Below are 72,089 nucleotides of genomic sequence, written 5' to 3' on the forward strand. Positions count from 1 at the left end.
TAAGAATAACTGCCAGAGTAAGGCCAAACTTTTCACAAACACCTGTGCATCCAAGTGCTGCACTCTACAGGTCTGGCAGAGAGCTGACCAAGTTGATCACTGGCTACTACTACTTCTTTTAAGGATTTCTTTTGGTGGCCCTGCCTGAGGCAGTGGGGGTTGGAGCTTGATGATCCTTGAGGTCCCTTCCAACCCATGCCATTCTATGATTCTATGACACTGTGCCTGATGAAAGAGTCAGTGTCTGATCTTTTACTGGATCTTTCCTTCAACATCCTACTATGCAGTTCTTTGTCTTCAAAGAATTAGTTTAATCAGGCCATCAACAAACAGAAATGGGAGTTTTTTTCTCTTCAGGGCTGTTCTGACTTTGGAGTCATCTTTTAACACTCATATATCAGCAGATTTTCAATATCCTTTTCCAATCAGAAATATAAGATATCACTTACTTACATGTTTACCATGATTACTTAGTAATTACTGGGTTCAATATGGAGGAGACACTGTAGGAAAGTATACCACTACTTTTGAAATATAAAGAGACTATTGTTTCCATTGGATGTCTTTTTAAATATATGGAACAGTGAACTGGTTTACTTCAAATTAATTAGTATTTTGCTTCTGTTATTTAGATGAGGATAAAAAATTCTTTCTGAGTATGAAAACAGATCATTTTTATATCAAGTCTCCCTCCACAACAAAAAGCTTTTCTGCTTCCCAAGAAAAGTTGCAAAACAAACTCTGTAGTCAATTTTGGAAAATTGAGTTTTCCTCATAGTAAAGTATGCCCAGATGGTAAGTACACATTTCTTGGAAGCAATAAAGAGAATGAAATATCTTGCACTTCATGCTCAACAGTTGAGATAAATGGCTACAAGTTTTCAAGGTTCTTGTTCACCTGTAGAAATATATCTCCTTTCATATCTTAAAATTAAATTAATTTTCTATTTACGGAGTAAAACCTATTGATGATCTATTGATAACTGGCTTTTTCTGCATCTTGGGAAGTTCCTCTAGTCCATTCTTACTTGACAGAGTGACAAACTACAGACTACTGTAAATTTTCAATAGCTACACAACTATGCTCTACTCTATCTCTTTGTGTCCATGAATATGATATTTCCAAAGCCCAGAAATCTGATTCAAAGGAACTGTTTAAGTGTACAGGCAGAAGAAATGGCAGGCTGCAATATCTTCTATGGTTCATGGTGAATTTGAGCCATGACTTCTATCTCTTTTTATTTTGTGTGGGTGGTCATTTGACAAGTTATCTGCAGGGATATTACTAATACACTTTTATTTGAAGTCCAAGACTATCAGTTTGGATGAAATCATTCTGAAGAACAAACACATTTTATGACGACAGGAAAAACTTACTTTCAAATGAAATTTAGTCTCATGAAATCCACAGCTCTGGCAAGTGTCTTGGATTGGCTGACCTTCCTATCACCGACAGTTTCTGCAGTGGGTTGAAGAAAACTATCAACAAAACACCTCATTCCCATGAGCATCAAAGAATTCTAGCTGCCAAAAATAACCTCATTTTTATGACTGTGTAAAACCTGCCAGAGTCTAAGTATGACTATTAACCACAACAGTGTGGAGAAAAAAAAACTGCTTTGATTTGGTGAAGAGCTGAGTACTCACAATTCCCCATGATATAATAAATAGTCTTAATAAGAAAGTCAGGCCTAACATGGCCTGTGGCTGTCTGAGAAGGGCTACTCTAACCAACACCCCAGCATCTGCAAGTGGAATAGATATGAGAATGCTACGTTAATGAATACTAAAGTATTATGCTGGCATTACTACATATGGTAAAATTTTTCTAAAAAGATAAATATACCATCCAATTACAAATAAAATCAGACCTTAATATCAGGTTACAAGGCATAATGTTCTCACCCTAATTCCTGGAAATATTTTTACCAGTCTGGGAAAAAAAATGAATATTTTCATGGAAAATTCAGTACCAAATGAGCATCTTTCATCCACTAGGAGTTTCCAAACAACAGCTAATTTTAGCTTATCTTGCAAAATGATTATCAAATCCCACCAAACACTCCATGAAATCTGCACATCTGTCCTTTTTTTTTTTTTTTTTTTTTTTTTCATGTAGTCCTTAGAGAAAAAGCAGCTTTCTCTGATTTTCCCCTCACTCAACTATATGTGATGTTGAACCAGATCTGAAGTTACAGTGCCAAACCGTGGTGCTAAACTGCTTGAGAACTCCAACTAATCCTCCTGATGGATGCTTTTCAGGTTCTCATTCTGTACTAAGTACCACAAAACACTGTTACGTCCAATCCATTTCATACTTTATTATCTCAAGCCTATTTTCCATAAAGCTGAAGTATTATGCACCATACTGTATTGAATGGGCTGGATGCACATTTATGACTACACTTGAAAAAGTAATGGGTAGGCACATTCCAGAATATAATGTTCCATACTGTCATGAAGGAGAAAATAGATCAGATTCATAGACAAATCTGAGGCATTTCTGTCACTGAGAGAGATGATTTTCATGGGGTTTGACTGGCCTATCTCTATCAATACCTATAGTTTTTTCTCCTCTGTTTCCCAAGAGCTGTGTGGTGCTGTAATGTGTTGAACAGATTGGAATTGGTGCGCTTAGCAGCAAAACTTGGGACAACAATTACTATAACAGTTTTACAAATCTGTTTACAAATCTGTTTATCTCAGTTTTTATTGTTCAGTTTTGGATTTATGAACAAGTTTTTGACTGAAATCTTAAAATTTACCTGTTTCTTTCAGCCTATGAAGAAGCATGGTATTATCATTCTGCAAATCAAATCATTATTATTTTTATTGCAGTGACTTGTTTCATGGTTTTGCTAGTCCACTCTCATAGAATCACAGAATCAAAGAATGGTTTGGGTTGGAAGGGCCTTTTTAGTTCATCTGGTTCCAGCCCTCCTGTTATAGGCAGGGACACCTCCCACTAGACCAGGTTGCTCAAAGTCCCATCCAGCCAGTCCTTGAATGCCCCCAGAGAGGGGTCATCCACAACCTCTCTGGACAACCTTTTCTGGTGTCTCTCCACTCTCACAATATAATCCTTCTTCTCACGACTTCTCTGAAGCCATTCTCCACCCAGTCTCTTGGGTGGCAATATTGGTAGAAAGTTGGAATAGTACATCAATGCCTTAGAAAGAGGATTTCTATCCTAAGTAGCTACAGTCTAATTAAAAAAGAATGTGAAATGAAACATATACAGATAAACAAAGCTTGTTTCTTTAGCGTGAGATTGTATTTTGAACTTTCCAATCTGTCCCCCCTGAATGCATGGCTTAACATGTAAGAAACCTGAGCATTATCTGAGGCCCCAGCCTGCATTTAGGCTAAATAAGAGAGTGATGAATATTGCCAGGGGAAAGGAAAAGTCAGAAGAATCCTTGTTCCTTGTGGAACCCCCCAAGTCTGACAATGGCTGTAAAAGATTTAGCCCTTTATCACCGTTGATAATAAGATTACTTTCCTCCACTCAAATGCAGTTGGTGTCCCTTATTCATAACTTCCTGAGAAGAAACTTTTAATGACAAAAATAGAAAAAAATAAAAACAATAATAGAGTAAGTATACTCATTATTCTATTCCAACTATTTTCAACATGTCAGTGAAAAACATCATGTAATGTTAAAATGTAGGTTAATGTTCAAATTTTATGGAGAAAATAGATATGAAAAGAAATGAATCAAAACATTTCACAAATGAAAACTGTGTTGGAGATACATTTAGAACTGCCTAATTCAGTTCTTGAAGCTTAAGAAGTTATTTTTCATATTGCAAAGACAGATTTCCTTTCTGTTATTTCTACAAATTGTTTGTAAATGCTTTCCAAATACATGAACAAGGATTCATGGCATTTTTTGTACTCAGCCTTTTGGAACATTATTCATCTTACATCACAGCTCTGCATGTACATCTTCTATACAGTATCTCATTTTCCCAAAGGAAGTCGGGTGCTGTACATGACTACGTGACACCAGGAAACACAAACATGTATTTGAATGTTGTACTTTTAAAGCAAAAAGCCTCAGTTGATTTTTTTCCACCATGAGAGCAAATGCAATGAGGAAAAAGATTGGTTAAGATCACAGAATCACAGAATCACAGGTGTTGGAAGGGATCTCAAGAGATCAAGTCCAACCTGCCTGTTAAAGCAGGTACCCAACAATAGGTCACACTGGTAGGCATCCAGATGGGTCTTTAATATCTCCATAGAAGGAGATATTCTGTGCTGCCTTTTCCAGTGTTCTGTCACCTTTTCTATAAATAAGTTCTACATGTTAGTATTGAACTTCCTGTGTTCAAGTTTTAAGCCATTACTCCTTGTCCTACAGCTATGCACCACCAAGAAGAGCCTGGCCTCATCCATTTGCTTCTCACCATTTTTTAGATATTTATAAACATTATTCAGATCCCCTCTCAGTCTTCTTTTCTCCAAGCTGAACAAACCCAGGTTACTCAGCCTTTCCTCATATGGGAGATGCTCCAGGCCCTTAATCATCTTTGCAGCCCTCCACTGGAAGATCCTCCTTTCTTCTGGAAGATCCCTGTCATTTTTGAACTGAGAAGCTCAGAACTGAACACAGTAGTCTGAATACGGCCTCATCGGGGCAGAGTAGATGTGAAGATCACCTCTCTCAACATTCTGGCCATGCTCTTTCTAATACACTCCAGGATACCATTGGCCTTCTTGGCCACAAGGGCACACTTCTGGCTCATGGCCAACCTGTTGTCCACCGGGACCCCCAGAACATTCTCTGCAGAGCTCCTCTCCAGCAGGTCATTCCCTCCCCAGGTGCAAGACTCAATAATTGCTCGTTAAACCTCATCAGATTCCTCCCTGCCCAGCTCTCTAGTTTGTCCAGGTCTTGTTGAATGATAGCATAGTCTTCAGGTGTGTCAACAAATCCTCCCAGCTTTGTATCATCAGCCAGCTAGCTGAGGTGGACTCTGTCCCTTCATCCAAGTTGCTGATGAAGATGTTGAACAAGACTGTACTCAGCACCAACGCCTGGGGAACACCTTACAGGCCTTCAACAAGACTCTGTGCCACTGATGACAATGCTCTCAGCTCTGCCAGTCAGCCAGTTCTTAATCCACCTCACCATTCACTCATCTATCCTACATTTTCTGAGTTTCATAACAAGGATGTTGCGGAAGATGGTGTCAAATGCCTTGCTGAAGTCAAGGTACACAACATCCACTGCTCTCCTCCCATCTACCCAGCCAGTGATGACATCATAGAAGGCTACCAGGTTGGTCAAGTATGGTCTCCCTTTGGTGAACCCATGTTGACCACTCCTAATAACCTTCTTCTCTTCTACTTGCTTGGAGAGGTTATCCAGAGCAAGTTTTCCATCATCTTTCCAGGAATGGAGGTCAGACTGGCTGGCCTGTAGTTTCCTGGATCCTCTTTCTTGTCCTTTCTGAAGTCTGAAGTAACACTGGCTATCCTCCAGTCCTCTGGCACATCTCCTGTTCACCAAGACCTTTCAAAGATGATAGAGGGTGGTTCAGCAATCACCTCAGTTAAGATAGCTAATATCCTCAATGAAACAAGGTATTTGACTTCTCTTACTGTTAGTTCAAAAAAGCTATAAGAGAAAGTACAGAGTAAAACCTAGGGGAAACACACAGACCAAGGGCTGTAGTACTAGCTAGCTCCACACTAAACATGTGAAATTGTATCAGTATATTCAGTGTCCCTTAAACACTGCCAAGCATGTTTTAAAGTGAGGACACTTTTTTTTCCTGGGCCTCAGAGGGAAAATGTCAACTCCTTCCTCTCCTTTCAGATGAGTGTGATCTGACCTCATAATCTAAAACAGTCCCGCATTCTAGAATTATCTACCCTGGTTGTCCAACTTTTTGGCTTGCCTGGACTGCGTTAAGAGGAATTGTCTTGGTCATAGTATAAAATATATAGAATGGTTAATGTATATGAGTAACAAAATTTTTATTTTTATACATTTTTTATTAAAACATAAAAAAAAGAAGGGAACAAAAGCATAAAACTAGCAGGCTGGATATTTTTGAACTATTGTTGCATAATCCTAGTCTTAAATTATCAGTGTCTTTAGCCATAAACCCAGAATCCAGTAAACTGTGTGTAGTTTATAACCCTCATTGTAACATGGCAACGTGGTATGCAACCTCCTGTAAGCTACTGTCTGGCCCTTTCTTGGGCTAGTGTATTTGTTTGGAATGAAAAGCATTTTGTGGAAACTGGATAACACTATCTACACCAGAGGAATCCTTGTCTGTGCTGATCTGGAGGCTTTTACATTAATACAAAGCATGGAGGTCCTATTAGAATATAGAAATATCACAAATTTGATTAAAAAATCCGAGCTCTTTGGACTTAATTCCCAGGCCTCTTCCTATTCCTTGTTATGGAAGATAGAGATGAAAAGTGAAATGCAAACATCTATAAATCATAGTCTTTTTCTCTTCCATATAACATTGTCTTGGCCAATGTTTTTTTGTTTTCTTCCTTGTTTTCACAACTAGAATAATTTTGTCTTAATTGCACTTACCAATGAGTTGAACAGGCTCCTCCAAACAGAAAGGAAGCACTTGCCAACACAGATGAATTCTTTGTAAGACTGTTGATGATGATACAGCTGCATTAGTCCAAGACTAGACTGTCAACCTAAATTAGGGACCAGAGTTCTGAAAATGAAAAAGATACTGGCAAACGCTGCACAGTTTGGCTCAAATATGTGATATGCAAGCCAGGATGTATACTAGATGAAAGATTCAAAAACGAAAATATTCATCCCTAATGGTTGCAAAGGGACACATTTTCCAGGGTTAAATTGTATGACACCCACTGAATAAACAGAGATTTGAAGCTTAGCTCTCCGGTCCCACTTTCAGTACTTTCTTCATGGTAGATGTGTACGTAAGAAATTACATTTTCCCTCTGAGACTTGACATTAACAAAATAAGATGTTCATTTGCTTTCTTTATTGAATACCACCTGACTCACCTTCTTAACATCAGATGAACAAAAAGTGAATTAATAATTAGTTATTTTCTCAGTCTTGAAGTTCCTGCTGTGTTTTGTCTGTTAAAAAAATAAAATAAAATAAAATAAAATAAAATAAAATAAAATAAAATAAAATAAAATAAAATAAAATAAAATAATAAAATAAATAAAAAAGAAAGCATAGAGGAATAGGACTGAAATTTCATGTTGTTTCTTTTACATTTCTCTCCCTTTTTCTACAGTCATTGTAAATCATCAGAAGTTAGGGAGATGCAAGTTGGGGGGTGAGAGTGATGTAATTCCAAGATAGTTACTTCTCTCATAAAAGCTGTAGCATTATTCAAACTATTTGAGATATGATGAAGTAACTGGCTTTTGTTCCATTCACATATTAGAGGAGCACTGAAGTCTCAAGCTGAGCATTTCTCCTTGATGTCTTGAAAGAACAATATGTAACTTCTGCTATCTGCTTACTAGGGCACTATCTGGTAGAGCACACTGTGAATGGTAAATTATAATCCTTTATTAGATCAGGGTGTTGCAAAGCAGGGTCTTAATGCATGTGTGTGGTGGGGAGTATTTCTGGCTTTGTACTGTATTCCACAACGGATTTTGCACTCAAGCCAGGTGCTAGGATATACCAGCATTATGATTATATAATTGTATAGGTCTGTTTGTCCCCTGCAAGGCTGCATTTGATGAAGGAAAATCCAAAGTTGTGTGCTTCACGCATGTTGTATGTGAAAGTCTGTACAAAAGTAGAGCAAATAGAAAACTTTTGTCCTCTATCTTGTCATCTGTTTTCTTCCTCCAGGGAAGTTGTCCTTACAAAATGACCTGCATTCCTGATATGCACACAGGTTAAAAACTTTGGATGTTTCCCTCTTTAGCAACTGAAATAAAACAGATTATTTTCATGTCGATGTTACTGAGATATTCAGATTTGATCCCCATTTCTCCTCTGCATTTTGATTTCCATATTTTTACCCCTCAATTCACCTTTTATTTGTTGATGTTTGCTATCAAGGAATTCAAATATATTTTGAGTACCAGTCAAGATACTGCTTTATTTTACATAATATAAATATAATGGGCTCATCATGTTTCTGCTGAATGTTTTAAACATCACTAGTGTAGGATGTCTCATTGCCTAAAATGATCACTATATCTCAATCTCAGTGAGTTTCTATTTGTGTACTTTCTACAGAAAACGTATTCTCGAGAAGCTGATTCAATCTATAATGATAACAGAGAAGTCTGCTGCACATTAAATACTACTGAAGTTGCTAAGACGAGATATACTTATGCCTATAAGAACAATGTGATACTTGCCATTTTTCTTAAAATCTTACATCTGAAGAAACTGATGAGTCAACCACAGCCACAAGCACTGCTGTCTTTATTCCTGATGTTACATCTTCAAGTAATTTCTTCTTCACTTTTTATAGTATATAAGTAACTATACAAAGATCCAGTATGGACAATGAACTGTTATATTTTCATTATACATCTTTCTTCATTTTTAGACATGCACTCTGAAAATTTGTTACACTACATGCTGAGTTTCTGAAGTACTTTCCCTGGACAGCATTCAAAACTTTATAAAAATTTGCAATTGTGTTAGGCATCAAATCTAAGATATGATATAGGATTTAGACATATTTGCATTGAATCTGAAGAAACTACTGAGTTCCAGTAGTTAGACAATGATATTCTGTAAAATAAAATTCACCATTCAGTACTATGACAGTGACGATGAAAGGTCAGCAGCACAATCAAGCATACATTAATACAAGGAATTATACTGAGTCAATTCAGCAGAAAGCAGGCAAGGTTAAAATATAAATGACTGATATGGTTTTTTTCTCATTAAATACTAAGTACAATAAGGCACTAACATTTTCCTCACAATTTATTCTAGAAGATTATTAACCTTCCTCAAAAAGAAAGTGCTTTTAAACTCATTTAGTAATACATGCATTGAAAGTTCATGTACAAAGAATATGGTTTTATTAACAATACAGTGGATCTAGGTATTGTTTTTGCTAGGGCAAAATCTAGATTATCAACTAATATTACCTTTTTGGGCAAATGTCACACAACTGAGCTGCTACAGTAATTTAGCTATTCACAGAAGGAAGAGCTCCATCTCACAGTCCACTCCAGCTGTCCACTACTTCCTCTTGTTTTCACTCATTTCATCCCATGCTGAATAAATTCAATTCACTACCCAAAGAAAATGAAGTGAAGTAAAAGCTGAAGTGTTCTGTTGAGATAATGAATTGGATCTCTTCTGCAAAGTTCTTATCAATGGCAAAGTGGAGAAGAATGAGAGTGGAAGATAAAACTGCCTCCTCCTCATCATCATCAGAGCTAGATTTATTCAGTATCATGCCATTTTATTCTTTGATATCACAGAATCCTCAGACAAATTGCTTGAAATTGGTGCATTTCAGAGAATGAGATGTAATCCCAGAGAGATGCAGTAAATGTACAGAGGCCATGTGTGATCCAGACTAGATTCATTTTAATCTGTGCAGTATTAGCACAAGCATTTCCAGTCTAGCATAGCAACATAGGCTCAGATTATCTGCATTCAGACTGCAAGGAAAATTAAGAAATTCAATGCATATAGACACAATGTAATTTACATGTGTGTGATACATTCTTTAATATGGCTCTGCAAATTCCAGGTACTTCCCCAAACTGTTAGTGTCTTCTGAAGTTTGGTGACTGTATAATAGAGAAAAGGCAGAACAGCAGGAAAAATTTTAACAAATAGTAGAAACCAATGGCAGTCCACCGTGTTGTTTTTCTGTAACTGTGAAAAAATCAGTGTAACCAGCTCTTTGGTACAGATGTAGAAACATACATATCTGCATGTCATGTTTTCTAATTTTCAGCTGACTATAATAAATTACATAAACCTCATACAGAGCTGTGGATATTTTTGCTATTGTTTTCTCTTGTTCACATCAAAGTTTTCATAAATAGAATGGCATATTTTAAAGGTTGAAATTGAAATTTCATGTTTCTTTCTTTAGTGGCAGTGCAGGTTTAGCAATTTCATCTCTCAGCACTTCCTTTCTTCTCCATACTGCCAAATCTATTGTGCCAACTGTCTCACTCCAATTTATATGAGGGAGAGGAAGTTCTTTGATATCTGTATAGCTGGCATGAGATTTAGAAGAAATGGTTCAAGTGTTATTCTGACCAGTTTATTATAAATCCTAATCAGGGTGATGGGGAAGTGAAGGAGGGCGACTACTATGAATTAGGGTGATGGGGAAGGGAAGGAGGGTGATAGAAAAGATAGGAAAGAAGCAAGAATAAAGCAGGGATAGTAAAGCGGGGATAGTCACCACCAGGATCCAGCAGTGGTCCCATTGCACGCCATCCCAATGGTCCGAGGCAACAGCGCAGGGGAAGAGCAGCAACAGCTTGGATGGCCTTGGGCAGCAAGCAGGTAGAAGGAAGAAGCCGCGGGATAAGTCTGGGAGGAAGCAGCAGGACTCAGGTAGCAGGTCCAGGAGAGTCCATCAGCATGCGGGCATTCCGTAGTGAGGAATCTGATGCCAGACACCTTTCTTCTTCTTCTTCTGCATGCAGGCATCATGTCATGAGGAATCTGTTGTCAGAAACCTTTCGGGGGAGAGCAGCAGGAGCATGGCTGGCCTTAGGCAGCAAGAAGGTGCAGCGATAGAGTAGGTCCAGAAGGGAGAGGGACAGGATGTGAGGCTTCTCATGTCACAAAACTCTCCTCTTCTTCAAGAGGAATCTGTTGCTAGAAAACCTAACCTTCATGATTGCAGGTCCTCTTTTTATCCTTCTTCTGCCATCGTGGCATTCCTGGGCGCTTGGATAAGAGTCATGTGCAGCACCTCCTGAGATGGCCATCTTCCTTGAGATAAATCCACACAAAAGACTGCTTCCTGGCCATTAAACTGCAGCTTATCTCTCTCTCATTTTCCCTGGCCTTGCCCATCTGCATCCCTCAGACAATTGATTTCACAAGCCTTGCCCAGGACTTGTTTGAACTTGTTCATCTGTGTCCCCAGCAAGCTTTGAGACAATGATGTAAAAGAATAATCTCTTAGACCAACACAGCATTTTATGCAGCATTTGTGGTGAATATGGGAACAATCTGATAAATCCTGGGTCAGCAGAGAGGAATCAAGAAAATCAGAAGGAAGCTTCTAACAGTGTGGGGATTAAGTTGTGTGGGAGGCTAACCTCATGCTGGGATTTCTATAGTGTATATGGAGGCCTTTTTAAACTGACTATAGAGAATCTGATGTCTAGAGAAGATTTTAGATTTTCTCATTAAGCTTCAAATTGCCTCTCAAGAATCCTCTTATTTCTGGAATTCAGAAGCCCACTCTTTGTCTAGTGCCACTACCTCTTAGCTGTTTGCGATTTGTAAGACTTTTTATAGAATAATCCTAAACTCACTTGAATATAAATCTTCTTGATGAGTAAAGATTCTTAAGTACCTATCTTTCTATTCCTCTTTTGCTTTTCTCCCAGGAAAGTAGCTGAATTATAGCTGAATTTGTATGCATATGGACATGTTCATGTGTATGTGTATACTAGCATGTATATACTAGTCATGTAAGCATGATATTATGTTTTTTGCTGCCTAAAGTGAAGTATACCATTCATGACATCTTGATTAAGATGTTACTAAGCCCTCTTTACAATTAAAAATATACTTTTTAGCTGAATACTCAGTTTCCACTAAGAGCCACAGACATAAATGTCTCTCACCTGTCAGTTCTGGCAGTTTCTCTACTTGACTTAGCTTCTCATTTTTTTGAGAACAAGGGTTTCTGTCACAGTCAAGTCCCCACAGGAAATGTTGCTCATTTATAGATCTATAATTTTGGAACACTTTACTGACCAGACACATTGCATCTGGAGACTAGGTATTTGGTTTCCATTCCACGGGCTATGCAGCAAAATACATATCATTTAGGTGTTTTAAGTTTTGGCTAATTTCAAGTCTATGAGTAATGACTGGGACTATTCATATCCTTGACAGTAGGAAAATGCTCAGGAGATTTATTATAATGTTAAGTCACAGTAACACTGCAGCCTCCAAATCAGAGATTTTAGTCACAAACTCTCATATTTCTTCACCTTGCCTACTCGTATCCTTATACAATGACTTTCATGTGCTTTTAATTGTTTTCCTCTGCAAACCTTATCGTACAGTTTACCTGGTATTCTACCCTGACAGCTTTGTCTTCAATTCAGATAGCTAAGATAAAATAATTTGGGAAGACTCCTATATGGGAGCCGTTAGGTCATGGGCTGAACCAGTGATTGAGCACATGGTGAAAGGGCATAGCCAGCCCTGGGAGCACAGGTGGAAACAATTCACCTGTGTGACTAGAAGGGTTGGACCCAGGATCTGCCCCTCCCTAACCTCATTTGAGGGCCAGCAGCTGCAAGGGAAGTATCTCTAGTTGGAGACTGTCTCCTTTGGAACATTCAGCAAACCCTGATGCTTGGTGAGGGGTAAGTGGTTCCTTCTTTATTACCAGATTCTGACTGCTATCTTTTTTGAGTGATTTGAAACAGGTTTAAAGCGTCTACATCTGCTGTCTTCTATCCTTACATCTTCTATCCTTACAGTTGCATTTCCTCAGTATCTTTCCCCAGACTATCTCAAAATTCTTTATGAAAAATGACTATGTCAAAGACATTTCTGTACTTAAAGGGAAATGGATTCATACTCATCCCAAGTCTTTCTTCTTCTGTCCTGATTAATTTATCTCCTCTCATATGCTAACACACCTTCAAACAACTTTGATTCATATATCTCTTCAACAACTGCATCTAACTGTAGGCTGTATCTACCAGAGACGGTTGCATCCTAATTCACATAGCCATCAAATCCTGTCTTCTTTCTGGAGGCTATGTTGTTTGTTTTTTTTTGTTTTTTTTTTTTTCCTTTCCATACCTCTTCATCTTTCTGATTTATTACTGCCTGTTCAATTTATACTGGTATGGTTGTTGAATTATCTTTATTTCGGCAGTATCTTTTCCATTTTTCTTGTATTCATTTTTCTTATAATAAATTCAATTACAGTTCCTCCTCATTCCATTACTTCTTTTTCACTTCTTGTTCTTCGAACTGCAAACCTGACTCTTCCTTTGCATGTATTTCCTTTTTGCTTTAATCAAAAATCTGAAAACCAACTATTTCTTTTAAAGAAACTTTATTTTCTTCATACGCAATTGTTCGCTAATTGATCCTAGCAACTGAAAAACAATTTTATTTTCAACCTGTTGAATTTGAATTGGGTATGAGACATCCCAAGGGCTTCTCATATACTTATATGTATACACAAATGTGTGTGTGTGTATACATTTATACATATGTACATTCTTTTATATATGTGTATGTGTGGATGTATATATGTACATATATGAATACACACACAAGGATGCATATATGTATTTATATAAGGAAGTAAATCAAAAGACAGCTGTTTTTTTCACTGAATGCCTTATTTGTATTAACAACATAAATATCATTGCATGGGAGCACTCATCACCATTCAATGTACATAATTGGGAAAAAGGAAACAGCTAAGATATATCTATTGAAGCTGATTTATAGACATAAGCTGATTTATCTTGCATACTACTTTTTTTCACGTAATGCTAAGTTATGAAGATACAGCAGAGATGAAAGATACAGTATCTCTATCACAGTGGTATTCTTTACACCCTCACTAACAAAAGGTTTTAACAGCTGCCCAAGACATAAAAATAACATTACTAGACATCACAAACTGGGGGGGGGGGGAGGAAAAAAAAAAAAATGAAACCATTTGAAGGTAGAGAAGACTTGTGAAGCACCGACTTCTAGAAAGAGACCATGATAGTTCTCAAAGGTAGAGAATAAAAGAATGATATTCTCCCCATTTAAAAACTCCTGACCATGCCGTTTTTCCCATCGATATGAAATGCGAGCACCATCCAGTGGCAATGGAAGTAAATCACAGCTAAATTGTTTCATTTTCTCATTCCCACCCCCCAATCCACAAAATCTAACTAAACATTTAAACGTTTTCATTAAATTTTCCTGTGTTTCTCAAAACTGGCATGTCTACATTTATATAAAATTGTCAAATATGCTGTAGGAGTAGAAAAGTGTTGTTTGTTTTGTTTGCTTGCTTTGGGTTTTTTGTTTGTTTTGCACACTGAATTTCAGCTGCACAATGCACGTTAGTCTTTCTTGGTGTCCAGTAGAGACAGATATTTGACAAATATCTAGAAGCTTTCTGCATGCAGTTCTTTGTTTAATCATCTACTGCTATCATAATTATAAGTGACTCTTCCCTAGCATGACAAGATTACATCAGAGTGAAGACTCATCTACTAATATCAGTTTGCTGTCATCAAATGACTTGTGTCAGTTGCTCTCTAAGATCAGGATTATGATTATTTGACCTCTGTTTTGTTCATTATCTTTTTTTCTTCTTTTTTTCTTCTTTGCATGACTTTCTGTAAGGTACCGATGACATTCTGGAACATCAGGAAAAACAACATTCAAGCAATAAGACTATAATCTCCATTCTGCTGTCCACTGAAATTGAGTTTCTTGAAGTCTATGGAGGTACAATGGCATGGCCTTCATTTGTGTCATACTTATGCTGAAAGGTTCTATTAGCTTTCATTGAGGACATCAGATTTCTTAAAACATATTGGTTTCAGAAACCTTAGACTTGCTGCAATAAATGATATTGGTAATATATTCAGTTTCACATGTACAGTTTGGTTCTTAGGCTATTTCTGACTGTGTAAGATTCAAATTCTGTTTACTTTTAAACAAGACTGCCTTTTGCAATGATCTTCTCCTTAACAAAAGGAAAATTAATTATGGCTATAACTTACGTGACACATAGATATTCTGCCTTTCAAGTTAATTAATATCTGAATCTTCTTTTTTCCTGATCTCTACTGCTACTTTCTTTTTATCCCTTTGGCCAGCAAGTAGCAATCTATACCCAAAGTAGGAAAGAACAGCCAATTTCCTTGGTTTTAGAAGAATTGTACACAAAGTTTCATATCTTGTTTCAATAACTCTTTCATATCCAAGCACCTGAATATTACACTTTACAGATACAATGTTTTTAAACAAATCTAGTTTTGTTTTTTTGGTTTTTTGGGGGTTTTTGTTTGTTTGTTTGTTTGTTTTGCCAATTCCTACCAATTCTGACTTCTTTAGGGAGGAGGGACTGAATGTATTTTTAACCCAACAGAATAAATGAAGTTCCAAGGAGCTTCTGCACTTCAATCAACGTTAAGATTAAACCACGAATCAAACGCCTACCAGTAGACAGGACATATATTCTTCAAGCCTGCAAAAGTTAATAAAACTGAGGTGAAATTTGCTAATTGGAGATGAAAGAAAACAAGTGATTGATAAACAGTGGTTTAAATGAGTGGAAAATCTAAATACTCACTAGAAGTTTTCAAGGAAGCAAGTAAAAGTGCAGAAACAAGATATATATTCCCCGACAGTATTAACTTTCAGCACTAATACTACTTACATTGCATTGGTCCTCTTGGTGACATTTTTAACAGAGGTGCTTATTTTGCTTTGATAGTGAGTTCATATTCTTTTTGATGGGTTATTTGTAACAGCAGACACTGCACTTCTAAGACTAAGGTCTGTATAACTAAAAGCATGTATCTTGACAGCCAAGTACTGTGTAGTAATGAACTTCTGCTCTTTGTAGACTGGCCAGTGGATGCTTCCTTTGCATCTCTAACAAAGATCCATTATACAACTATGAATATTACCAACTGATCAGTTATGAAAAAGCAGTTAAACTCTGCCAGCTCTCTCAAACACTCTAATACATGCATTTTAGAGGACTAAATTGAAAACTACTTTATGTGCACAGTTTTTGACTAGTGTTTAAAAAAAAAAAAAAAAAGCCTAATAATTAAAGGTATCTTTAATTATTATTAATTAAAAGTCTCTCAACTAAGTCTAATAGTCCTACTATTTTAATTATTGGAATCTTCTTAAAAAAAAAAAAAAAAAAAAGACAGCTTAGAGACAGTGTTTTATCCAGATTCATCATCCTAAAAACAAAATAAATAAATAAATTGTCCTTAAGGAATTTAACCAAGTAGCTAAGGTATTTTGATTTGTTCAGGGTTGGGTATGAAACAAGCAGTTATAGTATGTGTTACAAAGCAATTATTCCACATGTGGACAAGCAGAAGGCACCTCCAGGACCAACAGTGAAGAGAGCACAAATTTTCTTCCCCTGCCAAAGGTCAAGAAGTATCAAGAAGTTACATGATAGAGAATACACAGAGCTATGTACAAAATCTGTTTCAGTTTTTGCTCTCTGAAACAGGTAGGCTGGAATGATTGGAAGTAAGACAGTAAGAAATCCTTATCTGGTTATGATTCTGAGATATGTGCTTGTCTCAAATGAAGTAATTTATTTATTGATCTGACACTGAAAAAATGCAGCTAAGTTCTGTCCTCTGTTTGTTATAGATTGTGAAGTTAGAATTTACACCTAATTTCAAAGATTTCTGAGATAAGGAATAAACTATCTGCTATTTTTCAGAGTATCATGTCAGTCCACAGTAACACATCAAACTACTGTATTCATAGTTAAAGTCCTTGTCCAGTAGTTTAGTAACAGAGAGCAATCTCATTTACTATTTTTGTTTTCAGGTTCTTCAGGAACTTCCAATTGGTGTTATTCTTTCAGATAGCCTGGTATTGTCTCAGCAGTGCTATGTTCTAATAATGGCAAAGGAAATTACAGACAAATACCTTGTCAATCTCTTTATTCATAGGTTAAAATGTAATGGCATACAGTTCTTAGCAATTACTGACTGAAAAAATTATTGGCATAGAACAAGCAAAAACAGAAGGAGACTAATTAAAAAAGCCATCTTGCTTCAACTTTTGATTACATACAGAGTAATATACATATTTACAAGTATATTATATAAATATAATATATATGTAATCTCATACCCACAATAAATATCAAGGTCTCTTTTAGGCACACAGCATAGAAAAAATGCAGAATCTGCACAATCCTTAAGATTCTTGGAGTGACTCACTCTTACATTGTTTTCACACTGAAAAAACAAATATTTTATACAAAATACGTAGATTGCTTTGAAAGTAATGCCTCCTATTTATTTTTACAGAAACAACAACAGATGCAAAGAGAACAATGCTATCTGATAGAGCAAATTCTGAGCTACAAAACACTGTTTTTGAACACAGTCACTACTGTTAGCTATGCATTTTCACCAGTGATGAACGAGAGCCTGCATGCCACGCTTGTTAAAATCTGTACCAGTGAAGATAGCACATTGTTTCACACTTGCTCTCATTTCTAGGAAACTGTTGCCCATGCAGTCCATCTTCCAACAGCCTGAAAAGATGGAAGTCAGAAGGCACCAATTCTGGACTATACAGTGCGTGTGGTAGGACAGTCCACTGGCAATGTGCTCCATGGTATTCAAACTGTTATGGGGCCTGGCATTATCATGTTTTAAGAGAAAGGTTAACTTTTTCTCTAACCTGACTTTGGAAGTTTGAGCCTTCACCTTAGTCAGTCATGTGGTGGTCAGTGTTGATAGTTTGTCTGGGTTGCAGGGAGTCCAAAAGGATCACCCTTTACCATCCCAAAAGACAGTGCACACCACTTAACCTGCTGAAGGCTGTGTCTTAAACATTTTCTTTGATGGGGAACCTATATGTCACTGTTCCGTAGACTGCTGTTTTGACTCCAGCTCATACTAGTGATTCCACATCTCATCACCAGTAGTGATGTGATCCAAGATACTGTCACCTTCAGCCTTTGTCCTGATAAATTTGAGTAAGGTGTTCTTTTTTTCTGCTGTGACCATTTGTGGGATTTATCTGGTGAAAACTTTATGATATTTCAGTATTGCCACCATCGTTTCTAGTGCATTAGAGCTAATATTCAGCTCCCTACACAGTTCCCTAGTTGTAATCTGCTGATTTGCACAGATGCACTGACCAAGATGCTCTTCTTTTTGTGGTATGACATTTGTGCATGGCCATCCAGAACATGGCTTGCTTCTCACATCGCTATCACCATTCCTGAAACACCACCCACAGTCTCAGTCTGCTCATATTCTCATATCCATTGTTTGGTCTCCAAAAATGTTCAGCAAGCTTTGCAGAAGGTCAATGTGTACCATTTTTTTTTCCCATGGAGGACTTCAGTGACACACCTTCACTTCATATGCGCTTCTATGTCAGATGCCATTTGTTAGAATGCCCCTCAGCAGCTGTCACATGACAACAAAATGTAATTGATTACTGGTGGGAAGGTTCAACCTCTGCTGCCATACCACCAACGTCCACTTCTGATGCCATTGGCCAATATAATAAAATAGGAGGCATTACTTTCTTAACAGCCCTCGTATACAAATACAGTTTATGTAGTCCCCAGTGAACAGGGAATCTTTTCTTGCCTTCCCATAAGTCTACTCCTTGATTTTTCTAATACTATTGCTCTATACAGATATTACATAAGAAAATAGTTTGCAGGTTTTTTTACTCAGCTAATAGCCTAGGTAATTATCATTGCTAACAAAATAAGTACAGCATATCTACATAAGGTACATACAAATGTGTGCACAAACACGGGTTTAGTGAACTTCTTCAGAGCTCACTTTTAATACTGGGGAGTTAATTTTGGAAGCAGAAAAAAAAAATCAGGGATATTACCTCAGAAATATTATATCATTTAAGTGGGATCTGGGCTTCAGTGATAGAACACTTTAAAATTAGAAATTAATTTAAAGAAAACAAATTCTCAGCTATGCTGGCAGATGTAGGCTGCCATTGATTTTCCATTTATTCTCTTCAGTGCAAATGAAAATCCAAAGGGAGTTTGTACAGACAGTCATAACATCTTGAAGACCGTCACTATGGAGCACCTGAGATTGCACCTTAGTACGTGAATACGACCGCCTCTCTTAGGGGAGCCATGACCAGCAAGAGGAGAAACAAACAGAGAACTTTTTTTTTTTTTTGCAATTACAAGTCAGATTCTGGCATATCAGGCATATCTGCCATTAAGTATCCAATACCATAGCGTCCATTTGGAGCAGTGTCCAGAGTTGGTGATCCAGTCTGTTTTCGATATATGTTTTTCCCAAAGTTCGGAGATGGCACTTCACTTGGACTCTTCCCATGAATTAGACTTGTATTATCTCCCTCCAGATTAACAGGCTCCTTTATTATCCGGCCTCTTTTGTAGGATACAGATGCCAAGCTACCAGAGCTGTCATCAATAAGGTTGCAGCGGCGCACTATTAAGACTATTGGGACTGGCAGTATGGCTAATACCATCAGAGATATACAGACAATCATTCCCCATGTTGGATAGCTGTGGAACTCTTCTGTTGCCTGAGAATGCAAAGAGAAAAAGATTAAATAAATCTTTACTTTAAAAAGAGCAAATCTGCAGTTCTCACTAAAGCCTGAAGTTTTCAAATATATGCTAATCTACTTGTTATCTTGCATCCACAATATGGGCATCATGGAATGTATGATTGGTATTTTCCTGCCAGGGAGCAGTATCAAACTGCCATCCCAGAGTTTCTCACATTTTCAGAGCACTGAAGCGGAGCCCAAACAAGATTTTCATATTCAACCTTCTGCTAAATGTGCCTGTAGTTCCCTGATCCTTTAAAACAGCAGAGCAGCATGCAGTGGTATCTGTAACCATGCCTGGAAAATAGATCTTTGTTTGGTAGGCTAACAGCTGAAGTAGACAGGGACTGTTTCAGATCATCTTGTGGAATTGTTCTGCTTTGTCTATACTTCACATAAACTGTAACTCATTTACTGGGCCAGTGACTCTACCCCACAAGCATGCCTCTCTACTCCAACATGAATCACTGGACAACATCTCAGTTTGTCTAACAGCTCAATTAGTATGCAATTTTATAGAGGGAAATATGCAATATGGAGGCATATTGAATTCAAAAGTCAGACTATTGGACTTGCTTAAGACAATCATGGTATGGATTAAAATTCAAGTTCCACGTAAGGTACAGCAGGTACTTCCTGCCCCCCAAAAGGAAAAGATATCACATTGCTAATATCAATATTTAGTTCTAAGTAAAAATTTGATGTGGTATCTGAAATACCAACAATTTTCTGCAGTAAGATAAAATTTATAAAAGTGAACAACTTCTCTTGCCCTTAAAACATCTCCAACATACACCAACAAACTAAAACTTACCAACAAACACATATACTCATGTCAAGTGGTTATATTTTAATGCAAAAAAAAACTTCAAAATTTAAAAGATTGTTAATCACTGTATCATTATTTATACTGATATTGAATTTGTAATTGAAAACTTCTGTTTTTTTTCTTTTTTTACATACTTCTGAAATACTTCATATCTGATTACTATGATTGCGATGACATCCAGTATATACATACCATATCTTCAATCCATGCATTGTAGCCAGGAGGACTTAATCCCATTTGGACAATACTAGCTACCAGCAAACATAACAATACTAAAGGTGAAACATACTTCCACATGTAGTAATAATACTGGCTTGGAGAAAACCCAAGCATATCTTTCAGATCCTCCATGAATCTGTGAAGGAAATAAAAGGTTATCGTTACACTGGCCACTGAGATTTCAAATGCTGTAGTTGATAGTATCTAATCTGAAAGAATAGACAAATTGACAAAATGTATGTATAGAAATGCCTGCACTGTAACTGACTGGAAGGCGTGAAAAATAAAACTTTATTACAGTTCTGAAAAGTTGAGCAAAAAATTACTCTGCAGTGTAATGACTCAGTAAAGTAGCTTTTGAACACTGAAGATTCAGACATAATACACTGTAACTAGTACAGTAAAATAGTGTGATACCCTTCTAGTCAATAAAGGTATAGGTTCCAAGTTTAATGCCTCATCCAAGTTATAATGTTGGATTGCTGAAGAGAAAATTGAGACTAGTGGCATCTTAAAGTACATCAAATGAATAATTTTTGGTGAGCACTGAGAGAAACAGTGAAATACCTGTAATTTTACTAACCAATTAGATCACATTTACATCTATTCCCTTGAAACACAGGCTCACTTAGTTTGTGAATTCAAACGATACTGTGTGTTACCATGTGTTTTCTGAAGAATAATCTTTCACGTAGAAGTAAACATCAAAGCAGAACTGGAAGACCAAGCTACTTTCTATTAGCTTCTATTAAAAAGGTTGAGTGCTACAGGAAATACCCTTTCTGTTTCTGTCACTTTCATGGAGGCTGACAAACCTGAAATTCTGTTTCTGCCTCATACAGATGGCCTTATTCTGCAATAAGTAGTAAACTACATGAATAGTTTAGGTACTCTAGGCAGTGGAAAGGATGAGATTTTAGACCACCCACTGCTGTAGATGCTCCACATGTCATGGAGGTAGCCTATGACCCTTTCCAGTTTTTGTGAAGGTAGAAGAAAAAGCGGACACTGCTTCCAAAGCAGGCCAAACCTAGCCATAGCTACTATTCACCTACACCTCCTTGGCACATTGTCAATCTGAGCATTAGAAAGCAGCGGGACTGCTCTTTTGAGCAACTGGCAGGCCAGAGAAGATACTAGCCCTCCTCCCCTTCTCAGAAGAAGGCCTTATGGGAGAATCTAGTAGACTAAATTTAGCTTGTGAGCAGCTTGTTAAACCATACTGGAAAGATATTTAAACTCCCCTTTAATTTACAGAAATTTACAAAAATCTTTTTAATGCTTGCCTAATGCTTGCTGAGGCTTGTGCCATTGCTTCTGAGCACATGTGAAAACAAGACATCTTACAGATTTTGCAAAAATAATTTAGAATCCATATGTGTACTGCAGTGTAAAAGAATATCTTTATACATAAGTTATGGTTTGCATCATATAAGCTGCTGAAATAAAAGTTTGTGAAGTTTTAAATCTGCCTTCTCGTGCCTCAAAATTGCAAGTTATGATCTGAACAAAACTATTTTTGTATTCTTGATGGAGTATATTGTTCCAGAGCCAGTAGAAAAAGAGAATATTTTTAGAGCTAATTCTTTTGGTGTGCACAAGCTTTGATTCTCTTTTAAATCCCTTGTGGTCCTACTCCCTACTGAGATGTGTGCATGAAAAAAGTTCTTATAGCAATAAATACATTTTGAGAGCAGTTACACATGTGAAGTTACTGTCACATAAACACTGAAAGAAATTTTGAACCACATAGTTTGGGTTATTCTCTTTGTTTACACCATAGTGAAACACAGCCTTAAAAAGAAGCTGAATTTGGAAATGGTTTGTACCCTCTAAAGATTTCCTTTTCTTTATGCGTTCCCCAGCTCTACACCTAATGAAACATAAATCCATTCTCTTCATTTTCAAAGTTTTTCATCACCTTCTTCACTCTATTAATATTTCTTATAAGCCACCAATCTCACAGTTTCTGTCAAATTATGTGGAAACATTAGAGATACAATAGTCTTCTCAGTCTTCACTGCTAGAAGAGTAAACTATTTTTAATCAAACATGCTTCCTACATTTAAGTTTTCATCCTATTCTTTGCTATAATTTCCTATTTTTTTCCCTCACAAGTAATGCAAAGAATATTTAAGTGCGAGAACATCCCATAATAATAAATAATAAATGAAAACCTGTTACTGTTACAGCTACTAGAGTTTGCATTGTTTCTCTCAGACTACCCAAAATACTGCAGATTTGTTCAAAATGTTCCTCCTCATCTGCTGAACAGACCACTGTTATGACCTCTTCAAATCCTTTCCTTGCTGTCCTTTATATATATAAATTCCTGATATTTGCCCATCCATCCTTCTTTCTACCTCTAATTTTGACTCTTTTACTGCATTCTCTATTTGTTCTATGGGTTTCACCTGACACACTATGCTTTGTTCCAAACCTGTTCTTTTAAGACTTGATTCAAGTCCAGAATGACCCACTTTAACTCCAGCAAGAAATAATTGTAAAAGTAAATTCTTGTTTTCATCCTTAACTCCTACTGTGCTCATTTTGTTTTGCTTTTCTATCTTTGTCTTACAGTTAGTTTACAAAGAAAGATATCTACTGACTTGAATTTATGTGTTCATAGCAAATAGTTGGTGCTTTAGAGTTATAACAGTAATAAGTATTGTAATGAATACTCTTGATACGAACAGGGGTATATATTTCCTCTGACTTACTTTTCTATTCCATAAATTCGGGTAACTGCAATGTTCTCCAAAATGACCACAATAAGCAGGGGCAGAGTAGCTGAGTAGTCATCAAACATTGTGACAAAATAATTTCCAGAGCGCTGCACAAAGATCAGGCCAATAAAAAATGCCACCAAGCAGCAGATGACTGGAATGAAAGACAGAAGTATGAGTTGTAACAACAATTTTTCATAGAAAAAGAGGAAATGAAGAGAAAGTTTGAAATAGTAACGATGTAATTCAACACATTATTTCATTTAATCAAAGTTGAAATAATTTTCCTTATTTTGGTCTCAGTTTCGAAAATATTAGGAATTCTAAATACTCCCTATGAAACAGAAACGTAATGAAACCATAAGTATTGGAACTGCCATATTAGAGCAGCCCTTGTTAATCAGCAGAGATTAATCAATAGATTTTTTTTTCTCATTAAACATTTTACTTAATGTGACTGCAAGGATAAAATAAAGAAAACTGGTGAGCTGTGCATCATGTTATTTAGTCATTAAATCCCCTACATAATCAATATATATTAATATATATATTTTTTCAACTGATTTAATAAAGAATAGGATTGAATGCTTAAGCAGCTACAGAATAAGTCAAATTTCAATAAACTGCGAAATCAGTTGTATGCTGAGCACCAGCAAGACTTACTCTCCTTCTTGAAGCACCATTTGTTCCTCATGCTGAGAACTTACACTAATGACATAATTGTAAAAATTCCAGCAATTTGCTATTGAATAAAGTAGTGAAAGGAAAACAGTGATGCTTTTCTTAAATACTGTGGTGTGAGATGACCATTCTTCAACACAGGCAGAATCTCTCCATTGGTACTCTCATTAATCACACAGCTGACTTAAATATTGAAAATAATACATGTATAACACTTTTAAACATTACCAGAGAAAAGCAGTTCTTTAATATTTCTTTTTCAAATGACATAACAAGGAGTTACCACAAAATGCACCATTACACCAGAGTAATGACCATATAACATGATATTTGCTTTTACACTTAGGGCAAACAGCTGATTTCTAAATGTCACATTAGTTATTAACTATCCCTGAAAAATAATCTGATTAACATTTGTGAAGAATTTTAGTTTTAAACCAAGCAAAGCAAAAAATATATATATATATAAAAAAAGCACATTTTGCATCATTACGTGTTACATACTACCTGAGTACTCAGCAGTCAGGAAAAAAAACAGTATTGTGCTATATCAGGCAGTAGTTAACTCTTTCCTCCATATAGCCAGAAAATGATAAAGCAGCAGGGTTTTTTTTATTATTATTGTTGCTTTTTGTTCCTACAAAATCCAAATTTGTACATAATATACCAAGTGCCTTGCAACTCTCCTAAAGATTTTCAGAAACACTTTTTCATATTTTATGCTGATTTTCTATGTTTAAAATAAAAACAAAAAAAAAAAACAACCTGCTACAAGATAATCAAAACTACATGAAGAGTTTATAACTCTAATAATATAATAACTTCAGACATTATAAAGAGAAAAAAAACAAAAAACAAAAAACAAAAAAACTTGTTTAAGATCATTTACACATTCAACAGAGAAAAATATGTTCTTCTGGAGAGGATTTTTAACATAACAAACATTTCATGATACCTTAAGATTTCATTTGCTTTTATCATTATGATTTATTGTAATTTGCAACACATTTTCATCCTTTCTTTCTGCTTTATTCCCTTGATCTATGAGACAGGCTTGGATGGAAAATATTCTAAAAGAGCTCAAAAGAACTTAATGTGAAGAAATTTTGAACAGAAGTTCTCTATTAAATTGAAGTTCCCTGTTCCAGCTCTTGTAGCATCCAGAAGAAGTATCTACTTGTAAATATTAACCAGCACATGTGTGGATGTACAGTCTGGAATAGTGATTTTCTCATCTGTTAAATGTAAGTACTGAGAAGTTTAAAGTCAGAAAACCAAGACTTATTACTTTGGCTTACTGTTCTGGTAAGAAAAGAAAGATTGTGAAACTCACCAGTAAGAATTTCTTTCCTAATTTTGAAAGTATCAACAATGGGTGTGATGATGCCTTCAATGGTTCCAAACATACTTCCAAGTCCCAGATTTACCAACATAAGAAAGAACATGACCGACCAGAAAGGAGAAGCAGGAAAGTGGGTCATTGCTTCTGTAAAGGCAATAAAAGCTAAACCAGTTCCTTGAACAGCCTGTCAGAAAAAAAATCCACATTATAATTCATGGATAGTAGCAGTAGTCTTAGTAGTAATAGTAGAGTGAAATTTTAACTTCATGCTCTATTAACAATGTAATTTTTTGCTCTTTTACAGATAATTTTGCATAGAGCTATTATATCAGAATAGGAGATACTGTAGTATCTCCTATTAGTATATAAAGGACTTCATTTCTGCATCTGCATTTCAGGTTTAAAAGGTTGGAATAGTGTTTCAAACTCGAAGTCTCTGTAATAAAGTTAGAAAAATGTTCTCTACATGTATGGTTTATCACAAAGATTTCAAAACAGGGTGATGTCAATTAAACAAATATCTAATAAGTAATTAACTATTTTCATTTCCACTGAAGTGATATCTATATAAAATAATACTAAATAATATTGACATTAAAAGACATAATTGAGATAGATAGTTGAATAGATAAATCTCTACTCACAATTTGGAAAATTACCTGCAGTCAAACAGAACTTCAACAATTTATCATCTCTTGAGAACTAATGTTATGGTTACAGTATGCTAGAAATCAGTGCAGATGTCAAACTCAAAAGTGCTCACCTGAGCAAGAATAAGATCCACAACAGAATCATATTTTCAGACAAACTGCTATAGGGAAGAGTACTGATTCTGATAGGTATACTTCAGTTTATTTCAGGTTTACAAATATTCCCTCTTCATAACATTTTTACTTAAGGTGTATTTATTTCCCTCACCTTGTCAAGCTCATCTTCAATTTTACAAGATTTCAAGCCTAGTGAATCAAACTCTTCTTCTTTAACTTTCTGAATAATGTCATAAACTAAATTGTAATCTTCTGCTGTAATGCTTGAGAAATTGATATGATGTGGGATCATATCTTGGCTCAGATTTCCTGTTTTCAGAAGTTTTAAAATCTTCTCTGAATTTCTGTAAAACACAATAAAACAGAGAAATCAAAATGATCTATGTGCATTCACAAATGAAATTTTCCATAAAAATAATAATTAAAAAATTGATATTCATACTGGATAACACATTTCTCATTTATGATATTGGCTTTGAAGCCCAGAACTGCAAACACCACCAATGTTGCCAGCACAGAAGTGAAAAAATTGATGAAGGACACCAGTACAGCATCAAAATGGCAGTTGTTGTCTCTCTTGTTGTAGCTTGAAAAGGCAATGACTCCACCAAATCCAAGCCCTAAGGCAAAGAACACCTGAGTAGCAGCTTCTCTCCAGACCTTGGGCTCCAGCATTATTTCAAGCTGTTTGAAATTAGATACGATATATGTCAGCTATAACATGCATTTCTGTCACACACTCATAAAACAAAACAAAACAAAACAACAAACAAAGAAAACCTACATTGTAAAACACTAATAGCCTACTGTACCCCACTATAAATATATTTTCATGATGATAAAGCTGAATGTAACACTTTAAATTGTGTGCACTTACAGACCAGAATTTCCATTTAATTTATACAATATAAATCTTAAAGAGAAATATTCTATACAGTAGGATAAGATACTACTGAAGTTATGTGATAGCTGAAAACATCTGTCATTTATAATTCGTAGTACTCACTCACTTTATTTTTACAGTACTTGTACAGACAGGCATTAGAATTAAGATTTCTTTTGGGAAGACAAACCCAATTATAAATGCATTAAGTACATTGATTTTTTTTTTTTTTTTAATTTTAAAAAGCAACAAATTGAGTATGAAATACACATATCTATATGGAGTTCTATTACATGCAAATATGTAAAACAAAATGTAGCATGTAAAACAAACACTTGGTCACTGGAATTTATATAGTGCACAAGAAGAATCTCCATTATGACAAGTTCAAAGCATCCAGCTGAAGTTAAATGAGTGAAGTACTTTAGCAAAAACTAATCTTTGTATCTCAGTTTACATGTTAACTCCATAAATATTGCTCTTCAGATGATCACACTTCAGTAAACATCTTTGTTTAAAGTTATTAGTCACTGTGTATCTATTTAAGATCCTTCTCAATTTTGAATCATAAAAAAGAAGTGCATACTTCAATATTTCATCTTCTTGAATTGAACCAGTGTCTCTGTCCACTTAACAATGACAAACCTTACTTCTTCAAATATTATTTTTTTTTCTAAAACTAAAACCTTAATAAAAACAGTAAGACTGAAAGGCTGATGCAAGCAACAGAAGACTATCTTATTCTGAGAAAAAAAAAGTCTGTAATTGTTATATATAGATAATAACACCTTCTTCAGTCTTCAAAGTACACACCCAAAAATAAAATACACTTGAAAAAAAAGAGTTTTATTACACTAAATTCGTTCCTGTCAAATATATATATTTTTAAATAATTTCAATGCTCAAGTAGCTACTGTAACCACTTCAACCTGCTTGTATCAGAGTCATGCTAGAGACAGTCCACTAGAGGGTGCTACGGGACTAGTCTTCATTTTACAAAATCTAACTGGTTTACTTGATAAAATGCTTCTCCGTTTTCACAGACTACATGGAAACAACAAAATGTTGGGGAGTCTGAAGACGTAGGTCGTTTCCTGGGAACCTACAATCCAAGTTAGTGTTGAAATACAGAAACATTCTGAGATTTTTATAAAAATTACTTCTGAAGGTTTATATCTACATATTCTCCATCTGACTTGACGTGATTCCTAATCTCAGATTTAAACCATAACTTATATTTTGATAATAACAATGATAAATTGGCAGATTAAGTCTTCAAAGATTGTTTATCTGAACATTTGAAAAAAATTATATAATTAAATGATAAAGTTAACTATAGAGTGAGGATCAACTGCAGCTTTTGTTGCATGAAAGATGAAATAATAAAGGGTGCAGGGTGGATATTAAAGAGGAGTTTCAGTATTGATTCCTTCTCAGGATGCACTGGTACTTTTCTAGTTAAAGAATACTGACACTGAGAAACCAGATTAAACTTCAAGAGGTCTGTATTCCATCTCTGCTATAGATTTCTTCTTAGTCAATAAGCATTACTTTCCTCTGTTCCTCAGATTTCCCCAAATTTGCCTAAACATCCTGCAAGCTCCTGCAGAACCACAACTCTGTAAAGCAAGTCAAGTTTATTTCTAAAAGAAATAGATCCTTTCAAAAATGACAAATTAATTATTTAAATCTATGACAGTAGTCAACACTGTGACACTCCAGAAGAAGCATTTAAATCCTAGAGAATCACAAGATTAAAAATGCACAACTCATTACTCGACTCATCAAGTTTTCTAAATGTTCTCATTCCTATAAACAACACTTTCAGTTGCTTTGTAAAAGCACCTAACTCAGGAAACTTATCATGTAAGGGAAGTAACTTCACACATACATTTAGAACACTTGGAACCTTATGGACTTTAAGGCTTGGTACTTTGGCACTGAGGTCAACAGCAGTTTTGCTATTGAAGCAAACAGGAAAACTATCCATCTTCTATGAAAGCAATATGCTTATCTGAGAGCACTCACAAATAGTCAAATTGCCCCTTAATCTTTAAATATACTGAAAAAAAAAAAAAAAATTACATTATGAACATACCTTAGGTGTGAACATATGACGAATTCCATCCAATGATCCATTAAGGAGCAGTCCTCTGACCAGAAAGCACAAGAGCACCACATAAGGAAAAAGGGAACTAAAGTACATGATCTAAAAAACATTAGAAAGAAATTTAACATGACATCAGTTGACATTATTTTCAAATTTCAAACTCATTATCTTTTGTACATATGGCTGAATTAAGAACTATTTGTTCACAAAGAAATATACAAAACATGCTCCCTGCAGAACAAAGCAAAATCACAAGACTGTACTCAAAAAAAAATCCATACTGTTTTAATAACACTACAGTTGCTAATCCTTTAACTAACTGATAACAAACTGTAAGTCTTCTATGGAAACTGAGAGAAGTCAAGGAAGAAGATGAGGAGAAGGACAGAAACAGATGCACTTTAACTCAAGTACATGATATGATAAAGATGAAGTATGAACAGAAAGTCTTTCTGAGTTCAGAAGGAGAGAAGAAGCAGTCTGAAAAGTATTCAACACATGGAGTCAAACCAGTAAGGAACGCTTACTGCAAAAAAAAAAAAAAAAAGAAAGAAAAACTGGGGATATTCTCTGATCTACAGAATCATTCAAGATCTCATTAGTTTGTCCCATAAAAGCAAGAAACCAATATTGCTTTGACTATTGGATGACAAAATGTCACAGGGCCTTGAGAATCCAAAAGTGTAATGCTGCACAGTTTCTAACAGATTAAGCTTTTTTTTTTTTTTTTTTTTTACTGTTTAATGTGAAGATCAACAATTCTGGGCTTCTGTATCATCAAATAGAACATATTTATGGCACAATGATTGACTCATTATCTAACAGCCGGAGGAAATAAAAAATTAGTACTCAAATATGATCTTTTACTCTCCATGACTGAAAAGCAAATTTATTCTCTGCTTTAAAGTTTAGTAAAACAATTCTATTGCTAAACTTGCAAGTCATTTCTGTAACTGAAATATATTAAAGTACACTGAAGAGATCAAAGACAGTTCCTGCTCAGCAAAAAAATTCCTAATAGCAAATAATTAATAGGTGACAGGAATTAACAATAGATCTCATCTAAGGAACAGATCTCAGCAAACCATTCACTGGCCAGTCTATCTGGCTGGATGGGAAAGAAGTCAGAGTGATGTACCCAGATCCAAAGGGATGTTCAGTCATTAATCAAAGAAACAACCCAGAATCCTGACTGTGATAATGACAGAAGCATAGATAATGATGACAGTAGAAATAAAAAGCAAATGCAAGGAATTTTGAGGGCCTAGGTAAACTGCAATCATGCTAAGCATTACAGATATACTCAGAAACTTAATTCCCTAGACATTCAGAAGCACACAAGCTCACACTGCATTAACAGTTCAACAAGGCCAAATTGCAGTTATTTGCAACAGTTATGTTGATGAGAACCAAAATTATTTTTCTTCAGATCTCAATCCCCACTAAATTACAGTTCCCAAGGAAATTACTACGGTTTTAATGCTTAACTACTAAGAGAGTAGGGATTGTACAAACAGTGGGGTGAGTCACAGCTTCCAGCCTACTCCTACATATTTAATGAAAGAACAGAGGGCGTGGTGAACAAAAATGTAGTGAAATAACTCTTAAATGCTTCAAAGTAAAACACTTGCCATTTAGGTAAACAGCATACTCACTTTGCCAGAAGACTGAATGCCTTTGATCATGGCTAGGCATACCATGACCCAGGCAGCGAGCAGGCAGATAGTCATCTTCCAATTTAAACCCCCACTCTCTGACAGAGAGCTGGAAATATTCAGTGCTTCTCTGTACCAGTAATAGGTCGTCGCAGAACTCTTTTCACACTCTGGCTCCACAACTGTCGAGACATGTTAGCAAGTAAAGATTGGTTTAGGACAGAAGTATTTTCCCAACACTTCACTGTAAAGTTATATCAATTTCCAATACTTTCAATCGTGCCTTCGATGCTGACGGAGAAACTGAATTCACAGAGTAAAAGAAAATGGAACTGCTAGCAATTGAAAGTTCTGAATATAACTTTTTAAAACACTCTTTTGGTATTACACATTCCTCTGCATATCATTAATATAAGACCTAGGCAGAAATAATTTTTTAGTTAAGTAGATAAAGATTTTCATTTCCTTTTTAACCCATAAGATTAGAATTTCTATATATAAAACTTTGAGTTACTCTCTGTGAAAATTCTCCCTCTGAATTTGAAAGCTGAATTCTAATAATTTTGAAAAAAATATGAAGATCATTACCAATTGTGTCTGCTTGGACATGGAAATCAATCAACAGAAACTTAATTACAAATGTTAATAACACAGCAATATTAAAGTGATGAGAAAACAAAAAAGAAAGGCTCCTTCACACCTGTGTTCTTAGGAAAGGTGCTACACATTCCAACAGTTATTTTTTTTTACTAAACTATAATTCTGCCTTATTTATATTATTGAACAGTTTAAGAAATTTTGTGCATCTAGGTATATAATACGATGAAACAGAAATAATTTTTGAAAAAAAAATTACTTGACTTTTTTTACTTTTTTTTTTTTTTTTTACAATCAATCATATTTTTAAGGTAGGTCCTGAGTGAAGGTGATTAAACAAAACAAGGGAAAAATACAGCAGGCATCAGATCTTCACCAAAATAACCTGTCAAAGGGGTCAGGATGATATCAAAAATAATACTTTTCTGTGTTTTAGCTTAGTTTAAATGACCTCTCCTGAAGTTAGGCTGAAAAACTTTGTCTTACCATTTGGGCAGGATAAGAACACGTAAACAGACAAAAATTGTGGTTCAACCGTGGTCTTGTGGTCCAATTCTTGTGGAATACAGGTGATTTTAATGAGTGCCAACATTCACAAATACTGATTATTTATTTCAAACAATTGAAGCAAGCAACTCTCGCAAAGATTATTTAAAAACATCGTACAGCTTTTCAAATATCCGTAGTTATGGTATTCATTAAAGGAGGGGGAGAGGAATACAAAAGATAATAAATGAAAATTTAAGAACTGATTTAAAAATCAATGAAAATAAATATTTCATATTTCAATAGCAAGACAAATGTGTGCAATTATCATAACGGAAATCAAATAGGAAACTTTTCATGCTTTTGCATAATACTTCCATATAAGACATACTACAACAACAACAACAAAGACCAATGATCTAATTCTTATTGGTCTACAAAGCAAAAAGTGCTTTAACCATATAAATTTCACTGATGTTTACAGTTTTCCATTTTCTGCTTTATTAGTAGTGCAATCCCTGTTACTTTATCGCCAGGATGTATGCCATACTAAAAGAAATGGAAAACTCTTCTACCTTTGTTTTTCACCATGAAAAGAAATATCAGAATCAGAAAGAAGTTATGAGAAATTATATTTTACAGTTTTTTTCTTTTTGAAAACCTTTGCAGTTGTCTTAGATTAGCTGTTGTATTTTTTCTTATTAAAATGCAATATCAGCTTTGTGTATAACGCTTTTTCCCACAATATCTGTTTAAAGCACATTTTTTTCTCTTTTTAATTTGAAAATCTCAAACTTGATGTGACTGACAAAATGACGAGAGAGAATTAAGAACGAAACTCTGTTCAGCATTTCAGAAAAAAAAAAAAAAAAAAGAACTGAGACAATAAAGAGAAAATCTCTTTTCAGTTCTCTTCAGTTATGTCAACAATAACCAGCAATTAAAAAAAGAGATAGTTTTAAAAGCAGACTTTTAATTCATATTTTTTTCCCAATGAGCCTTGATGAAAATCCAGTGAAATTCAGCAGAAAGACTTTGTTTTACTTAGTGTGTGGACTTGTGTTTGTATGATGAAACGTTAACAGACTTACATGTATGGGATGCATTTTTAACTAGAGGACACTGGTCCCATGGCAATGGATGCTGAAAAGACTGGGAAAAGTAAAACAGACTCCATCCAATAATGACATTGTAGTACAGGGCCACAAAGAAGCATACCTATTAAAAAGACAAACAAAACAAAACAAAACAAAACAAAACAGAGAAAGTAAGACTTATGAACTACATTTTTTAATTCAAAAATTAAAAAAACACCCACTGACATTACGCCTTTGTAGATTTCTAAAGGTTGGACATGCAACTTAATTTTCACTAAAATAAGTCAGAATAAGAACTGAATAGGTTGTTCTATTAAGCCTTGTTTAATGATGACTTTTTCACTTTCGTTTTTCTCTGTATTTATCATATGACATCTATATTTTCACAGGCCTGTTTTTCCCCCCAGAAGCCTAATCTGTTCCCAAGTTCCTAATCTCCAAGGAATCATAAAATACAAGTTAACTGGTTTTACAAATACAACCATATAAACATTTTTATTGTACTAATTTAAAAACTTCCTAAGCAGTGTAAATTGACCTTATAGCCTAGCTACAGGTCAGTGCCTTTTCCTTGTAGGAAAACAGAAAGTCTAAATCACACAAATTGGAAGTGAATTAAGGTTAAAATAAAATAACAAAAAACTTACTACACAGCTTGCAAACCCAATTCCTCCAAGTTTAGGGCTGATATAATTCCATACACCGATACTCCCTCGGCGAATTCTCTGCCCCACAGAAAGCTCCAAGAAAAAGAGCGGAATCCCTATGATCAGTAGCAAGATTAAGTATGGCACAAGATAGGCACCTACAGAAGGAACAAAGTAGAAATCTGAGTGAGTGAAGAAAGTCACATCTGACATAACTCATATGAGTCCACCTAATACCTTGAAGTTTGCATTATTCATTGCAAAGCTTTTTCTATTGCATATAAAGAGTGATTTTACTTAAATGTTGGCCATAAATCTTGTAAGATCAGAAAAGCCCTGAGATAGCATATTCCTAAAGCACTGAAATGTTTTGAGGCAAACTTTACTAAAAGTGAGTCATTACCTAATCTAGTTGGTTATTCAAGTCATTACTTTTGCTTGTGTAAAAATTTGGGCATATGAACAAACTTCTTTTGTACAATCATCATTTCCTAAAAAAAACTCTGAATTTGGACTTGTAACAGAGCAGCAAGCCTCAATTTATAAATGAAATACAGAGCATGCCGCGCTATTACAACATTGAATTTCATCCAATCTTCAGCGCAGTTTCAAAATACTTTTTTTTTTTTTTTTTTTTTTCCCCACATACACTTCAGATGCTTGGAAAGGGCAGAACAGTGATTCTATTCAGCTGAGCAAACAACAACCTTGCCCCATTTCTACCAGACTCTAGGAGAGACATGAGGTAGAAGTGAGATGGAGTTATCAGAGAACCAGACAGCCCACCTGAACTACTCACAAGCTCCTGCTAAAGACTTCTGAGAATGCAACTGTTACTTTATCTTTTATAGGTTGTAAAACATTTCCTCTTTTCAAGGTTGTATTCCCAGGAGGTGGTCACATACAATTCTAACTTCAGGGTGTATCTCCATCTATTTCCATCAGCAAAACTACTTGCAAGCAAAATTCACATGTTAAGTGCACTGACAGTTTAGTGCCAAATTTCACCTTTGCTGACATATAGGACTACAGCTAAAACAAAATCGAGGTAACAGCAATTAGAAAGACAGTACCTAATTTTCAAATGTGTGACTCTTACGTTGCAATATAGAGTACTGTGCTGAACACCCAAACTAAGTCTTTTAATTGCAACACTGTATGGCTAAAGAAATTCACCTGAGATTTTCTTTGTCAAAGCAGGCTACAAAGCAACAGATCAAAGATGGAGCTAGTAAAGTGTCTAATCAGTCTAATCACTTATGTGATGAGAGGGAAGCTGAGCACAGTTCAAAAGTCAATTTTGGATTTATCCTCAGCTGTAGCTAAGCAGTTTCCATACCCAGTGACAACTTTCTAGGGCTTTTTCAAGAGTCTATCAAAACACATTATAATTTACATATCCTTAGTAGTGGCTTATCTCAGGGAATAGGCTTTATTTTAGAAAAGTTAAACTTTCATAAGCAGTACAGGAGGCATCAGATTTCATGGTACCACCTATTCCTATTTAGGTCTATTTCCTATTTTACTATTCATGAAACACACACAAAGAGGACATCAGAACATCATCATCACCTTTGGTTATAAAGAATTTATGAAGATCCTAAGAATAGAGTAACTGAAGTCTTGATTCTAAGAAAAATAAGAAAAAAATACAGAGGAAAAAAAAATAAAAAATAAAAAGACAACTACTGATGGACCAGACAAAGAACCTATTGAACTTATTTACTCTACAGTCTGTAGGCCACTGTTAGCAATGAAACAGCTTTTTGAGTTTTATTTTCATGACAATATGATAATGCAATGAAAGCACTAGAGCAGCATTTGATCAAAAACTATACCAGGTCCTGAATAAACTACTAGTTTAGAGAATGCAATGCTACCTCAGAGACAAATATCATGGTATAACTACCTATTTCATATACTGTCTGCTTAAGCATGTGATAGAAATATTCTTTGTCCTGCAGAAGCAGCTACATTTCCAATTTGTACTCTAGCATCTCTTGTGGTTTGCCTTGTATATGCACATAATGTTACAAACGCAAAGGACTTACTTCCTACTGCAAAAAAAATAATAATTAAAAACAAACAAACAAACAAAAAAAAAAGGATAGAAGGAAATAGATCTGATGAAAACTGAGAAATAGAGTAACAACAACATTCCAAAATGAGGTGCCTATCAAAGAATGTACAAGACATATAATAGTATTAAGTACTCATTTTATCACCATCATTCTCCCAAAATTTCTGTGAGACAGGACTACACTGATAATTCACATTGTAAACAAGACATGGGAGCTTCAGCTTCACGAGCTTTAAAAACGTGGTTGTACAATTCATTGAAACCAATTGTACACAGTTTTTGTTTTTTTTTTAATACTGTAACACTGCTGCAAATTATACCTAATGCCTTAATTAGGTAGGTAGTGCATGGCTAGGCAGAGAAAAGCCTAAACATCTCAAAAAAATTGGGGCCTAAGTGACTTACCCTGTATCCCTCTGGATGACTGCACTAGAGCAGGAACTGAACCCAGCTCTTCTGTGTCCCAGTCCACAACCTTAATCACAAGGCTGCAAAGTTAAGCACATGTTTAAAGACTGGGCTGATGTGGGTGCTTTATGGTGCAGTATCAATGTAAGTAGCAAGATTTATCAGTCAGATTCAACTAAATGAGTTAAATGAATGTGGTGCTAAATCCACATTACATTATATGTTACACAACCCTGTAATTCAATAGGGATGGCCAGCGGATATCCTCTCTTTACTTCAGGGCTTGTGCACAGGACCTGAAACATTGGTACTCTTATCAGTCAAACCTGCTGAGGTCCCTTCTGATCATCCCCGTAAGGACATAATGGTCAACGGTGCACACCTGGGTTTAAATACAATGAGGTTTAGATACACCATTGTATAACCTAGTTGTATCAAAGCCACAAAATGCTTCTCTGTCCTACAGCTCACAAACTCCACAGTATCTCAGTATAAGTATTTTGTTGGATCCTTCCCTTGAAGCAAGACATACTTCAATAATCTGTAAGACATCTTCACTTCATCATAAAACAGATTCACTATGGAAACAGTTCAGCACGTCTTTTATTTGCCAGTCCATGAAAGCACGTGTACTTGGAATAGCAATATTGAATAAGGATCATTTTTATTTGAATTAGAACAATGAACTGTGCATGCCAGCCTTGAACAGCATAGTAAAATTAGTTACGTTCATATTGTCTGACACATCTGCCAACTGAACAATTTTTTGGTGGCTACAGTTTTGTGGTTCAGTATCCCCAGGTCTTCTTTCTATAGTTTAAAAGCCTCTCAACTCTAGAATCACTTTGTTTGCATATTTTGGTCTTAAACATTGGCTTTTCTATTAAAAAACCCACTACTGTACATTTTTCATCTCAACTTCATAAGGAAAAAATACATATATTCAAAATATATCACATCCTTTTTCATTAGAATAGCAAAAATAAAAATGATTTCTTGATTTTCGGACCTACTGAATATTAATATTGTGCACAACACAGATTTCATCTCAATTTTTTTTATTTAGCCAAGTACCATAATCAGATATCCAATAATTTCTCTTTATACAATAATATGTACTAAGCTTAGCAACATTATTGATAGAAATGGAATGTTACCATTGTTTTTTATTTCAGTTTTTATAAATGTCCAGAAAAAAAAAAAAAATTAAGAAAGAAAGAAAGGAAGAGAGAAAGAAGGAAAAGAAAAAGGCATGGGTTTTAGTGATTAAGTGTTAGAAAACAGTTTCGGAAACAATATAACATAACTATTATCACCCGGATAGAACTTTTCTTCTCCTTGAAATAACTTGAAAAATCTAAAACTTTTAAAGATTTGTTTCAGTTGCTGCTGTGGTAGTTTTTCATTTACTGTTTAATTTCTGTTCATTGCAGGGGAGTAAAAGTAGATGACCTCCAAAGATTCCTTCCAACTCTAAGGATTGTATGATTCTATGATTCCATGATTCAGTTCTTACTCAAAGGTGAGTTTTACCACTACCTTGACAAGACATCAGTGTTCTTGTAACTTACAGCATACTTACTAATAGAAAGCTTGCAAGAAGATCTTACCCATATGAATATAACTTATTTTGAATATCAAACGTTAAAATCTTCAAATTTATTAGAAGTGAACAACAAAACATCAAAGGTTTACAGTCCACTGAACTACTTAAATGAATTTATTCACCATTACAGAATACAAACTGTTTTTATCAATAAACTCTAATAATAACGGTTACATTTACATTTTATCAGTAAGTTTACAGCCTATCTTACTGATTGGATGGTGTTCCTATCAGTAGTCTTACACAGATTTATTATGTGTGCCTATTTACAAAACTGTGTTTAAATCCCCTTAGCCAATCAGCCCTAATGAAGAATTAAACTTGCAAATTAAAAATCAGACATTTTCAGTGCATGAGTAAGATAAAACTAAATTTCATGAGCTTGACACTACAGTGTAAATTAAGAATTCACAAACTATTGATTACACATTATTGATAAAGAGCTAAGTAACATAGCTGCTGAGTATATTATCTGTCTTGGAAATACAAGAGAGTACTTGCTTTGTTCCCATTCTTCTAAAATTTGACAATGAGACTAAATTATCCAGTCACTGCTGAGTCTTTAAAGTTTACATGTTATTTCCTCAGTAGTTCTCAGGACGAGTTGCTTTGTTTTTCATAAGATCACAGAATAAAACTGTTCCTGCTGATATTTCAGTATAAAATCCAGACTCCTTAACTATGAAACCTCCTGATATGATTTCACTCACATCACTCTTTTCAAAATGTGCTGGTAATTAATCTGTTATAGATTTTCTCATGCTAGTCACATCTTTTATCTGTTTATCTTCTGTTTACTTGTTTTTGTTGCATATGAAGCAAAGGTGTGTGAATGAATTCTGCCATACGAAAAAAATGACACCCACTGACTCTCTTTGATGCTTGCTGAGAGTTTAGAGAGACCAAATAGTGGATGTGAGCACAGTGGTGTGTGGGTGGAGTGTTTCAGCTGTAGTGACAGGGATGTGAAAAACAAACCATGTTCTGGATCACCATACAGATTTTTAAGAGCATGGCATGCAGGCTCTTGTTCATCACTGGTAAAAATGCATCTCCAAGGGTGGTGACTATGTTGAAAAACAGTGTTTAATAGCTGAGAATTTGCTCTAACAAGTAGTGTTATTGTGTTCTTCGTCTCTGTTGTGGCTCCCATGGAAATAATTAGAAGGCATTATCTTTGAATAAATACGAAGACCAGAGTCACTTGTCCACAACAGGGCTCAAAAGATAGCATGACTTCACAGGCAGGAAAGAATCATCCTGGTTTTGAGATAAGTCAAAGTATTAAAACCTCATCAACTAAGGAATAAAGGGCACAAGCAGAGAGCAAAATATGAATTAAAAAAAAAAAAAAAGTTAGTGTGCTAATGATCTGGGTTAAGGTCTTCCAGATTCTCTCTTCCAGTTTATTCTAAACAATTTGCTCTTCTCTGAGCATCCCGAACTTCAGAAACTCCTTTCTCACTCAAACAGTCCAGATGTTGTGATTAGGACATATTCTCAGAGAAATGGATTGAACAGCTTCAGGTTCCAACTGAATCAATCCACAGAATCTGATAGATACCAAAAACAAGGAAAGAAGGCAGCAGGACTGAGGCCAGGTACAAGGGCAAACTGAGTGGAGTATGAGAGAGAACCGTCCTGTGTGGTGGTATCAGCTGTTACATCAGCTCTCCTATCTTATGTAACTTCACTCTGACTATAATTAAATATTGAAAGACAAAGACCCGTGCCAGTGTCTAAAAAACTATAAGTTGTTATCATCCTGTTAATTATTTTTCTTCTATTCACATTGGCTATATCCCCAGATGACTTAAAACATTGTGAATTCCTTGATATTTTGCTAGTTTTCACCAGCACGTGATATGGTCTACCCTGAGTAGTTAATTTTCTATCAGAAATATTACAAAATTTGTTTTGTTACTTATTGTCTTTTGCTCCAAGTGCAACATGAATTAAAAGACAGAATTGTAGCTAAATTGCCATATAATTTTGTTTTACTTTCTAACTTGACATTTATTCCTGAAATGAAGTTTTTATACAGAAACGGTGTATATCTGAAAAAACACACATTTTTTCTCATATAGCAATAAATAAGTTGTATAGTGTAAAAATGGTTAATATAAAAAACTTTTAATTTAGTTTGAGTATACTCATTTCTGATGCAAATTACCTTTGTGAGTCACTGAGGAATAATCAGCTTTTTAATCTGTAGGCCACAATAGAGGAGATCGGGTTTTTTCCACCAGGGAGAAGGTGGATCTCTACTGAGGATAGTGAAGGAGTCAAAGATCTATAATCAGGTCCTTCTGAACACCCTTACTCACTGATCCTAAAACTCCTTTGAGTGCTTCCTCATTCTAAGCCAAGTAAATGCATACCACTAAAGCCTCAAATTCTCTTAATACTTGCTGTGTTACAGCTACATCCCTTGTTACGTTGAAGTCCATTACAGCTGCATACTAGCTTATTTGATCCCCTCTTACAATAAACATTTTCTGGGAGAGACCAAAGAGTGAAAGCCAAGGAAGCCTTAGCTCTAATCACCACTTGCTTTCCTCTGTCTTGCAAAATTAGCAACCAAGCTAAATTCATAATTTCAAACTGTTGCAATGCATTAGTCTTGAGCTACATTTTGATTGATCATTACAATGAAATTATCTAGAATATAAACATTTTAATAACAACAACTTCAACTAGTATCAGTTTGCTCTAGAATTATTTAATAGAAGTATTAATTTTTCAACTAATAGTGATTCATGACTGATTCTAAATTATCTAGTAAGCTAGATGACATTGCGTTTCATTGAAAATCTGTGTCGGTTTTTTTTTGTTGTTGTTTGAGAAACTACATACAACTTCTGTTTTCTCAGTTAACATCATAGTTACAGATGAAGAAAATTTTATCTTCCATACAGACTATATGACTTTCTCTCCAGAATAAAGAAAAGAAAGTTGAAAAAAAAATGTGAAAAGAAATTATTGCACTAAGCAAATATGAAAGAATTTACACTTTATCCTGGAGATGGAAGATGTGAAAGTAGAAATCTCCCATTTTAGCTTTTAAACTGAATAAGAGAAAATGGAGAATTATATGCTGATTAAGTTAAATTTTCTCTTTCTCATTTGCATCAGTTTTGCTATTCAACCTTTGGAATCCAGTATGAATTAAATGTTATTCTTCATTTTCTGTTCTATATTATGGATTCAGTTTTTGTATCATAAAAACTACATTTTGTTTCAAATTCAGCTAACTAGCTATGATAGAATGAACGTAGTATAACAGACTATAACGTAGTATAGCAGACTACAGTACAGAATAGGACAAAATACCTCTCGCTAGAGGCCAGAGGAAGGCCTCTAGCCACCTACTTTCTTCTGTACTCAAGACTATAAATGAACATCTAATAAATAATGTTTTAAGTGAAAGGTAAAATATTTAGGAAAATAGAACTATGTAACAGCATAAAACAAATACACTTCATTAATGTAAATTTTATGATGCAAATTAATCATTATCAGTTTAAAAAAAAATTTCACTTGCTAATTTACAGGAAGTAAATAAAGAACTAGGAGCTAAAGGTAATCAAAAAGCAAAGCTCTGAAGCTAAATAGTAAAGACCGAATACTGCTTTGGTCTTTAAAGTGGAAGTAGATTTAATGCTTTGATTTATCCTCCAAGTACTATAAAGAACACTTTAGCACAATGATAACCAGGTCCTAAATAATGCATCACTTCCAGAAAGACCTCACACGGTTTTGGTGAACCAATAGGAAAGTCCCAAGAGCTGTAAGACACTTTCTGCCTCAAAATAAGAAAATGGAATCTTATAATTATCTGCTACTTACTTTAGCAGATTTGTCTCACTAAATAAAGAGAACATGGATTTTTCCTCAAAAGGTCTGGTAGAAATTAAAAGAAAAATCTAACATGCTGCAGTAGGTATTACTGTATCCATGCTAACCTTAATCTTAAAGGTTAGCTTCATCATTTAGCTACCACTATAACAGAACTTACCTCCACCATTTTTCTGACACAGATATGGGAATCGCCACACATTCCCTAATCCTACCGAAAATCCAACTTGTGCCAGAATATACTGGAGTTTGCTATTCCAAGCAGGTCTTTCATCTTCCACATCTGAGCCTTCTTCAACATCCACATCTTTTTCTTCCTGATCACCAACCATCAGCTCACTCTTCTTAAAGGCATCATCTGAAGAGTCTTCATTAGAGAGAAGGTCCTTAACTGACTCAATGACCTCGTCATCTAGGTCTCTTTTCACTACCTTGCTGTTTTTAGGCATTTGTAATATGAGAAAAATACAGAAGTCAAGTTCAGCTGTGACAGATGGAGACGTGCCAAAGAAAGCTCTCCCTCTGCTGGGCAAAAAAATTTGCAGAAATAGAATAAAGATGCTGCCTGAGTCCTTGATAGCAGAGAATCAAAAGTAAGGACTTCTTTGTTTCTGAATGTTTGTTCTACTGAAAGTATCTGTAGAGAAAAAAAAAAAAAAAGAAAGAAAGAAAAAAAAAAAAGAATATTATTATACAATGCAGAACTTAATTAAGTAATTGTATGCTCTGGTTTATCCAATTTCCCTTATCTGCAAGGTCTGAGAAAAAAAAAAAAAAAGATAAGAGATATTAAATTGCTGTAACATTGTTGGACATAAATTCATGTTTTGGTCCTAAGTTTTCATATAAAATGCATTTCATTCACTTGCTGAGAGGTTTGTTTTTTTTTTTAATTACTATTATTTTTTCATCTGTTTCCTAAAGACTGATAGGCCAATTGCTTGTATTTCAATCTGGAAGTATTATCAGATTCTTCTTACTAGACATAACAGGGCATGCACTTTGCATACAATTTAGAAGACCAGCTCCATTCTTTCCTGGCTTAGAAGCTCTACTGGAACTGTTGAGTTTATTAAAAAAAGAATTTAAGCAAAGTAGATTAATGTTTGGGGACCATTTCTGAAAGTCATACAGCAATTAAGATGTTGATGTACAGAACAAACTCAGCACTTCAAAAGCAAGGGAGACTTATTTATTCTTCATCTAGAAATACATAACCACAATCATATTTTCAAAGGAAAGAGCTTCATTTCTTCTGAACTTTAATATTTTAGATACTTTCTTAGAAAAAAAGGAAGTAACTAAACATATATAAAACATTTGAGAAGCTGTTACCAAGCCAATTGAAAAAGCCTATTGTTTCAAAAGTGCATGTACAGAGAATAACAGAAACAAAAAACCTGCAGTTAAATATATGCTTTTCTTTAACACAATGAATCATTTATAAGGACTGATGGACTTCCTTGCAGCTGCCATGCTGAAGGCAGGAATTTAGGTAGGAATTTTTTTTCAAGAAATTCAGAAATTCTCTTCTATTCACATGGGACAAAACTGATATGTACAAAACCATCTGCACAATTAAGAGTCTTAAAAAGGATTTAGATTATGTGTTAAGCTTCTTGAAAATCCTAAAGCAGGACTAGATTTCCACACAGTCTAATCAAAACTCCTGACTGATGAGAATCAGACATTCCTAGAGGATACATGCAAACTTTCTGATTTTGCATATGAACTTGTTACAATATCTGGTCCATAAGATGTGTGGAATATACTGTGTGGAAATCACATAGAGCTGAGAACTGTTCATACTATTACTGGACTGACAGTACAATAATTGAGACCTCAAGACTTCAGTGCCTAGTGACAAGTCACAAAGAAAGAAGATAAGCCACTGGAATGCAGCCCACAGCTTATCCAGCATACGCTCACAAAAACAGCACTAAAACCTCTGTGAACACAAAAGCTATTATCAGCCTTGGGTCTGATAGGATAATTAACTTTTTGATAGTTTCCTAGGATTTTGAAGCTGAACTTCGCTCCAGTTGCCTACTGAACTCCATTGTAATCTCCTTTCATTCATTCCCTAGAATCTTGTCACTGTCTTCTCACCTTTCCTCTCCCTCTGTCACTACTTCTTCTCACCAACTTCACCTATGAGCATACATCCCACACTTCTCAAGCACAGTCGAGCTGGTTTGTGATCTGATTCACAGCTCACCACTGATGCTGAAAGGGTTCAAGGTCCTATAAATCTTCCTTCTAACATGTGGTGGACCTAGTAGCAGGCTTTGTTTTGTCTCTGAAACTAGCTCTTCAAAATAAATAAGTGTAAGAGTAGGAGAGTACAGAACAGTGTAACGGGGAAAGCAACTTTATCTATTTCACCTTTTAGGTTGCAAACTCTTCAAAAAACTATGTTATATTCTAGTCAATCTTCAGCAGCTGTAGCTGTGACTGACGTTTAGGTAGACACAGAATGCAAACACCAACAATACAACAATTGAAGCATTTATCCTAATTGAGCTTTGGGATTACAAACCACATTATCTGTTACTTCAACTGCTACTTCTATTCACTTTCCAAACTTTTCCTTTCTTTTCATTGATGTAAATTAATGCAGCTTCTCAGTTCCATTAATTAGTAACAACATTGGGCAGTAAAAAGTTAAAATGAAACAATTTTATCTCTGTTCTTTATATAAAAGTTGCATAAGTAAATCTACATCAAAATTTGTCTGTATGTCCAAAATGCTTTTTGAATTGTAAGAAACAGCCATTTATCAGTACTTATTAAAATATTTTAGAAGGTCACATCTATACAAGTACTTTAGATATAATAACTTGCAGGGTAGCAGTATGATTTATCTGCTGCTCTCCCAGATGAGTCAATGCCAACAGAAATTGCATCATTCTGCCTGTCTTCTCATGCATTAAACACTGCATTGCTACACTTCAAAATACACTGGGCCTGATATTGTTATCCCTAGCACAATATCATATTAAGTCCCCTTTCATTAACCTTCCATTAAGCAAGCTGTTATCAATAGTAATATCATAGTACAGGTTTGCAATATCTGAGAAAATGCTGGAGGCGTGCTTAGCAGGCTGGTGGGACAATGTTCATTTTCAACAGCACTGGTTTGCTAACTGAATGTGTATCACCAGCTAGACCTCATCAGAGAGTACACTGCTAAAGTCCTTCAGGATACATCATAAATCCACAGCTGGATTCAGACTTTGCAACTTGTTTTCTGTACTAAAAGTTTACACTGAACCAAATGCAGTCCTACCTCAGCAGACACTACCATCAGGTGCACTTTGTTAAAATGTGGTCTCAGTTGATTTGTTCAAGGGTCTGATGTTGTGCTGGGCCCTCTCAGAACACACTCCAAGAGACTGCACAAAATCCTCTTTCTCTGATCAACCTGCATAGAAAGTAAGCTCCAAACTACTCAGCCCAAGCAGAGTACAGATATGAATGTTCCCATGCCGAATGAGAAGACAACTGGTAAAAATCACGCACTGGCAGAGCTGGATAATTAAGAATCACTGAATAAACTTCATTTTGTACAATACAATTCCTACCTATAAAATACTATTTCAGGTTCCCAATAACTTGGCTCTTGTCAAGTACAGAGCTGGAGTTCTTGATTATGATCAAGACATAATTAAGAAACGTAAAGACAAATTCTGTTAAACTGCTCTTTCAATTCCACTTTAGCTATCCTCTATATAGATTTGTATAAATAATAAAGCATTACAGACTGTTTCCTCTAAGTATCTCCAAAGTACTCTCCCAAGATAAATAAAACGACCACATTTACCAACAAACTACAGAATTTGATATCAGACTCAGGCATTACTGTCATCATTTTAAGCTCTAAGTCTTAAATCTTGCCATGTATGGTAAAATATTACCATACAACACCATTATCAGCACAGCGGATTTAAAAGTAAAATATCAAAAATACAACACAACTTAGCTACTTAAATTAAATTAATAGCTATTAAAGCTATTTTTGTGGGGGGGGGGGTTGTGTGTGTTTGTTGTTGTTGTTTTTCCTATTTCAGATCTACCTCATGGAATTAGATAGCTGATTTCATTCTTGTTTCTGAGCAGTATAACTCATCCTTTCTGTAATATAACTGATGTCATGCATCAAATGAAGACACTAAAAGAAACTTTTTATCATACGTACTGGAGAACATCATCTTTCTCTGGACTTTTCCACAACTTAAAGCAGCAAAGAATGTAAAATACCACTTCAAAAAACTAAAGCTGATCTTAAATTGACCTGACAATTGCCTCTACTGTTTGAGGGAATTTAACAGAACAGAAATTGCTGAAGATTACCACGGTTCAAAAATCTGAGTTGGCATAAACAAAGTTTTTGGAAATAAGTTGCCAAAACAACTTAACTAGATATTTAACATGTCTTATTAGTATTGGCCTTGATATGATAAAATTTATACTTCTTTCTGGTACTGAAAGATAAAAGGACTTTTCTGCCACATCAAGAAAACTGCAGAACCAAGCTTTCCTTCTAATTTTATTATTTTCCTTCATGGAAAAAGAATCAAGACTTAACACACCAGCATGCAGAGGGAAAGCAACTGATTAAAATGCCATATTATTAGCAGATTAAGCAACAATGATCCCTTGCAATACAAAATTCAGACCCAAATTAGCTCCTTAGCAGATCTGAGCTCTCTATACAACTTTTAATTCAGGTTCAAATCCAAATTTTATTATGCTGGCTCAAGGAGATAAGAAAGGCAGTCTCAGCTGACCAAACTGCAGGCATTTGCAATAGGACTTGAGACAAGTTTGTCAGCTAAAGCACAAACGACCCATTCAGAAACATCTTGCTTCATAACATTTTCTCCTAATATTCCTTAAATGTACTCTCTAGTAAAGGAACTGTAGTAGGGTTAGCTGTAATCAAAATATAGCAACTTAGTAGATTTATCTACACTCAGATTTTAACAAATGACAAAATAATCCTCAAATGCACTTTGATAAAAAATGGTTTCAATCTTTGTCTAAGCTAGAAGAAGGAAAAAAAGTGTCTGTACTTCATAAAGGAATATCAAGAAAGCTCATACAAACTAATTTTTAGAAGATATACTATGCTGCTGTAACATCATAAAAGTTTATGAAAGGAAATAATGGATACCTTTTTAAGTTCTGTGTTTGCCATTAAAGGCAGGGAGAAAAATATTAATGCTCATTTCTTCAGAGTTCATTGATCTTCTCTCATGAAGCAGTCAACATACAAACATGCTAACCTAGGGGTAGCAAAAGGCAATATAGAGCTGCAACAAGTTCGTGTTACTTTAATCTCTGATTTGAGTGTAGATTGTGAGAGCGCAGTGCACCAGCTAAGTCACAAAAGCTTAGCAAAACTGCCTCTCCACCCTGACCATCATGATTCAGCAGAAGACACAGAACAGAAAGTCAGGATTTTCACCACAGCAGAAATTCAGAAAACATCTTGACTGAAACATCAAATTTAATGGATGAGAACTACACACAAAAGTGATGAAGATGAAACACACAAAATGCACCTTAAATATGAAGTCTACAACCAATACAGAAAATGAAAGACTACGTTTTAGGAGCTAAAGACTACTGTGAGTCCACAATAAGGAATCGGATAACTGGTGCCAACAGGATGGGGGGAATAGCTGATGATAATATTTAAGTGACGGAAAAAGAATACTACAGGAACAAAGTAGGTTTTGTTGGAGTACTGAACTCATGAAGAATGGTTATTGCTGGAGAATCTGTGAACAGATAATTATTTCAGCAAGAGTTACATCAGGTTACAATATGCACTTAGCAAACTGAATCGGTGTTGCAATGCAGCATTGTGACTTCTGCATCACAGTCTTTTTGCCTAGTCAAGTCCATTTTATCTATCCGCTCCAGAAGTCATTATTCTGCTCTTCAGTATGAATTACATGATCTAAAACTTTGCCCTAGCTGGTTTAATGCAGCTTGTTAGCAATAGATACAGACCCAAAGGCTATCTAACTCAATCACAATGAAAGATTATATTCTGTGGAATGAAACTTACATTTATCTGCATTCTTTAGTGATTCTGAGGCATGCTAGTGTACATTACACTTTTATTTTTTGTTTCTGGCGTCCATACAGTTAAATCATTTAGACTATAGCAGAAGTATTTAAACACATAAGATTAAATTCAGACCTGATGTAAGTCTGGGTAGTTACAGACTTCAGTGACACTGTGTCTGCTTAGTATCACTGGGAAATTTGTTCTCAGTTCCTACAAAATGTCCTCCCATTTGTATATCAAGAATTCACCAGCAATTTCCTTTCCAGACTAGTCTCCTCCAGTTACTGGAAAATGTTTTCTACAGTCAGAAGAAAAATACAGTATCTTAACAGGAAAAGTAAGATTTCCTTCTCAGAATTATTCAATTTCATAAGCATCACTGAATGAAGAGAAATATCTGAGACAGAAGGTTACAACCTAGACCTCTTGAACATCATTTTTTTCTTTACATTGCTTGCAATCTCTGAACTTTATTGGTCCTACAGTAGTTTATCACCAGCTTTCATAGGTTTCTCAGTATTTTCTTCTCAGAAATCAACCTTATTGCAATACTTAACAGAATTGCAGGGCATGCTCTCTGTAATTTCCTATTCAGATGGAGAAAACTATCACTTATCCTGATAGGTTTATTGAAATATCAAATGTAGTAGCTACCACTCTTCTGGCTGAAGTTGCATGAAGTAATGCTAGCAATTCTGAAGGTACTGACTGTTAACTGGTAAGCTATGATAGTCATAACTGTTGGCAATGCGAAACAAAATCTCCATTTTCTAAATTAACCATATAAGCCACAACACAACCATGATTTTTATAAAATCTTATTACACACTTCTGAGATGGGAGAGGAAATGAAAATATCTTAAATAATTAATTCAATAACTGAAGTTATTTAAGTTACAAAAATCAAGTATTGAAAGTTAGACATTTTGCCTTCTGTGCATCTGAATGGATCAATAAGTAAAGCAAGCTGTCCCTGGGAAAAAAAAAAAAAAAAAAAAAAAAACCACCACTATTACTTCTCTGCCTGCTTTCTATACATAAGCTATATATACATATGTGTGTATATATACATATATATACATCTGTATATATGTATACAGATATGTATACATGTGTATATATATACATATATGTGTGTATATGAACATATATGTGTATATATATGTAAACTGTGTGTTATCAGAAATGCTGCTTATCCTCAAAACAGAATGTTTTATTTAATGATATAAATCATGCTTTCAAATTAAGTTAGAGTAAATTCCTGAATTTAAAAATAAGATATTTAATCTCAATTCCATTACAGAAAATCCAAAACTATGAAGTCCCTATTCCAATTTCTCATCCCTTCTCCATTTTAGCATAAGAGTATGCTGAATCATTAGCATTGCAGTATACATTTCTGGCACTTGAAATAGTAATATCATTTGACAGCAGCAAAAGTCAGTTTTCCCAAAGTAGGAAAAAAAGACCACTGGCACTATGAACTAGATTAAAGGCCTTGCTGTACACAGCACTATACAGCCTTGTTCTTTTCTCTTTTCCATATAGCAAATAAGGAACTGCTAGTTGCAACGTGAAGAATAAGAACAAAGAGCTCTGTTTCAATTCAGGGTTCTGGGAAGCTCAGCCCAATTATTCTCATTCCCTAAAAACTCTTCTAACAGTTACCATTGTTATTTCATCCTATTTTGTATGGACTTGTCAGATTTTGAGTATCCAGCTGTTTGAAAGAATAATGTTCAGTTATCATTATTCACTGATATGTTTTCCTAGAACATTTCCTGAGTAATAATGGCATAGCTACTCCAAGAAAAAGAGAGTTGCTAAAGTTTTGGGATGCCACCTGCTGATATGTCAAAGTTCTTTTGCAACAAATGGAAAATTTAGAGGTCATACAGAATAGCTGCTTCTAATATTATCATTGTTCTCTTTTACAACCTTTTGTATGCTGATATATACAGTTTACGAGTAAGCTGTTCTTCCAAAAAAATTCAATAGATATCCTATATTTTGGAGCAAGAGCTTTATTCCTCGATGTAAATGGAAAAGTGCAGTGGAAAATAGTGGGGACATAGGTGTGCACACATAAATCTGTGGATGTTCTTTGTTGTGCACCAGAGGTTTGCAGAAGTTCTGTCTTCCTGAGAAAATTTCTACCACAAACACTTCCCTAGAGTTTTAATTCCATACCACCCTCCCACAGCAACTACCCCAATGCACATTAGCAAAGTAATTTATACCAAAAGGATTAGCTTTAATTAGTAGATTGCATGTTTCTTGCTATTATCTCCCAAATATATTTCTGAATAACCTGAGATTTTTTTTTCCTTTTCTGATAAATTCAACTTTTTAAAAATTTTGTGTATACAGGCTTTTGCAATGTACAGCAGAGAAAAGGCAGAGAAAAGAGTTGATGGATCGTTCAGACTATATGATCCTCATCTGCACTACTACTTTTTTGTTTGCTTGCCTCAAAGAAAAAAAAAAAAAAAAAAACCTGTAAGAATGACAAGACACTAGAGGTCAACAGGAATCAGCTTAGCCCTCAAAAGCAGTTTCAACGTGGTTTAGCAGATTTACTTCTTCAATTTCTGAATTGGTGAAACATCTAAATAGCAATTAAATGGCTTAGGTTTTCACCCATAGATTAAAACCAAGGGAATTCTTTATTCTTGAATCTGAAGTGCCTAACTGAGCCCGAATGAAATTTTGGATATGCAGCAAATGCAGACTCATGCTGTAATTCTAACGTTGTCTTAATAAGGTCTCTGTGTAAAGCACAATCTTATTATCCAAGAAAAAAAAATAATCTACCTACATATTTGGTAAAGTTTCCTTTTTAATAAGATATTGATGATGTATATATGAGAAACACAATGCTAAATAGGAAAGAAAAAAAAAAAATAAAGGGAATATTGTCATCATTTTCTATTGAATGGAGAAGGCAGAATAATAGATGGATAATATATCCAGTGCATATGAACATTACATCAGATAACTCATGAAATTTTTATTTTCTTCATTTATACTCTTCTTTGGAATGGAGAGGAGAGATCTGGATTTCCATGCTATAGCATGTAACAGTGCCATATTCACAGTGCCTTACTGATCAAAAATAATTAAGTGTCTCTTAGAAATCAATACTATGGCAGCGAGCTTGATACACAGCAATATCACAAAGACAGAATAAAATGGCTGATAAGGACAAAGTCTTGACTACAGTATCTTTTAAAAATAAAACAAAGCGCAAATTACTGAAATGGAGTAAATTCCATTGCAAGCTCTCAACTGGCAAATGAGCGTGACAGCACAGGCATCGCATTTACTTCCACAACAAAAGCAAAGCATTGCAATGAAATTGCAGTTTACCCTAATGCAAACGTGGGCATGGAAAAATTGAAAGGTTTATTAAGAAAACAGATGAGATTTTAAAACTTGGATGAGAAGTGCAGACATCAATCTGCCACTCTGTGGATATTGCAGAGGGCTGCAGTCATTACAAGCCCCAACACAATATACCTTCCAGACGCATGGGGGTTGAGAAAAGGTCCTCATTACCATACCCACCCAAACATGGCTGACACCGGGGCGCGCCGGTCCTGCGCCTGCCGTGCTGCTCCGGCCACCGCGGCCGAGGGATGCGGGCAGCGCTAGGAGGTTCCGCGCCGCTCTCTGCGGGCGACGCCCGATGCTCAGTGACAGCAGCGCTGTGCAGCCAGGCCTGAGCCCTCTCCGCCCGGCTCCTGCAGCGTAAGAGGCTGCGGAGCGGACAAGGAGGGGATGGGTGCGACTGGCACATCTGCCCCGCATCTGCCGGAGCCCGGCGGTAGCCACTCGCGGAACGCAGCGGACCCTGCCATGCATCCGCCCTCGCATCTCTTCTGCTACTGAAACTCGCGCTGGAGGTGGTGTATACGTCACATGCGGGTGATGAAGGAATGAATGAATTTTTTTTTTTGTCACTCGTGGTAGGAAAAGAACGTATATCCCCCGCCAAAGAAAAAAAAAAAAAAAAAAAAAAAAAAAAAGAAAGAAAGAAAAGAAAAGAAAAAGGAAAAGAAAAAAAAGAAAGAAAGAAAAAGCGCACCGTACATCCGTGCAACCCACCGCTGAGTTCAAACACATGCGGGCGCCCGCTATTGTCTCCGGAGGGGCCGGCTCTCTGCTCGCGGGGCCGCAGGAAAGCGGGCATCGAGAGCAGGGCACCCCGCTCCGCTCCCCGCTCCCCGCCCGGCGGCACAGACTCGGGACGGGCGCGACCGACACTCCCGCTGCCCTCCGTCGCACCGGCCGCGGGCGCGGCTCCGCGAGGCCCCTACGCCCTCCGGGCACCGCCGCCTTACCTCCTCCGCCCGCCGGCAGCGGGAAGGAGCCGGGTGCCCGCGCGGGGCAGCGAGAGGGACTACGCGAGCGTGGAGCTCAGCGGCGGGCAGCCGGCGACGACACGCACACGTGCCCAGCCCTGGCTGCGGCGGCGACGTTTAAAGACAGACATAAAAGCGGCGGGGGGAGAGGAAGGGGGAGGGCGGTGGCGGGCCGGGGGAGCCGCACCTCCTGACGCAGGAGGAGCCCCCCCCCTCCACGGCCTGCAGCAGCATCTCCTGAGCCGGAGGCGGGCGGGCAGGGAGGAGGGCGGAAAGGGGCGGAGGAGAAAGGAGACGCCCCCCACCTACCCGCCCGCTTGCCGGCTCCGCCGGGGCCTACTAGCAGCTGTGGGCCCATGTGCATCATGCATGGGCAAGGGGCACGGGCCGGGAGGGGACTCCCGGTTGGCTGTGCAGAAGAGTGAGGGGTGCAGACCTGAGGAAAGAGCGGGCGGCCAGAAAAAGGACGGCGGCAGAATAGCCACGTTGGGTCCATCTCGGGATGCACGCTGCAGAAGGGACGGGGGTCAATGTGAGGAGCACAGATAGCACCAACCAGCGCTGGCGGTGGTGGTGCAGATGTCTTGTAGCCTTTGCTTTCATCACTGCCACAAACCATATGGGGGTGAAATAGGGATATTTCTCTTTAATCACCCCATAAGCTTCCTGTCACTGTCTGTCCACTGGCCTTGTACTGTTTTGCTTCTTTGCAAACATCCAGCAGTTCTGGTTAGGAGAAAGGCAGATAGTAAGAAAACTGCACACAGCTGGCTTAGGAAGGCAGGTTTGCTTTGCTGAAGATGGACACAATGGAATGGAGAATGAACCTTCTTAGTGTTCGCTGTGAATTAGTGTAACACCAATTGCAACAATTTAATGCATGCTGAAAGGAGTAGAGCTTCCTTACACTGCCGAGTCAAGGAGAGATTTTTCTTCAGTGTTACACAGTCTCCTTAGCTGACTTGAATTTTGCTGAGAAAGTTGTGATGCAAAGTTCTGTTCTTATTTCTGCTTCAAGTAGTTTGTCATTCTGTGGTATATTCCTCATTGTTAGTGGATTTTAATAAGAATTTCCAGAAGCAGTGTTTCAGTTATGTGCAGAAACAGGCCCTATCCATTGAGAGATCAAGGATGGAGCTCTGAGCAAGCTGATCTAGCTGTAGGTATCCATGTTCATTGCAAAGGAGTTGGACCAGATGACCTTTAACACTCCCTTCCAACTCAAACTATTCTATGATCAGATATTGCTTGAAACTCAGTAACAATGAACTTATCTTAAAGATGTTCTAAATGTGAACCAAACTTCTTTATACTAAGCACCAATAAGCAGAAGAATTTACATTTTCTACTTCCACATAACATGAATTAGGCTTTTTTTTCTTCTTTTTTTTTTTTTTTTTTTTTTTGTTAGATTAACCAATGATGTTATCATATGACCATGTAGCTTATTGCCACAGAAAAAGGTCATTCCTGGATCCTTTTGAATTCTGTGTACAGTTAATGATGAGCTCAGATCTGTAATCATATTGTCAATTATCTGATGACTAATTTTCCCCTACTGTGAGAAAGGCATCATTCAATTTCTAATGTCCATCAAACAGATCATCAGTTACTTAGCTTTTCTTTCAGCAATTGCAATTCTGCTAATAACATTTTAATAAGCAAATATAAAGTAATACAAGCATAATCATTCAACAGTGTTTTCCTCTTCAGACTTTCTGCAATCCAACAACTTACACTCTGAATAGATGCGCTGGGGCACTTTTACTGCAGCTCTTGTAAATAGGATACTCTTACTGCAGATCTTGCCATTATCTTTGTCGTCTTCTTATTAAGTTTATTGAAACTTAAAACAACCATCTTCAAAGCTCACACTGATTTAATCTTGAAAAGCAGATATTTCTAGATTTAAAACTAGAAGTGAATGTATATAAGTCACAAAAAATATGACTTGCTGATTTTTTTATTATATATATTTATATTTTTTATTATATATATATATATATATATTGGCCATGTTTTTAAGCACTAGAAGCCATCGATGGACAAAAATATTGTGATTAACCCTTACAATGTTGATAAATTGATACATTGATACATTGTAGGCTAATCTATTATTCTGTAAGGAAAGTGACTACACATGTAGAGAGAATGCTGCATTTGCTGGTCAGACTTGATGCATCTGCTCTGTCTGTGCTGGTGACTCAGGAGATCTGAAGACAGAAACAGTCTGAAGGGGAAGCAAGAAAGGACAGCATAAGAATTTTCCTAAAGTAAAGCTACATTTTTCTGGATGTAAATATGTTTAACATTCTAACTAATGAATAACTGCAGTCTTAATTAATAACATACCGAGTTCTTTAAAAAGCTCTTCTGCCCTGAAGTATTTGTATTCATTACTGTGATAGTATGTCATTCCATAAGAGGTGAAAGTAAAAAATAGCTTTCTTCTAGCTAAGATGAAGTAGACTTGCACATACCAAAATAAGAATAAATATGAGTATACAGCAGTGAATTTGAATGGAAACAGTGTTAGCTGACTGTCATTATTACTGGTTAAAACATCCTTAAAGTTCATTCATGGTCCAGGGCATGAAATTCTAGGGCAGAATGGTTTAGTGGTTTGAACCTGCTCAGACTCTGTAAAATCTGTTGCATGATGGTTCAGTTAAAAATGTCACTTCTTGTTAAATGAGTCTTTTGTATATAGATATAGTTGATAATGTCAGTGCATGTAAATGACACTTCCCCTTTTTTCACATGGGGACTAAATATGAAATCAGATAACACAGCATCTCACACCTTTTTAATCTGTGTTAGTATTGAAATTTAGCTTCAGCTATTCCACTCAGAATATTGCATATTGTAAGCTGCTATACATAAGTAATTATCCACTGTGCCAATCTGCTCCAGCTGTATCATGATGGCTTAAGTCTCTGGGAGACTGCTTTACACCAGTGCTTTATGTTTACAGATTTTAAACTATGACCTGATGCAGAGTAGGAGTGCAGATGCTACACACAAAAAGTCAGGTATGCTGTCAATAGCAATCCTAATGTTTTGTACTTATCAACTTGATTGTTCTGAGGACTGTGTTTCACATGAATACTGATTCTATGCTACTTTCAAACTTTGATAGAAATCAAACAAGAAAATATACTTAGCTTTGTTGGTATAGTTTTTAAATGCCTTTTTTCAATGCCAATGTCAGTTCTAGACAGCATTGTTTCTTAAAGTCTTGTCAGTAACTCAACTGGATGCTGTATTGCAACACCAGTTTTGGACAACTGAATGATTTCTCAGCCTATTAAAACAGATCCAACAGATGGTGGGCACATTTCTGAATACGTTAATGGGAAGTGCTGCAAAGGAGATCTTGGATTTATTGACTAACTTGACTTACCTTTCTTAAAATAAGAGAACGTGATAGAGAAATATCCTAAAATTTAAATCTGATCTGAAGAGTGTGTAACATATAAATTTATGCAACGCAGGCAGCTGGAATTGATGGTGACTTCAGTGTCCAAGCAACCCAGTCCAGCTGCTTGCCTCATTTTAGTGGGGAATAGCATTAGAAATGAAGTCCTAGAAGTTGTGAGCTCTCATACAAGTCTGTCCAGATTAAATGTGCCCTTCTGTCCCCTATGGAGTGAAGTCCAGCTGGCAATCTGTTTCAAGTGGTGTCCCCCCAGGGGTCGGTACTGGGGCCTATCTTGTTTAATATCTTTATTGATGACCTAGACGAGGGGATTGAGTGTACCCTCAGTAAGTTTGCAGATGACACCAAGTTGGGAGGTGGTGTTGATCTGCCTGAGGGTAGGGAGGCCCTTCAGAGGGACTTAGATAAGCTGGATCACTGGGGTGGGGTGAATGGAGTGAGGTTCAACAAGGCCAAGTGCCGGGTCCTGCACTTTGGCCACAACAACCCCCTGTAGTGCTATAGGCTTGGGGACGAGTGGCTGGATGATTGTGAAGAGGAAAGGGACCTGGGAGTGTTGGTTGATTCTCGGCTGAACATGAGCCAACAGTGTGCCCAGGTGGCCAAAAGGGCCAACGGCATCCTGGCCTGCATTAGAAATAGTGGCCAGCAGGAGCAGGGAGGTGATCATCCCCCTGTACTCAGCACTGGTGAGGCCGCACCTCGAGTACTGTATTCAGTTTTGGGCCCCTCACTACAGGAAAGACATTGAGGCCCTGGAGCGTGTCCAGAGAAGGGCGACTAAACTGGTGAGGGGTCTGGAGCACAAGTCTTATGAGGAGTGGCTGAGGGAGCTGGGAGCTGGAGAAGAGGAGGCTCAGGGGAGATCTCATCGTGCTCTACAACTTCCTGAAGGGAGGTTGTGGTGAAGAGGGGTTTGGCCTCTTCTCCCAGGCAACAAACAGGACCTGCGGAAATGGACGCAAGTTGTACCAGAAGAGGTTTAGTTTAGACTTAAGGAAGAACTTTTTCTCTCAGAGAGTGGTCAGGCACTGGAATGGCCTGCCCAGAAAGGAGATGGAGTCACCGTCCTTGGCAGTGTTCAAGAGGCGTCTGGACGAGGAGCTGCAAGATATGGTTTAGTTTGTGGTAGCAGTGGTAGTGTGAAGAAGGTTGGACTAGATGATCTTATAGGTCGTTTCCAACCTTGTGATTCTATGATTCTATTGGAGAAATAAAACATCACAGATAATTCCCAACATGAAACAATACCATCATGTTAAATAATAAAACAGAACACTGGAAAGATATGCAAATCACAGATGCTCATAACACCACAAGATTCATTGCAGGTAAAAAATATACAATCCAAACTATGAAGACTCGTATAAAATCATATTTTAACAGTTATATCTAACACAGTTTATTATGGTACTTGTGAAAATGCGGAAAATGAAGATGTAATTCCAATAATTGGGCCATTCGCTATACCTCTGATAATGTGAAAATATTATCATTATATCTCAGTTGATGGTAGCAACGTAAAGAGCTAGCAAGCACTTAGCCACATCTTTTCTTGAAGATATAACAACAGACATAATAGCTATAAGAATTTATGTCAGAGTATACAAATGAAATTTCAAGACAACAAACTTAAAAACAATGGGGTCGAGTGGGCTGAAAGTGAGGTTAATTAGTTAATAAATCACCCGGCAAACGCACTGCAAGTGAAAAAGTTAAATAGGCTGTGCTAAACATTAGGCATGGTAGGAAAACACTGAAATAGATCCTGAACAAAAATAAAATGTGAACTTCTTTTTAACATATATGTGGGTCTTTCTAAAAGTAATGTCTCCTGTTTATTTCCATGGAAACTACAACGGATACAAAGAGCACAATAAAGCTGTTTGATAGATAAAATTTTCAGCCACAGAACACTATTGTTCAACATAAGCTATGCATTTTCACCAGAGTTGAAGAGCTTGCATGCCATGCTCATAGAAATCTGCACCAGCAGAGATGACCAACTGTCACTGTCATTCTGAAGTGCACCACTCGTTGGCTCACTGTGTTCACATCCACTGTTTGATCTCCATAAACATTCAGTGATGTCTATGGGTGCCATATTTTTCTGTTCATGAATATATGATAAGTCTCAAATGAAGTGATGAAATGGCATAAATGCTTATTTATTATTTTTTTAAAACTTTATTACATAATAACCCTTTAAAGAAAGGTTGTTGTTGTTGTTGTTGTTGTTTTTTTGCTTGTAGAACCACACTATTTTCCATATTTTTAATATTATACTGTAGACTGAGTTCTGAATGTTATTTTTGCTCAACACAGTGAAAAAGTACCTGATACTCGAGATTGTTCCTCACATTTGAGATAGGTAGACTGAAAGATATACTTTCAGTGTGCTTTACTGTATTTTTTTTTCATTTTAAAAAGAGGTAAGTCAGAATGAAATCTTACTGTCACGAAGGTGTATTCTAAAATCTAGGACAGCATGGGCTAAACCCATATTAATTTGGACACTGCTTGAAGAAAAGTGTGATTAAAAATAATCTACAGAGTGTCTGTGTCTGTGTGTCAGGTGTCTGAATGAGACTTCAAGATAAATAAGTTTGAAAATGAATTTTAACATATGACCTCAGGCTACAAGCTGCTGGGCTGAGAAATTCCAATGTATTTCTTAACCTTAGATTTGGCAAGGCCAAACATAAGGCTTCACTCATCTCTGCAATCCTACCAGTCATTACTGCCCACAGAATCTGTCATTCTCTACTTGCAGCATAACAGCTGGGGAGTGAATAGAAAATCCATGTTAGATTTTCTTCATGCCTTTCTCATGCCATTTCATATTTATTTATTTATGGCCAAGGATAGAAATTATTCATCCCTAAATTTATCATGTTCAGTGTTAAAACTACTTAGATTTCACCATCACATCTTGCTGAAAATTGATCCAGAACTTCTCTCTTGTGATTATTGGAGGCCTTCTTTGAACATTCAGTCACAGCCTCTTCATCGTTATTTGTTCGTGTGCCAAACTTTCTTATACAGTTTTCTGTCTCCGCATTTTATGTAAAATAATGTATATGGAGAGCAATACACTGGCAGAGTGTATGAAACTGAGATCTTTTAAAGGAATGATAGATATTATGAAACAACGTTCATGCATTATGTTGAACACATTGGTTATGCACAGAGTGAAGAGATAGTATCTTGGGTCTTAAAAGCAGCAGACATATGATGGCTTACTACAGTGCTGTAAAGTGTTCTTAATGAGCAAATTTATTTCATCTCTGTTTAAAGCTAATAAGTATTTAATGCAGTATACAACATGGATGTACTATATGTTGTTCCTAGTTATACACAGGACCAAGACAAAGATCCACCTGAACATAAGGTCTGTGCCCACCATGGGTAGATCAGAGAGGTTAAAAACAGATATAAGTACAATGCATGTATGATTTCCATATTACAATCCATAACATATTACATATCATATACAATCCATCCATATTACATATCCATAACAAATATGTAATATATTTCAGAAAAAAATTCCTGTGTATCCTTAGTAAACTTATATGAAACTTCCTGCTTTTAATTTCTTTCTTTTCACAATCTTCAAAAGTTGAATATAAATCTGCATATGATTGAAGTCAAATGAGTGGCTTCTGTTTATCCTACTATATGCAGACATATTTGCAACCCTTGAGTTAAATATATTAATTTATTTTAGTTACTAAGAAAAATCTTAAAACTCTTTACTACATGAGCAATGTTTAAAATCATGTATACTACTTTTGGTAGCCAGGGATAGAAATAATGTGGCTTTTTCCTCCCTCAGCTTCTTTCAGCTGCACAGTAATTGAAGAGATATTGTTGAGTTTTGCTCCATTTTATTTATGCTCATTCGCAAAGCTCTCTTTGAATCAAGAATTTCACCATCCATTGTTTGAAGGCTCAAGCAAGCTTGAGCATATAGAATTTTTGCATATTTTATTTAAATAGATTCTGCACTTCCTCATAGTAAAAGTCCACAAGTTTTCCTAGAATTTTCCCTAATTTACCACTGGCTCCTCTAAAACCAGGAATGTTAGTCACAGAATTACTTAACCATTCTATTTACTATCATGAAACAGGTAATGATGACTCAACCTGATTTTCTGTAACTCTTCCTGATTTTTTTCCTTTTTGACTTCACTACTCCCCAGAACAAGGTAATATAGCATCAATTATTTTTGCTACTTTTATTTTGTAATTAAAGAAGTGTCCGCTCAGGAAATATTGTTATCATTGTTATCGCTAGTAATATTTCCTCCCCAAACTAGCTGCAGTTTCAGTCTCTATGAAATAGGCTTCTGTAATATTTATTTTGTCAGTAATATTAATTTCTTCATATCATTATCCCATGTTTAGGGTTATTAGACATTATTATAGAAACAAAAAAACTCTTCACTGTCCCTTAAACGCCTCTGAATTCTTCCCCAGATGTGGTTTTAACCAAAAATACATTATACTTATGCTCACTTTTCATTAAGGATTTCAGCAGCATCTTCCAGAATGCTGTATATCATCTTTAACTTTGTCTCTACTCCATATCTTACACCAGCAGTTCTAAGTCTCTCATTTTACTTTCAAAAATCTTTGCATTAATTTAAAGACATTATTTTCTCTGATGTTTAGCCAGCTTTCTAGCTGAATTAGGTAATCTCTTAACTTTCTGACTTCTACTCTTGCCACTGTTCTACTGTCATCACTGTTCATATTTTCTTTCTGCTAGAATACTACTATTTATTTTCTATATCCTTTTACACTCTATTTATTAAATTTTCTCTTCTTTACTAACTGTAAGCAGAATAAGTATCTGAGACTCTTCCACCCCCACTCTGTGGAATCAGCTTTGTTCTTGGATACCTGGGCTTACTTGCAGACTTGGAATTGACTTCATCTGTTGGGAAGAGTACTTTCCCTGGAAATACCTCCCATTTAAAGGCTTCAGGCCTCATAATCTAGATCTGGATTTCCAAAAATCTGCATCTGCAGGTTTTATAACTCCAAATACTGATTTAAATACTAAAAGCAAGGCTAGCTGGAATCTGCTAAAACTCTACTTGTGATCACATTTCTGCTGTAAGAACTGCTGGGCTGGCAGACCTCTTGAGTTTATTGACTTTCCACTCTCATAAATATTTTCCAGATCTGCTATTTATCCATGTTTTTCAGGAAGTTGTTTGGCCAGATGGGAGGAAGGGACAGTGTTATTTCCCTGTTTGAATCCTTTTCAGTCTACAGCTGGTATCTTAAATCTTTGTTGTGTCTGAATTTACTTGATGGGCAGGCCTCCTTATACATCTTCATTTGGAATTTCTAACCGCAAAGACCTGACTCTTGATGTAGTGATTCTTTCCCATCTGGTCTCTTCCTGTCTACTGATCATTCTGCCTTGTAGGCATTCTCACGTTTCTTAGCATATCATCCTGTCTTTTCATCTGATTCTGGACTGTCTGTCCTCTTCCTTAGATGATTTTACTACTGAGATGAGCTGAGCTGCCCTCCTAAATATATACATACCTACATATATATATATAAGGGATAAATATATATTTACACACTTATATTTTTAAATCATTTTTCTATCTTTTGAACAAATATTTTGAACTTGTCTTTCAGTATGCCTGTAATTCAAATAATGTTAATCACACTGTTTGTGCTGAAACTCTCAGTAATAAAATACTGATTTATGTCATAGGAATTAATAGTTTTGAGACAAATAATGTCAACATCAGTACATTTAATCAAAAATGAACTGTATACATTTAGTAAATCCATATTAAAAGAATTTATGAAGAACATAGATTAAAAAATGATAATAATGGCATCTTATACCGCTAGACAATGTAAAAATGCAGATTTAAAAATAACAGGCTATAGAAAGATCAGCTGTGTAAATTATTCTGGCTTCTACATATCATTTTGCTTTATATTTATATTTATTGTATTTATGAATATCATACAATGATTACAGTGACTCAGTGCAGTCATAAAACTTGCTCATATTGGGTTTTTTTTAAGAATGTTTATAAATGTGAGAAATCAGCAATTAGTATTTTCTTGAAAATACAGTTAAAACTGACTTTATGCACTTTATGTAGAACAAAATGTGCAACACCCTCATTAATATTATTGCAGAGTGTGTTACTTATTGAGCACTCTGGTTTCCTGTTACTGCTATATAAGTGATGTATCAAAGAATTCATAGAACTTTAGTGAAATGGACTTTGAAGAGTTCTTCTAACAGCACAGTTTAAGAACAAAGTTTCAAAATAAGCGATATTCATCTACACAGGGCTTTTGACTCAAAAGCTGCAATGCAATTTATAAGTGGTGATATGCAAGTTTTGAGCTCTTAGTTATTGTTTGGTTTCTTAGAGCTGTTGATTTATCCTGAATGCTACAATAAAACTGAGAGCAGTGTGGACTGTAGAAATGAAATTACTAAGTAATGAGTAGATTGTGATTTTAGTTCTCTGTAAATATCCTTTCCTTAAGATCTTGCCCATCTTACAGGGTTCTAGACCATGAAAGTAGAGACTGATCATGTGCTTAGTGAAGTCAATGGTAACATTTCCATGGTAAATAACAATTAGAATCTCCCTACCCTTGGCAATGAGTCTGTAAGCACATGAGAACAAAAGCTCTAAATTACTGCAGGTATAAACTAGCAGGAGCTAGCTCCCCAGAGTAGAAGAAGTAGGCAGGAATGTGCATTGCAGGAATGTGTGCCTCAGGGCACAGTTGTGGTACTTAGAAGTTCTGTAACTTTATGCATCAGACTTGCTTTGAGTAACAAGTATCTCCGGACTCCAAGGAAGTAATGCAAATACAACCACATATCTAGCTGCAGGACTGAGCATCTGTTACAGGCTGGGAGAATTTGGAAAGCATGATATATTTGTTCAGATAAGGTATACAAATTAACAAACAGAATGCTTATTTACAAATATATGTTTTGTTCACAGAAATAGCATGTACAAAGTAACTTATTTATTGTGAATATCTACAAAGGGATAATTAATGCAGGATTCACATGAAAGCTCCAGTTACAAAGCTGGTCCCTTATCTTTAAAATGCACTAGTCTTACCCGGACATGACAAATAGGGACCATAAGACCTTGCAAAGCAAGATTTGTCTACTTTGTAGTGCTGATACCATTGTTAAAAAAGATGGATTTTGTTATAAAGAAATGAAAATGTATTAGTGATTTCCTAATGGATCCCAGTGAGAAAATATGCAAATAATATTATCATTCTTTTACCTACAAATGTAAACAAATTACACACAATCAAATATTAGTATTTAATTAAAGGAAATGTTTATTCAGATTGGGGTCGGATGATTACAGCCATATTTATCAAATCAAATTGAACTGCTACTAAATTAGTCTTAATATTTTTCTAACTTTTTTACAGAGAATTATGTATTTCTGAAAGCTTTTTACAAATTTTATCAAAAGCTGGAATAATGTGAAGAGAGAGTAGAGCTTCTTGCTATAAAAATAAGCTAATTAAAATGCCAGGAGGTAGGGTTTCTGCTGAGTTATGGTAACAACTTGAGTTTTGTGCCATTTTGGCAGACATGTACATGCACAACAACTAGAGTACTGACTGGAATTTCGTGAACAGAGAAGCAGCAGCATCCAGGTCTCAGCATATAACAAGAGAGACAAGAATGTACTATAGAAGGAAATTTAGTTTAGAAAGTGCAATTCTTAAAACACAGGTGCACGCACATGCTTACGCTCTTATATAAGAGTAATGTCTTGTGTTTCAGTTTTTATTCATCACTAGAAACTATGTGCTTACTTGAGGATTTTTGCAAACAGTGAACCTACCAGTCGCTTGAATTTAATTATTTCCCTCATCTCTAGCTACTTCCATAATGATAATATTACTTTAAGTAATAAGGTTAGAAACATTTAATAAAATGTTAAAAACAATAAAAAATAAATTGTTAAAAAAAACACATTTAGAAGACAAATCTTCAGAAGTCATAGATAATTTAATCTTTTCTCATTATTTTAACCTAATTACTTTCTGTACCAGTAGATCTGAGCCTTGTATTTAAAAGTGTATGTTATCTGTCTTATTAGTTCAAAATGTGAGTTCCTCAATTCATACACTTAGGTAGGCCTTTTCAATTTAAAGCTAAAATATGAACAGAGAAAAAACAAATAGGGTTTCAGCCATTTTGGATTTAGTTTATTTAGAAAGTCAATGTAGATAATAAATATGTTCTTATTTTCTCTTTACAGTACTTCAGAAGATTCTATGTTTAGTTTCTTTAGAATTTTCTCTCATATCTGAACTAGAATGCTGTAATCTTTTCTGTGTCATCTCCTTTGATGTGAGAAATGGAAGGATTGCAAACCACAGAATTTCTGCAAGCAGAATCTATTAGACGCTTGGTACTATTGCCTAAATGAATTTAGATGCACTGTTATAAAACACAGTTGATAATCTAAGGAAAAAAGAGAGAGCTCTTACTAGCAGATATCAGCCAAATGTGTGGAGTGCCTAACATGAAAAAATTAGCTCCATTTTTTTTTTAGAACAGATTAGCAAGTAAAGGGAAAAATTTTAAAGAAATGTAATAGATGTAAATTCATAATATGAGGTCTGGAAAAATTCTTAAGAGTCTATACAAGGTAAAGCTTTATCATTCTAGAAAAGAGTGTAATATATTTGAAAATTATAAGTTAAATGCAATTGAATTAAGGGACTAGCACATATTTCTTTCTGCTAACACTTAGAAAATTATTTTTTAGTGGAAGCTAGTATACATTCTATGTATGTAAAAATGAATAAATATATATGTACACTTGTATGCATATATTTATGTGTGTGAATATATATATATGTATACAGCCACCTAAAAATAGATTGTACATCACTGAGAGAGAAAGAATTGGACAGACAGATGTGAATCCTTCTGTCATATCCACCAATTCTCATAACTCTTTGAATGCCACAGCTGTGAGGAGTAAGGCTAGCTGTTTTAACAACGTACAACTAAGTACAATACGGATTTACTGCAGGAATCACTTGGTGATATTTCATGACCAGGAGAATGGTCAGAACTAATGGTCATTAGACAGGATGGTGTCCAGTTTGGAGCTCAGCATTTTCCTCTGGAAAAATGTTCATAACTACTGTGTCTCCTAAAGAAGGTATTAGAATAAAGTGATATTTTGTTCATTTTGCATGGTAGAAATACTATATGCTACCAGTCTGTCTAAGACTTGCATGACTTAAAAATAGGTCACAGTAGTGTGATGGTAAAACAATCTGAAGAAAAATCTACTTAACTGATAGATTTGCTTGCTTTTATTTATCTGGCTTAATTAAGCAGCCAATGCTACTTTCTAGGCCATATATTAGAACACATTATGTCTGTTGTATGTAACCAGAAAGAGTGATATTCTGCCAGCTTCACAGTTGTGAGCCATAAATGTTGTCCTCTGGCTACACAAAACACAAATTCAGAATACTGTAATAATATCCAAGAATGCAAAAATTATTTACTTTCTGCATTTTGTTAGGCTAAGTATGCTCTTCACCATTTATTATTTTAATATTCATTTATTTCTTTTCTTATGTATTAGAAGAAAGCTGTAGGAGATGAAGATCTATGCAAAATGAAATCTGAAATAAAATTGTCTGAAACAAGCTGCAAAGTTATACATTACTCTGGCATGTTGTGGTATATAGATTAGAATCTTTTCCCTTAGGATATAAAGCTATTCTCCTGACAATAGCTTTATGCTCCTGGTTATGATTTCCAAAAGCAAAGAAGTTACTTCAAAGCATGATTTTTATCAATTGCAAATGGAGTAGTGCCTCTAAATTATGGAGATACTTTAATACTGCTTTCCTTTCACTTCAGTAGAAGTATGCTCAGATTCTCCAACATATGAACACAGACTACTTTTTGTCTTTGAACCATTCCTACATGAGAAAGTACATGGATTTTATATACTACATATAACCTTCCTTTATTATTTGAGAAACAAGGAACTCTTAGATGGTATATCAATTTAGGGTGATATTATAGAGAGTATCCCATAGATGAAAGCATACTTGTTGTGGCATGTGAAATAAGACGTCATGACAGTAAAATAAAATTATTATTCAACCACATATTTAAATGACTGAGCATTTGTTATTTTAAAAGGGCACAAATTTTGATCACAGAAATGTCTATATTTGTTTGTTTGTTTGCCTGTTTGTTTTTAATTATGAAGATAAATTCCAATGAAATATTCATCGCTTGAGATGTAGGGAGTAGGACAAATTTCATATACCCACTTAAACAAAATGTATTTTCTAATACATAATAGAATCATAGAACAGCCTCGGTTGAAAAGAACCGCAATGGTCATCTAGTTTCAATCCCTCTGCTATGTGCAGGGTTCCCAACCACTACATCAGGCTTCCCAGAGCCACATCCAGCCTGACTTTGAACATTTCCAGGGATGGAGTCATCCTCATTTAAGTCTGCTTACCATTGGCTTGTAACAATTGTTGATAGTAAAGTATTAGTATATGGCAGGCAAATTTGGAAGTGGTTTCATTACAGCACAGGTAAGTAAGAATTTCTTGTGTTTCCTTAAATTTCACATATTTGGTGCTCCAAAGTCATTACCAGACTGATGGCTATTCAGGATCTTCCATTCTTTAGCCTCCTCTTCCAAAAGCACTCAGGTATTTCTTCTAGATATGGCTGTAGGTCCACTCAATTTTGCAGTTCTTTTTATTGCTAAAAATCATAAGCTAAGATATTATGTGTGAGTGTTATTATATTCTGACATTTCCTAATGACAAGAATACCTGTTAGCAAAAGAGATACACCTTTAAAAAATCTACCTATTTGATTCTTTTTTTTTTCAGAAAAAATATGTTTCTTCAAATGATACCAATGCACAAACAGAAAAATGAAATCCGTCGATTTCAAAGTGTATTTTACGACAGTGGAAGATTACACTTCATGAGCAAATATGAATTGTTTTGTATCACATCTAATTGAGCCTGAAAATAATAATTAAAAAAAAAAAAATGAATCAGAAAATCTTTATTAGCTAAAATATAGTCAAAACTTAAGTCAGAGTATGTATATTCTTTCCCTTGAAAGCACACTGACATCTAAATACATGCAGAGGAAGGGAAGAGCTCCTATCTAATTTCTATGCATGCAGATAACCAGAAGAAATGAAGATAATTGAATCTATTACCAGACAGTTCTTGCTGGAATAGAAGAGGCAAAATACATTATTTTCATATATACATTATACAATATTTTCATATATGAATAAAGATGAAGAAAAGGAGTGTCTTTTAAAGAAAAAAGGCAATAAGAAGATAAAAGGAGTAATGTGAATCAGTTACTATTTTATCAGAACATTCAGCTGAAATGTATTTCATTAAAACTACAATTTATTAAAATACTTCACATCAAGTTCAACAGTTTTAACATTTTGCTAAATATCTCAAAGTTCATCAAAATTAATATCTTATTGAGCTTTGTGTATTTTTTTCTTTTTTTCCTGCTTTAATAGCTCCTTAGGAATACTTCATTATGTTCAAAGTTCAGGGCAACATCACATGCTACTCTGCATGTCTTAGCCTGGCTGAAAGAGGTTTTTGTCTTTACTTTTTTCCCCTCCCATCTGATTTAGTTCAGCCATTTGCTTCCTCTTGCCATAACAGAAAGTTTGTTTACTCTTGGCTGATGCTGTGCATTTTACTAGCAAGAGTGAACTAGTTTCTGACACAGCTCCATTAGTACTGACAGAAAGCCACGTGGGTGCTTGCTCCTTCTATTTCAGTCTTTTTTATACTTTTTTCTCTGCTTAATACACAACATGGGATTTGAAAGACATAATGTACAACCTCTAACTTGATCTGTGAAATCTATAAAAGTTCAATTCAAAATGGTGACTAACAGCATTTTCTTCTAACTTTAAATATGAGCTAAGAAGAAATGCCCGAAATATCACTAGAATTGAATTTGCAGTTTTCAAGGGGCTTAAAGAGAGGGAGAGATCTGAGAACTAGAAAATAATACCACGTCATGTGGAAGTTTTGACACTGTGGTTTAACAGTGTAGAAATTCTGCTTTTTAACTTTCTCATCTGAGAATTGTATCAGGACACTAAAAATGCTGAGTAACTGTAAATTTACTTAACACACACAAAGAGAGTGTACTAAAAAGCTTTCCTCTAGTAACAGAAATTTGAGATCAATAAATGAATTCTTCAGAGATCTGCTTCAAAATATTTCAAGCACTATAGACCAGTAGGAAGCAAATGTTGAATTTGCTGTCCTTTTTGTTGGTATTTCTGGTGACGAGTAGGATTTTATGAGTTGTTATGAGGGAGGAAGATATAACATGTAAAAGTGCAGATAAATTAAATCTTGAGTAGAGAAATCATAACCCAAATACTTACCTTTTACTTTTACAAAGCATGCATCCTTGAATCAGACAAGAAGCATACTTTTCTTCCTTGTGACCTTATACGCTTTTGCATATTGCAGCATGACTCATGGCAGCACAGTGGTCTGCATGTACATCAGCATGTCCACAGTTGTCCACTGCATGATATCTCCAGGTAATCTTACGATGAACGAATGGAGTAATTGCTATGATTCACCTGCCTCAAGGACTATGTCTCTTCCTCTGTGTATATACAGATTCATATACACATACTTGTACACTCCTTTTGTTATTCTGAGTGATTTCCATAGTAGGATATAGTCAACGATAATCTGAAATCAAACAGTACTATACAGCCTAGTGCGTGCTACTTCTAACCCATTTATAACATACCAGTACTTGCCCAGAGTAGCTTTGCTTACCCGTGAAGGGAAACTGCTCAAAGAATAATTAAGAAACAACATATGCTTTTTTTTTTTCCTAGATTTCCTTCACATATTTTCTTTACAAGTTTCCATTCAACTTTAATTAAGTTTTGCCTTGATCTTCTGAGCCTGGAACACTGGATTTTTTTTTCTCATAATACAAGTAATCAGCAGATCATAGAATGAAAGGATTATGATAACATTATAGTGGCTAAAAATCTTTGAATCTGTTATCCTTTTATGAGTTTCACATACATGTGAAATATCAAATTAATAAAGACTTATTCCATCTATGGATAATATTAGAGGAGTCTTAAGTGAACTCATTTAGCTCGTGCTCAGTTTAAGAGTTTTTCAAGCTAACAAGGTCTGCAAAGTGACTAAGGCCCAGAAGACCTGATCGGCTTCAATAGTTAAAATTAATATAAGCAATAGGTTTTGGCAGGGGTTAACATATATCTGATTGTATTTAAGATGAATCACATCACACACACACACACACAAAATTGAATTGCAATGCATGTAATTCATTTATGCATCTCTGATATGAGTACTGTAATTCCAACTGTTTATTTTTTTCAATGTAGAATTAGAAAGTTTAGTCTATTGCTCATTATAAACTTCTGTATGGAAAATCTAACAGGAACAACTGAAGTAATCAGGCAGTGAAATGTAGAAGCGGTTATGGCTCTAATAAACCAAAGAGAAGGCAAAAAGTAATACAGGGCACTTTCTGACATATTAAACCGGTAAAAAAAAAATCCTCTCTTTTCTGCTATACAAATGCCTGTAAAACTCTTTAAAGAAAATGCACATAATCATGAAATATACTGTTAAGCAGGGTTTTATTTTTCTAAGTCACAACCACATTCGAAAATATTGATTTCATTGCTCCTAGAATGAAAGCATGGGTTACCAACAATCATAAGTCAATTCAATCTGTATATGAGAACGGTAGCCAAAGGATTCAGTGTTCAAAGTATAATTCACACTATATATCTCTGCTGAAAATGTATATAAGGGAATATTTTTCTGTACATGATCAGAAATTCAAACTCATTTTATAGTTTTGTATCAAAATTCTGTACTGTAGATGGCTTTTCCATATAATTTCTGAACATTTAATGTTCCAGTAGCATCCTGTTATTAAAACAAAGAAACATGAGTAGATACTGATCATGACAAAAAATAGAAAGCAAGATTATAACAGATAGTTACGCGAAGGGGTGCAGAAATGTGTAAATTGGTGCTATTTTCAGAGAACAGTCTGACACATTCCCAATCTATTTTTCCTTTCTGCAAATAAGATTTATTCTGTATGCTCAAATAACTGCAGTTAGAAAGGCAGAAAAAAATACTGTCAGTAATGTGATAATGTTTTATCTGATCAACCAGATAGAGAATTCATAATCTTGCTGACAGATTAAAGAGGACTTTTTTAAAATAAAGATTATTTTTTGAATTGTTAAAGCTATTTTATAGTTGAATTTGACTGAATATTCAATTATCACTATTTAATATATTTCCCCCATGATGTTCAGTAATTATGTCATTGTTATCTGTGTTTAATAGTTAAAGTCATCAACCTCCTCATTAACTCCACCTCACTCATCTTCTTTCTATGACTGTCAAAACCTGCTCTGATCTGAACATTAGAATAAGCTTAGAATAAATGATATTTTGAGTAAGGGAAGAGTTTTGTTTTCTTCAGTGCCACACAATGAGACATTTATTTATTCTCCTCAGTTTGTATTTCACTACTTGAGGTGTTGTGTTGCTGTTTTTGTTTTTTTTTTTTTCCTTCTAATTAATATTTACAGGCATGTTAAATTGAGAGGAAAATAATCCACTGCCTGCATCCACCAACATAAAAAACCCTGCTTAGCACTTCCCTTTTTACAAGGTAATTTCCATTCCAAATTACAAGAGCTAGCAACATCACTATCCACATTATTCTGATAAGAAAATCTCAAGCAAATATTAGGATTTTAGCAACCAGTTATTTGTAATGCAGACTTCATCATAGCCTGTAGCACATGAATGTCCTCTTTAGTCAGTCAGCACTTTATTATGTACTGTTTCAGTTGGTGTGGAGACCCTGAACAGAAGGGAGGTCACCAATGTAACTCCAAATACTCTTGCCTTCATTAAGGATGCTACTGATCAGGTACATCACAGGTAGATCACAGGAATGCCAAAACCATTTGTATGTAGGGCAGGAAAAAGGTTGCACAGTAGATGGGAGAACATTTGTGTGACTCTTGAGCCTGACACTTGAGAGACTTGAAGTGTGGACCAAAAAAATGTTCATTCTTGAGTGTAGTTGATTCCTTCATTAGATCCTGAATCTGAATAATCTCAGTGGCAGCTACAAAAGACATTATTATCTGGGGATCTGGAAAGCCCTTTTGGGAAGTCTGTCATGAAAGAGGTATTTTTATCATGTTGGATTTAGTATAATTTTAAGATTTCACTGAAATGCGCAGAAATATCTTAATGTAATTATAATTTAATTTTGATGACATGCTATTACAAAAATATTTTAAGTTTTAATACTGATGGAATCTGTGGAGTGAGTATCCACATAGTTATCTATCTGAAATTTGCATGATGCACAATAGATTCCTTTGCTTTTTGGCATCTTTAAAATTAAAATGTTAGAGGAAAATACATGTAGGTAAGAATAGAATTTCATCTCTCTACTACTTAAAGCAGCTAATGTCTACTTTTTAAAGATAAGTAATCTTGCTAATACCTGATTTTTAAAAGACCCCTGAAAAATCTACATTTTGTCTACTACTGCAAATCAGTTTTCCAACTTGAAAGAATTGAGTTTCAATTCTCAACTTGTCATTTCCTAATTTTTTGAATACTCCCACTGCTTTTGTCAGTAATTTGCATATAATATTTACATGGACGTTCTGGGGAAGTACTTAAACTCAGATAGTTTTCCTCCTTTCCATCTGCAGGAAAACTATAAATGATGCCAGCATCAGATAACTCTACCAGTTGCATCCTAAAATACTGACAATAGCTCAATTTTTCACTTTTTACATCTGAGAAAGAAAAAGTGTGAAGTGATGCCTGTTTTGCTAAAGATGCTTATAGGAAAAAAAGGAATAGCTATGTTTTTTCCATTTGTAAAATTTATTTACCCACCCTTAGAAAAGCTCATTCTGTTTTTCTAGCTCCTATTATCTGGCTCTGTTTTCATCTGTCGAGCTGAATTAAAAGCACTGCATCTTTTGGATTCATAATCAAAAAATCATCTGAGGAAGGTCAGTCTTCATTTCTGCTTCTTAGTTCATAGCCATTGTTCCAAAGGGTAAACGACACCATCTACACAGTTGCTGAGTAATCCAGCTATCCTTTTATTAAAGCACTTTTTCATTCATGGTTTCCTTTTGAGAAGGTTGCAAAGGTCATGTGTATGAGAAGGGAAATTCTGAGAAACATGGTGATGAAAGGACAGTGGTAAAGCAGTATACCGTTTCACAAAATAACATAGGGCACAGACTGTTGGACTTTTTATAAAATAACAGCAGGTGTTTATTTTGACTGCACAAATGTAACATTTTTCCCCTTAGCCATATAAATTAAATATATTAAATTAAATAAATTAAATAAATTAATATTGTCAGTATGTGACATCAAATAATAGAAATTAATAGGACATTCTGCACGAAAATGAAGTAAAAGGAAATTTCTTTTAAATACATAGTCAAGCCAAGAGAGATGAGTTATTTTACTGACAGTCTCGTGCAGATTCTTGTCCTTATAAAATATTTTTATTATTACTGATTATT

General features: G+C 35.5%; 1 protein-coding gene and 1 long non-coding RNA gene across 5 annotated transcripts; one reads left to right on the plus strand and one right to left on the minus strand.

The window, feature by feature from the left end:
- Positions 1-12,461: 12,461 nt before the first annotated feature.
- LOC116226713 (uncharacterized) lies at positions 12,462-19,017 on the plus strand. Of its 4 annotated transcripts, none has more exons than XR_016466159.1 (4): positions 12,462-12,543; positions 14,549-14,653; positions 17,425-17,502; positions 18,930-19,017. It is a non-coding gene; the product is annotated as an uncharacterized LOC116226713 (long non-coding RNA). The 4 variants fall into 4 exon arrangements; XR_016466158.1 differs by having other exon boundaries at positions 17,425-17,542; positions 18,930-19,011; XR_004166393.2 differs by lacking the exon at positions 17,425-17,502.
- Positions 19,018-19,088: 71 nt separating this feature from the next.
- SLC6A15 (solute carrier family 6 member 15) lies at positions 19,089-52,134 on the minus strand. Its single transcript, XM_031589646.2, has 12 exons — positions 51,915-52,134; positions 41,650-42,126; positions 33,538-33,695; positions 32,885-33,011; positions 30,711-30,892; positions 29,044-29,154; positions 26,505-26,746; positions 26,214-26,406; positions 25,287-25,479; positions 23,267-23,426; positions 20,520-20,682; positions 19,089-19,471 (listed from the first exon to the last, which is right to left on the minus strand). The coding sequence occupies exons 2-12, from the start codon at positions 41,936-41,938 to the stop codon at positions 19,100-19,102; spliced, it is 2,190 nt and encodes a 729-aa protein (XP_031445506.1). The 5' UTR covers positions 41,939-42,126; positions 51,915-52,134; the 3' UTR covers positions 19,089-19,099.
- Between the last annotated feature and the right edge of the window lie 19,955 nt (positions 52,135-72,089).

The sequence above is a fragment of the Phasianus colchicus genome, chromosome 1 (genome assembly GCF_987193195.1).
Source record: "Phasianus colchicus chromosome 1, bPhaCol1.hap1.1, whole genome shotgun sequence".
Taxonomy (NCBI): domain Eukaryota; kingdom Metazoa; phylum Chordata; class Aves; order Galliformes; family Phasianidae; genus Phasianus; species Phasianus colchicus.

Coding starts and splice junctions, on each gene's coding strand:
- SLC6A15 (XM_031589646.2), bottom strand. CDS start 41,938: ATGCCTAAAAACAGCAAGGTAGTGAAAAGAGACCTAGATGACGAGGTC. Junction 33,012..33,537: donor TTGGGTTTGCAAGCTGTGTA/GTAAGTTTTTTG, acceptor TCTTTTTAATAG/GTATGCTTCTTTGTGGCCCT. Junction 23,427..25,286: donor TAGGAAAGAAATTCTTACTG/GTGAGTTTCACA, acceptor CTTTCATTCCAG/TCATCTGCTGCTTGGTGGCA.